The following is a 72,089-nucleotide window of genomic DNA, read 5'->3' on the forward strand; positions in this document are numbered from 1 at the left end:
AGAATCGTCATGTGCTGTTAAATGTGCATTCAGTCTGCGTCGGAAAACAATATCTTTACTATTCACTCTTTAGGTGTTTCTGATCATGTGATCTTCTGATGCAAACCTGTAAAGTGTTATACGGAACTCAGAATTCAAATGATGGTTCACTCGTCAGTATGCAAATGAAGACAGTAATAAATTTGTCATCGGGATGGAAATTTCATTTTTAGCTACGTAATGCATACGAAGTTGTACGGAGAATTTTCCCGTCATTTAGAAGTCAGTAACTTTTCTCATGACTTCAGTTGTGTCGTGTTGTGGTTGGTGGGAAACAGCAGTCGCAGTAGACGCCAGGTTACATTCAGTTTCCTCGAAGCTTAAGTGGTGCATTTCGGAGTCATTATTTATTAAGTTGCACGCCACGAAACTCTGTGATACATTTTAGGGTACATAGGTATTGGAAAACGGAAACGTCCTTCGCAATTGTGCAGTCCAGGCATGCAGTACGGAGCATTGGACAGCGTTTCCAGTATTTGGAGCTGCAACATTGATTCTGCTCGCTTGGTCGGCTGTGTTCCTGTGAAGACAAACAAAGGAAGTGGCGGAAGACCAGACTTGATGTGGGCCGTCAAGAATGGTTAAAAAAAGAAACTTATCACACTGTTACTCCGTGAGTTGACGACATTTGCACGTGACTGTTATAATTATTTATGCATGAAAAAAGTTGTCATTTGTCATGGCTGCTACTGGATATGAGGTCCTAAATTCCGTATTATGAAACCACACCGTTTCAAGGCAACGGTACGTGGAAGGTATATAAAAACAAGACACTTTCTTTCTGATGTGTTATAATCAGACGTCATGTAAGGGCGTATCGGGTGCTAAAGCCTTCATTACATTCAGTTTACGGTGCGGGGGCTGATCTTCCAGCGGTTGATTGAGGCAGCGGTTGTAAGCGTTGAGTCACAGAGCAGAGGGTAGCTACGGAGGTGACTCGCGTCCTACCATCTCACCTTCACGCTTGCAAGCTTCTGGGTCTTCTTTATTAAGTTAATTGCAGTTAGTTCTTAAATATTCGATATTGTGTACATACACTAGTTCCCTCTCTCTGGAGGTGTGCGTATCAGGTCTGGGTTGTAATTACAACGATTACAAGGATTAAAACGAAAAGCTCCCTAAGTACCGTAAACACACTTCACACAAAATTCAAAACGGATATCAAAGACGACACTGTTTCATAAAGCAAGCAACAACGCTGATCAACCACAATGAAGAAATTGTGAGATCTGTAGAAAATTTTCATGTTAGTACATCCTAACAATGTCACAGCATCAACATAAGATCCCTGGGGTGACCGAAATCCTGTGCAAAAGGGTCTCGCCATTATGAAGGCTACCTGTTCTCCGCAAAATTCAGATTTAATGGCAAAGTCGGTGTTACGAATGAAACCTGTTCCTGACTTCAAATACCAACAGCCACCAGGCAAACAGAGGTTATTTTCGTTTTCGTTTCATTGAGCACGCACCAGACACACAAACTTAGATTGTGGCTGAAATTCGTTCATGTACTGGAAAAATAGCCGAGAAAACCACCACCTGTCAAGCTGTTGTATGAGCTAAGGAATGAAATATCCTCGTACTGGATACACAAGACAACATATAACGATTTTATAGATCGCTATTAAGGGAGGATAAGAACTGAATGATTTTAGGGAGCTTGACTGGGAAGCAGAGTGGTGCTGTGAGGTGGTATGTAAAGAGCCACTCGACGTTTACGTCTGAATTAAAACACGAAAATATTAAATGGTGCTTAAACTTCGACATGTGGTACGTGTCTCTCGAATGCAGCCTCCAAATGTGGAACCCAATCTGCCAAATATGGGGTAGGATTTACTTGATCCAGACACTGACCATATCCATACATTATATAGTTTTGAAGAATGCTTGCTTATTCTGCTTTTAAGTACACTGGGACAGAGAGCAACTACTTTGGCAGTCAACTTCTGAGGACAAAGGCCCATTGCAAGAATTCATTATAAATCCAATAATTAGACAGTACAGTTACCGAATAAGAGCACCTCTACTCCGTACTTGACAAAGAATTTTAAGTTCGGTTTTGGCCTCAAATATGAGACACACTAACACCTGTGGGGAATGAAGTGGTTTTGGCACTACACATTCCACCCTCCAAAGGGAACTCACAATTGAAAATATTCTTTCCACAACAATATTTGTCTGGTACAGCAGGAGAAAAACTCACAAGCGTGTCTATATTTTTACATGACGTACCTGTACTTTTAAGTGTATTGAATACTTCGCACAGTCTCTCATCTGTTTCCAAATTAGCTTTTTCCAATTCCTCAAGTTTCTGGGATACAATGTTGTTCACGCATCCTTCTCGTCTGAAATGTTGCACATGAGTCTACTGCCTTAAGAATTATTAGAAAATTTAGAAGTTCAGCCCAAGAAACAGTATTTTTTTAGTGTTATCCAATGATTTCAGAGGTTGAAGTGGAGAACTCTACTTTTCCAAACAAGTCACAAAAGTGTCTTAGAATTGGTAAAAGGCTCGTATTTTGACTGAGTGAAAGTACCTTCTTTTCCAAGTTAATTAAAATGGTATTTCTTGAAGCAAGCTGAAACCGTGGTTATTTCCATCTTTTGGATTGAATTTAAAAAACATTTTCAATGGGCATTGTGTGAAATGAAGCCAAAGAAGTGACTGTGGGTTCTTGAAAATTCGTTTCAGCAACGTGGGACATGTATTCTGAGATAGAAAACAAGATTTCAAAGGTTCATACATGTCAATAACTTTTGTAACTCCTGGCAACAATGACAACCATCTAGTTTTAATACTACCCAGAACTTTCCCGTATCCAGTATCAACGAAATCACAGAAAGATTTCAGTTGGTCCACATGTTGAGGGTAAATGTGTCGTCCTCAGTGTAACTTGAAGTTAAAGTAGTACGTGAGCCCAGGCACCGATGACCTCAGCATTGATATCCCTGTAACGTTCTTTAACGAAAACTTGTCACATTCGTCCGTCATTTCTGGAGTAGCAAATGATCGATACGAATCGCGAAACTCGCACGTAAGTCACTGGCACTCAGCACGATGACGGAAGATGTTGTGTTCACACCTCTCCTCATCCCGTGACCAAAATGCAGCGTCTTTGTTTCATCTTTGCGTTGACCAAAAGCGGTACTGGGAAATCGGTTGACGAAATCGGGTTTTTTGGGGCGCCAGGCGAAGGGGGTGCGTGTTGCCAGCTGTATAGCGCGGTTCGAGATAACTGACTGTGGCGTGGATGGGACGCAGGCGGTCCGGCAGTGCCGACACCGACGTAAACGCCCCGCTGGCACTGCTGCAGCAGTTCCCTCGCCTGCCGCGCGAGCTGGCAACGCCGCCCCGTGACGTCAGTGCAAGGGGGGGGGGGGGGGGCAGCCGGCTGTCTGTCTGTGCGGCCCAGTTGTGACGCAGCAGCCTGGAGGGAAGCAGCGTGCCACGTTGTCCTGCCTACCCAGACAGAGCTTGTGTATCTTGTGTCTGCACGGGAATACCACAGAAAGGTAAGGCAGGAATTTATGGGAGCGGCGGATGTTTTGCACGCTTTTGTGTGGTTTTTGTCTCGTAACTCACTGCTCTGGTCTAATACTTTGTCTTACTTTGAAAAATTACGACCGCTACGAACAAAGGGGGTGGCTAACAGTGTGTTAAATTACCGTTTTGAGTGTTCAGTGATTTATTGGTCGTTACTTATGGCCTTGCTCCAGTCTATGAAAGCTTGAGCGAGAATAACGTGGAACGAATGGAAAATACCGCCACATTGAGTCGGCTAGTGTAGATTTCCACGGTATTCACGTACAACAGGCATTTAAAATGAAAACCTCGCGTTCTTGATTATGTTCGTAGGACGCAAGTTTACGAAAACCATCAAACGCAGAACTTTGCAGTAAGCGAGTTTTAGTGCGACAAGGCGTGTAGCGGCTTGCAGGCGTGGCAGAAATTTATTTTTTAATGTTTCGCATAATGTGGCGGAATTCAGACATCTGAAATGTTGTCAAGATGTACTCATTCAGAGGTATAATCTTAAATTGCGGTTGTCACACAGTAAGAGAAGTACCGCAGTTGGAAACATTGCGCGTCGCGAGGTAACGTGACTAAGGGCGCTGAAATACGCGGACGTTAGTCAGACAGTATTTCAGAATGAGGGCCGTTACCGACTTCCAAGAAGCTGCACGCAAGACTACAAAAACTGGAGAGATTTTTCCGCTACCCCCCGGCCACGTTGTCGCTGTTCATGGAGTCAACTTAGACATCAGACGTATCGTTGTAGTTTATCGGTACCTACCTATTCGCGACGCAGTTTGCAGACAGTATCCCCACACCCTGTAGGGTATCTGCAAAAATTACATCGTCGTACGGCCCACACATCAGTAGACATGACGTGTCAAAAATTTAGACGCGCGATAAACGGGCATTTATTTAAAAAGCAGCGCAAATTAAGCAGACTATGTTTACCCAGTATTTCAGAATGAGCACTTGCTTTCGAACACACATTAAGAACAATTTCAAACCGTTTCTAAACTTTATCTCGCTTACATGCTTAACATCAGATATTACACACGTAAACTCGTGTGCAAAGTAAAGAGACGTCGGAAGCTGTTTCGTGCGTGGGCGTTGCGGATCCTGAAGTCCGTTCGCGAATCACAACTCGTGGCGTGACGCCGACACGCTTGTGGCGATGAGACGCAGTACTCGCCTTCATTTGCGTATTTTCACAATTTTCTGGAATTAAGGTTATGGTCAACGAGCAATCTGTAGCTTTCCCCAACACCCTCATTACAAACAGGCGACCATCTGCGTAGTAGTTGGCGAATTCTTGAGAATTTATCGAAATGTTTGTACTTCACGAAATAAACATTTCGTATTTTTTATCGCTCTGTCACGTCTCCTCGTTTGTGATTTGCTGATGAAATTTTTTTAGCGCTCTGCAACGCTGCATCGCTTTGTTGGGCTGTTCTCGTGTTACTATTTGCCTGATGAGAGAGCCCGGTGTGTCGACAAAGCAACGCGTCAGCGATCTGTGAGGCGCGCCGTGTTGTGTGCGGCCTGCGCTTCAGTCGTGTATTATGTGAGGGAGGAATGAATGTCGGTGATTCTGACGCCGTCATTTACCAGCTTCTTCATTTCACGTTCAAATTACACGATTAAAGTGCAGTGTAGATTTCTACGTGCAGCCTGTAACGGCGGCAGAATCTGGATTTAATTTGTGCCATTTCCAGTGCAACAGTTGCGAGAGTCGAGGTAGATTTGTTCTTAGTTTCCGTCAGAGGGCTGAATCACGTCAAAATCATAACATTTGTGGGGGCATTTGCTAATTATGTTTGACAGAAACCTACAGTAAACATTATTTCGTTTAGCCAGATACTGTTACAGAAGCCTTACCCGTTATTGATGGTAAGTCCCAGTTTCGGAATCGTGGGTGGCCACTGAATTCGCATTTACAGACACTTCGGCATGACAAAGTACTGAACACGACCCGTCTTGAACAGTTCAGAAATGCCATGTGTCAGTTAGACTGCACATCGTCGTAAAACGCAAATTTGAATACCAAAACCATAAAATTGACAATTTTATCTTCGGAAACAGGTAGATCAACACGACGACTGTTCAGTGTGCTCCCCTGATCCACTGCCAGCAAAGAACGCGTGACGTCACGGAAAAGTGACTGTCGTCACACGTGAGGGACTTCCTGGCACTTGCCCGCGAAAGGCAAAGGTCCCGAGTTCGAGTCTCGGTCGGGCACACAGTTTTAATCTACCAGGAAGTTTCATACGGAAGGTAGTTTGAAGTCACTGCCAACTATAACTGTATGAGTAGCGTACCTATTTGTGATGACTCAAGTTTTCTTTCAACTGTTCAGCAACTGTTTCGTCTGATACCGGGGGTCGGCAAAAGGAGCCAGTTATTAATTTATTCAGGTAGTCGAATATAACCTCTGCCCACACTTAGTCACAGGAACTATCTGCTTCAATGTAACTTGTGAGTTGGAACAGGCATTACATTATTTTTCCCTACGTGGTGCTTCTTGTTTCTGTTGCAGTGCAGATCATTATAATTACGGCTTTTCCCTCCAAAACCTAGGATGTTTTCTCTGTGACTCTGTAAATACCAGAGGTAAACAATGTAGAACAACGTACGTTACAAGCATAGCATTCTGTATTACTACAGTTCCTTATCTCTAACATTTTTAAAAATGTACGTAGACTTTAGATGACATGTCAATCATAGAAGTTCTTATCTCTATTTAGTAGCGTATTTTCAGTCATGTTTTGAACATTGTCCCGCTACACTTGATTAACTAATGTTTCGCCGCAAGAGATAAGTAGGCACATTGCAGTGACCAAAAAGAAATGATTAGCGTACATGCGCACTCTCTTTTACATCTTTCCGTTCTTGTTGTTCCCATACCAATACTGTTTCCATCTCAATAAGTAAGCGTGAAAGGAAGCTACCGTACAGACAGAGGGATCTGCATTTATACTTGGCACAACTAATCACATACTGACTTAGTCGTCGGTATTCCTTTCGTTTCCCAAATGTTATAAATGTTTCGATTTCGGAGAAGCAGCTCTGTATTTCCCCGAGATGTCGATGGAGGTCCCTTACGTACTGGTTGCATCGAGTAAGACGTGAAGACGGCGGTTCGAAAGCGGACAGAAGTAGTATGAGGAAGGGCGCCCCTAACCTGAGGGATCGCTAGTCAAGCTACCTGGCGAAGGGGCCAGTGTGGCAAATGTCCGGCGTGGCAAATGTCCGTCATTCGCTGTACCACTGGCTGCTTGTAGTCTCAAGTTGAGCCACTCGCAGAGGTCCATCGTGGGCTGTGACTGCTGTATGGCGGCGAAACTTGGTATGCTAATGCGCCCTTGCGGAACCGATTTACACCGCAAAGAAATGTTCCCATATCTAATGCATTGGGAACGGAATGTGGACAGGAAGGGACAAACAAGTGAGAAAGGCAGAATGTCGATATTATTAGCCGCCACTTGCAGAACTTGTTCAGTATGAGCACCGGAGACTTCCGCGAGGTGTTGCACAGTGACAGATTCGCACCTGGTATTGGAATTGATTTCCTCCGGCGCCAACTGGTTTCGCGTTAACGCTTTAGCATGTCTACAGTATTTCGCTGCCTTACCATACTCAGACCACAGTGGACTTGGGTCAGTAGCTGCATTTTACTCACAAGCACCCGGTACTTGAATGTCTCAGACGGAGAAAAAAAAGGTTCGTGAAAATTTCGCTGTCGCCTTGGTGGCCCATGTGGTCATAAACCATTTAGTAGTTAATGAGTGAAAAAAATCTGCAGTTTTCTCAGACTTCCGTCGTGTGTTTCACTTTCCTCAAAGCATCAAGGTTCTGCAAGTACCCGTATTTCCAGTACAGGCGGCTGCCTAAACTGGAGCAGCTCGCAGCTGCTGATAGCGGCCGTCGACATTGACCCGTGGCGTAATGGTGTGCTGCGTGACGTCACACACACACACTCACGGATACAACAGAACGCGTGGCTGCTATATTATTTTCTGTAAAGTGTTGTGGTGGAATAGTGATCCGTTGCTTGGCCAGAGTTCTGGTACAGGTTGTCAGGTTACAGTGTGGTTGTCAGTCAGCGGAGCCAAAGAAATGAAATGTTACAGTAACAATTTTTGTGTGGCACGTATTTCACGCATGTTAGCTTTCGAAGAGTGTTTTGGTGACGCACAGTTGGAATCGGCAGGTTCAGTGGTGGGCACCGCTTGTCCCTAGTGTGGAGGCAGGTTTACACCTGTGCAACTTTGCGTGTGCGAGAGACGCACGCAGCCTGTGCAGTCTGTGCAGCCGGCCGGCCAGCCGCGCATGCCCCCGACACGTGAGCACGGCGCCCCGCGGCAGCCCCCACTCTCCGGACGAGTACAGACCGCGCTCTCCCGTGCACGGTGTTTTTTGTCTGTTTTTTGTACTGCGTCTCACTGTTAACGTTCCTGTGTTTCGCGCCCTTTCAAATTTTCGCAAGCCCATTGGCCGAGTGGTCTAAAAAGAAACAAAATGGCTCTGAAGATCATCGTGCATACATACGTGTGACGCGAGTTCCCGGTAACATCCATTATGGCCTCTATTTTGTGTAGTCAGTGATCGAGTGGCCTTCTGCTAATATTTCAAGTTCATTTGAGTCAGCCACAGTGCAATGAAACCCTATGTTAATCGCTAGATTTTCGAAAATAAACATTAAGAGAAACAGGGCTGTAGTAGAATTATAAACATTATGACTTAAATATAGGAGACAACCGCAATCACGACACACACAGTTTAACTACACAAACCCGTGACCAGTTTCAGATTTTCAAACATCCATTGTTAAGTGCTTTTGCAAGCTGATCAGTACTAGCGTTAACCGCCTACGGCCAATCCAGCGATGCGAAATTTCGTCGTTTAGGTAGCAACAAACATCGATGCTCCCTGAAGGAATGAGTAGTCGAAACAACCACAAGTGCAACATATCGAGGTAAGATGTACCCGCTACAGTTGTCTCACAGTATTAAAACGGCCCATTCAGCTTCGCCTGTCACACTGCACAGGATACATTAACCCTCGGCGAATCTCCTACATGCACCGAAATTTGGTGAGGATTTTCAGTACGGCACACGCTCACATTGCGGAGATAAACTTTTTCAGAAAAGTGTTAGTTGCTTTGTCGCTGAATATCAGCGTGGGGGCGAAATGTCCATCCTCAGTTGCTGCCTCCAATTTGGCGCAAATCTGAAGGCGCCGGCCGTAACAGTCCGCTTTTAATTGTTGTAAGGGATCCAGACGGTACGGTTTGAAGTGTAACCGCCGACGCACTGTCTTCCACACACTTTGCTGCGGTGTTCAGAGTTCGTGGCTTCTGCGTGCTGTTGACTTGTGTGGACTGCGTACAGAAATCTTGTTTAGCCCCCCACCCCCTTACACAGTTTTTTGCAGCTGCCACATTTGGTCAAATACCTCGCATGTTCCAACACATGAAAAGTCTTGCCTTGTCGGCATTTTGGCAAGGCGCTGAATTCGTAATGGCATGCAATCATATTCGTACACTTAATACTTCGGAAAAATGTGAATTCTGGAAACGAGTGAATCGTTCATGGTAGCCCTCTGTCTCGCCTTTTACCCGTCGTCCTTAGTTTCTGCACCAGTACGGTGCTGAGCAGCTCAACTCGTGATCTCGATCCCCTAGCTCATTTTACACAAGGCCAAGAAGTCTTTAAATTCTTAGTCAGTCTGGTTGACAACATTGCATTTACGGATTATTTCAATAACGTACATAATATCTGTACACATAATGTGCTTCCAGGAACACCCGCGAAATGTTAATCATCAAAGTACTTCTGTGCTCTTACAATTAACCACTGCAGCGCCTAATATTTAATTCACAGAATCTGGTACTTTCTGAACACCCGTGGTTACACTTCACGTGCTGACTTTAATCCTAGTACATACACTGTGTACCTTAGTGTCGGGAGTCTTTCCGTAAGCAGCGAAAGATAATGTACGTAAATTATAAGTATATGCCTACAGAAACCAGATGGCAGTTATAAGAGTCGAGGGACATGAAAGGGAAGCAGTGGTTGGGAAGGGAGTAAGACAGGGTTGTAGCCTCTCCCCGATGTTGTTCAATCTGTATATTGAGCAAGCAGTAAAGGAAACAAAAGAAAAATTCGGAGTAGGTATTAAAATTCATGGAGAAGAAATAAAAACTTTGAGGTTCGCCGATGACATTGTAATTCTGTCAGAGACAGCAAAGGACTTGGAAGAGCAGTTGAATGCATTGGACAGTGTCTTGAAAGGAGGATATAAGATGAACATCAACAAAAGCAAAACAAGGATAATGGAATGTAGTCTAATTAAGTCGGGTGATGCTGAGGGAATTAGATTAGGAAATGAGACACTTATAGTAGTAAAGGAGTTTTGCTATTTGGGGATCAAAATAACTGATGATGGTCGAAGTAGAGAGGATATAAAATGTAGACTGGCAATGGCAAGGAAATCGTTTCTGAAGAAGAGAAATTTGTTAACATCGAGTATAGTTTTAAGTGTCAGGAAGTCATTTCTGAAAGTATTCGTATGGAGTGTAGCCATGTATGGAAGTGAAACATGGACGATAAATAGTTTGGACAAGAAGAGAATAGAAGCTTTCGAAATCTGGTGCTACAGAAGAATGCAGAAGATTAGATGGGTAGATCACATGACTAATGAGGAAGTATTGAATAGGATTGGGGAGAAGAGAAGTTTGTGGCACAACTTGACCAGAAGAAGGGATCGGTTGGTAGGACATGTTCTGAGGCATCAAGGGATCACCAATTTAGTATTGGAGGGTAGCGTGGAGGGTAAAAATCGTAGAGGGAGACCAAGAGATGAATACACTAAGCAGATTCAGAAGGATGTAGGTTGCAGTAGGTACTGGGAGATGAAAAAGCTTGCACAGGATAGAGTAGCATGGAGAGCTGCATCAAACCAGTCTCAGGACTGAAGACCACAACAACAACAACATGCCTACTTCTACTGAACCCATATTACTCCTCTCAGGTACACAAGTTAATTATGTACGTACACGTAACCGATGCGGCTCCGCGTGTAACTGACGTATACAAAGACGCAGGTATCGTTAATACGTCGAGTGTAAGTGTTTGAATTCTAAAATTGGATGTAGAAGTTCGTTACGTGGAGAGCCAAGTACGGAAAACCACTGCATCAATGGCTTTATTCTTCTTTCAAAATAATGCTGAGAAATTTATACACAAGTGCTTTCTAACGCTTAAATACCTAGTGTATGGTGAGCTGTCAGTGTTGCTGTTCATTAACTTGTAATTCACGCCCTACCTACCCTTAGTTCACTTACAGTATCACTGAAGCGTCGTTCCTTTCCGTAGGTAAAACTGCGATTACAAGTTACGAAATGCCACAGTAGGTGAAGTAACGTCCTCTATAAAGCACTGCAGGACCTTTGCTTGTCTCTGAGTTGCACAGCTGATACAATGAATTTTCGTTACCACTCACGAATAATTCCGTCTCTAGTTTATTTACGATTAAAATGCTTAATACTTGGGCAAATCTGCTGATAGCAAATGTCGTTCTCCTTACTGTTTCTCAAAATATGCCCCCGACCTTCATGCCTTCTTTCTTCTGTCGTGTAAATTTTGCCAACTCCAAGGAAACAAGACGACCGGCAAGTCAGGGATTTTTGTCTCCTTATCTAGGAGTTTCAAACAGCTGTTTCTCTTTCTTTTTCTCCTACAGAAATTAGTATTGCGTATTTACTTATACTTACTGCGTGTACAAATTATTTCCTCTTTTTACTTATTTACATAAAAATATGCAAATAATCATTACCACCTCGACGGACGTAAAACATGAAAATTATATCTATGGACGGTTAGTCTCTAATTTGGCTAAAAGATAATTACTACCATCTTGGTAGCCTCTTTATTGTAGGTGCTTCAAAAATATATTAATTACATCATGGACGGTGCAGTTTTTATAAACTCACGCAAAGCTTTATTAACGTGGCTTTTCTCGACCGAAATATTTCAGACAGGACTAAAGAAAACGATGGCGTCAACTCTTACCAGTTTTTGTGTGGTGATCCACAGTGCGGACCTTACTGTAGTTAGTTTCTTACTGTGCTTAGTTTGAAGCGTCAGAAATTGAACTTGGTATTTGAATCTAAAGTAAGTGCAGTTTGCGGGGATGACGTCATATAGCGATATTTTGCGCGGTTATATTGTAAGAATTCGTACCTGTAGCTACGAGATTTCGAGGGATTTTTTCCTTGCTCCTGGTTCAATACAAAGCCACTAAATGTGGCACCAGTGCTCCGGTAGTATAAAACCGAATACGGCGACCGGTCAGTCTCTTCTGCATCAACGAATCAGAGCGCAGACAACAGCCACTTACTGGGAACTGTTGAAAGTGACCAGCCCTAATATATAAGGGTTACTGCAGAAAACAGCCGCCATAAAATAAGTTCTGACCATCGTACTCGGCGCAGCACAACGGAACAGACAGGGAAAATTTAGGTTCCTCTTCCGCCCACGAATGGCGCGTGGGTAGCGTGATCCTCGGTAAGGCGTCTGTATTGGCTGCAGTTTCTCGATTGTTCTCGTCGTCATTTCGCTGCAAGCCTGGAAGCTTCGAGGAGACGCGCTGGCGCTGCGGAACAGCGGTGTGTGGGCAGGAAGCGGGCGTCCGCGCAGTGCAGACAACTGCGGGTCGCCAGTCCAGGGTCAGCGGGTGACGTCACGCGGCGAGGCTGGTGGAAACCTGCTGCTGTGAGCACACTTGTGGGGATGGGGAGGGGAGGAGGGGGGCGACGGCGGCAGCAGCAACACTGACGTCACGGCGCAGCGAAGAACGGCTTCGGTGAACAAAGTACCCACCACCACATTCCGCAAAGTCGTCTCAGGTTTGGATCTGTTGGTGGTTTCTTAGTTTTACTGCATGCCCCATCACGATATTAATTTTGTGGTGCTTTAGGTTTAGATTTGATTGATACACGACAAGTGTGTTGGAAAAGAGCACTGTAACGTATTACGGTTATGCACATGACGGTATACAGTTACATTCATGACGGTGCATTTTGTGTGCTTCATATCGTTTGAAAGCGATGTTTCACGCTGAGAGAAGGTAATTAGCGACTCGGCCGGGAATCGAACCTGGGACGCTAACCACGGACTGCGGACTCTGCTGCACCGACCGTGAACACGACTGGGTCTGGGATGCGCTGTGTAGGGCTCACCACCTCTTTCCTGCTAGAAGTAGTCTGTTTCGAAATTCTTCCGTTCATTACCGCCTTCACAACGTCGCATTTTGTCTCTCTGGAGGGGGGGGGGGGGGGATGCGAAGACGTTCTACAAAACAAAAATCTACTCGCATTTTGACCTAGAACATAGGAATTTCTTCTCAGATGGGTCTCTGATAAGAGCCGTGCTGTCCGTTCAACGGAAACAACGATTGTGTTTTCCGGCATGGAATATCCGCTGACAAACTTCGGGGTCACGTTATTCTGTTTACACTTGTTTATAAATGAAATGGCCACGCTAGTACTCCGAATTGTGTAGGAAAATTATATTACAAATCTCCTACTTTCAAAAAGAAATTCATAGCTCAGATCCTCAATAACAGAATTGCGGAATTGTATACAAAGAAAGGTTGGTTAAACGAGAAAGCTTATTAGTTGTATCTTGAAATATCGATGCACTATTCGAAGTCTTAAAATTATCGAATACATAATGATTTCATTGGTAAAGAGAAAGAAGAAATCGCTGCAAGGCATGCGAAAAAACTGTCAAATTTGTCCAACGGTGTTACCAGAGGTAACCAACAAGGATGTTCCAATAATACAGGATTCACACCCACGTTCTGTGAACGTGTTATTAATAAAACTTCTATAATGTTTTCAACAGCTAAGACCCAGTTACTGTCAAAAGCGCTGAAATTCAATATCGCACCTGCGATCAAAGAACCACACGTGGTAGACAATTTCATAGCAGGCCTTAAATTAGGTTTGGAGTGTACCAAAACGCCAAAGAATGTTCAAACGCGGTTAGGCTAAGAATTCTGTGAAATCTTAGAAAATGATCTGTCGCTCAATCAAAGCATTACGTTATAGACCGGTGAAAAGTATTAATGGTAAACTGGAGAATAATGGCGCCCTAGTTACGAAAGCCGATAAGGGGAACTCGTTAATTATAGCTTCCAAAGCGGAATACATAGAAAAACAGCCATTTTTCGATCAAAATGGCATTACTTCCATCGAATCAGATCCTACTCAAGCGTTACAGAAAGAGATAAGAACAAGTTAGCAGGAAACCAATAAATTAATAGGAGTGTTTCTAAAGAAATGACTCCTGAATATGAACCCGAAGCCTCCCATACTAACGAGACAATTCAAAGTTCACAAAAACTTCCATCCGATACGTCCGATCATGGACAGTACAAATAGTACGTACCACAAGCTGGCTGCCTGTTTACATTACAAAATTAAGGACAACTTCGCTTTCCAGAAAAATTACTTTGAGAAACTCTGTCGAATGGTAAATGAACTGAATAACGTAATCTGCCATGCCACATCCGAGCTGGCCCCCTTCGAGGTTTCCAGCCTCCGCACCAACGTACCTGTAGATCGGACTTACACTTCCATAAGAAATTACCAGATATTGAAATTGATGTGCTCATGAATCTCCCGCGCATTGTTTTGAAATACAATTACTTTTCTTTTAAAGACAAAATATACTCACAACCGTACTGGTTAGCACTGGGTAGCCCTCTAGCAGGGATTCTTTCCGATATATTCAAAAAAAATGGTTCAAATGGCTCTGAGCACTATGGGACTCAACTGCTGTGGTCATAAGTCGCCTAGAACTTAGAACTACTTAAACCTAACTAACCTAAGGACAGCACACAACACCCAGCCATCACGAGGCAGAGAAAATCCCTGACCCCGCCGGGAATCGAACCCGGGAACCCGGGCGTGGGAAGCGAGAACGCTACCGCACGACCACGAGATGCGGGCCGATATATTCATGGATACGATAGAATCTCAATTTTTTGTTAGTAATATATAGATGGCGGAGAAAATAAAGTTGTATGCCGAGATACATGGATGATATTCTCTTGGTAATTGACTCATCCCAAGAAGACATAGATCAGATACTTGCACTGTTCAACGATCTCCACGAGAAAATTTTTACTCTTGAAAACGAGTCACCCAGTATGACGTTGTAGATCTTAAGTTATGTATAGTCGATGATCACATAGAATGTGACATCTTCATCTCCAGGAAGCATAAGTTTTTCTGAGAATGTCATACCTGCCGATTCTGCACACCCGCTGGCGCATAAAATGGCACTTTCTCGTTCTAGTATACATAGAGCGATATCCATTCCCCCATCCGCAGAAGCCTTGGAACACGAACTGGCAACCCTGGAAACAACAGCCCGAAATAACGGTTACGAGCTTGAAATAAAGAGACGGCTCTAAGACAGGAAAGTAGATAATAATAAAAGTTCCACGTTAGGTTATCGTGCTGGAAGTCAGTCCCTTCATAGGTAAAGTTTCATATTAATTAGGGCGTCTTCTAAAGAACCCGGGGTTCCAGACAATTTTGCCTACTAATAGTAGGCTGCAGAAGAACCTGATTCACACTTTGAAAAAGCCTAAATTGTCATTATCCGGAGTTTACAAGATTGCATGTGACAATTGTCCGAAATTTTACATCGGCCAAACAGGAAGAGCCTTACTAACGAGATACAAGGAGCCTATCCCTACTAAAGTTGCAGATGACAAGCGTGGTTCGACATTCGCTGAACACTTGGTGCAAACGGCTCACACACTCAACCCTCCTAATAATGCTCAGCTCTTGCATTGCGAAGTTCCCGTACTACATGACAAAAAATAACCTTAACGACCAGCTACAGCTGCGAAGCAAAAACTTTTTTGAAGGTGTTCAACCGTTATTCCATCCGCCATAATCGTAGGGAGTAATCAACATGTTTTAGCACTCCCGTTTTGCCGAATAGCTGGGATTATCCGGTATTTCAAACCCGTAGTTATCCCCATGCGGTCAAGTTCGATGTTTAGCTCAAATATGCTAGGTTGGCTTAAAATAGTAAACGCATTGGTCCCTTCACTTTTGACGTCCAACAAATTATTACAAATGTTAAGACAGTCGCTTTGTCTGTGCTCCTTACTGGACAACGTGTACGTCAATTTCGTTAGCCGCACCTGGTTATTCATAAAATTTTAAGTTCAGGAGTACTCGTTGGTACGAGTGTCAACACACACTGTCGCGCATGCGCTCTCGAGGCTGTGGACAGTACCAGTACAACGTCCGTTGCTGCCGTACAGCGGTCGCGGAGTGGGGCCGTGGCTGTTTCCCGGGTAAGTTATTACAATGTGGCGACGTATTTCTGTATTATAGTTTTTAGTTTCTGACGTTGACCAGTATGGACAAATCGTAGTTCCTTTTATTCTGAAGAAGGTTGGGTTGTCCCAACTGAAACCTAGGTAAATCTAGGTAAACATTGCAACTGGGGCTGTTGTTAGTTTCAAATTAATATTTATACAGTTGCGGACAGGGCCGCGAAATGTTGAAAATGTTATAATAACCTCATCTCCTCTTCATTACTGCTCATACATAAGCAGCTTATTTTCTGGAGTTGGGCTTTAAGAGCGTCGTTGGTGGCTGCTCCACACGCCGGGCAGGGCGGCGTGAGGCGCACACAGATTGTCCCTGCAGCTGAAAGCAGCGTCGTGCCGTATTCGCGGTGCGCACTAAAGGCTGCCGACACAGACTGCCGCATATCGGCGGCCATATTTGTCTGCACGACATGCAGCCCGTCTTGCTCTCTGGAGTGCGTTAGCTTCATTCACAAAAACGTGATACCAGGTTTTGGTAGATACATGCAGACATCAGTTTGAAGAGGTACGGGCACAGACAAATTTCAGAACTACCGATACCGGCTGTGTTTTACACATAAGGACGACGTCGTTTTGAGATCTCGAGATAACAGAAGACAGGAATGTGCTGCAGGAAACTCGTGCCGACGTCACTCGCTATTGCAGTTCGCTGATGAGCTCGGAATAGAAATGAAAGAAAACTACAGGTTCCCTTAGAAACGTCCTTCCGTGCAAGAAATACAACTGCGTCTTTGCAAAACAAAACGAAAGCTAATCCTAACGCTGATAAAGAAGAGAGCATACTTTTAAACTGGGCCAAGCCATAGATCCAGTCTCTTGTGTACGCTGTGACAACAGTATTGTGGGAAATCGTAACCGATTAGTCTCCGTCAATGTACGATAATTCCAATTGTATATTCCCGTGTACCCAACGAGATTCTAAATCGAAATACAGTGATACGTAGTTCTGAAATAAATTCAACTCCATGTTGGCAGTGTACGTGTTAATCCCATCTCCGGATCACACTTCAGTGCCCTTGAGAGATGCAGACACACTCTTCTCACGATTGCAGCTGTGGTAAACATTACCAAATTGTTTCGCATTCTACGAACCCGAATTGACGTGAGCTGTGGAAGTTTCTGCGGCATTCGCGTTAGAGTTCAGATCCGGCCCAAATTTTCGTGTTTCGCAAACAGCGGCGGTCAGTCCGGAATCGCGAAATTCTAATACAGTACCCAATAAATGTGAAACTGTTTCCCATCTACACGAACCTACCGTTATATATAGGGATATGTTTGTCAAGCCCTAACAACTTGTATATCGGAAAAAAATCAGAATAAATGTCGATTTCGTAAGTTTTTCATTACTGTGTCAGATGTTAGGCTTGCATATGTTCCGTATAAAGGAGATAACCTAAAGTGAATCGTTGCCACTGCCGGGTTGCTTATACTATTGTAAAACTTGCTGACACTTTGGTTTTGTAAAGCACGATGGATGAAGCTTGCGTATCTAGACACGTTGAAATTTGTGCCGTAAGGCGTGGACGGATACCTCAGCTGGCAAGAGTGAAGCTTCCACGTTGGCAACCTCATGTGGGGCGTAAACGTCTCAACAGCCAGAATACGCGGGTGTGGTTGACGCTTTGCTGATAGGCGCGGAAGCAGATACTCCGGCTGCGAGGCTGAAACACTGAGGAGACACACAGCCACTGCGAGAGAGAGAGAGAGAGAGAGAGAGAGAGAGAGAGAGCAGTCTGCCACCGGGGAGCGGCCGCCCGCCGCGGCCAGCCCGGGCTCCACAGAGGCCGGGACTTCCCCGGGCAGCTGGCGCAGTGCGGCCACAGCCGCGGAAAAAAAGTACCTGTTGCTGTGGGGGAGAGGAGTGTGCGGCAGCGAGGCTGACGCGGCGACGGACCGCAGAATGGCCTTCCTGCCCCAAGTACCCTCCGCCACACACCGTAAAGTGGTCGGAAGTAGCTGTTCTTTTTATTTTTGGATCGCACTCCAGCTCAGGACTCATTTTGTACTGCTAGATGAAGAATGTCGTGTCAGAATCAAAGTTCATCGACGAAGCATGTTCGTCATAAACGATAGTGAAATTTAGATATAGCTGTGTCATTGCTTAAAAGAGCTATTTTTGTTTCAATTAAATCTTAAGGTAGCTTTAGTAGCTTGCTAACTGTTGACTTTGCTTTAAAGTGACTTCACATTTTTTCACAAATTACAGAATGGTTCAAATGGCTCTGAGCACTATGACACTTAACTTCTGAGGTCATCAGTCCCCTAGAACTTAGAACTATTTAAACCTAACAAACTTAAGGACATCACACACATCCATGCCCGAGGCAGGATTCGAACCTGCGACTGTAGCGCTGACGCGGTTCCAGGCTGTAGTGCCTACAACCGCTCGGCTACCACGGCCGGCTATTTCCTATTGTACTTGGATGAAACGTGAATAATTCATAGTCATACCAATAGTGTTTGACGGTATTTTGCGTGATACTTTAAAGTCCTTCAGGAATTATGTTGAATGACGAGCTGCGTTAGCGTAATGGTGAAGGTGCTTGGCTGCTAAGCAAAAGGTTCTGAGTTCAAACATTGTGCGGTGTTTAATATTTCCTTTATTTAAAAACAATATCGAAGTGTCTTCATGAATTTCATTCGTTTGAATGTAATTATTTGAAATTTCTAGTGGCAACTAAAATCGACTATACGGAAAGTATACGCTGTGGACTTTTGCCTCTGCAAACACTTCAAAATTTCGTGCAATGGTTTACTACACTTAATCTGCGCAATAACTGCGTTGAACATCGAAACAAAATCGTCAGTTATGTGGGGAAGTTATCAGTGAAGATGATGTGTTAAAATCAAATTTTTGGGCCAGATAGATTATGTGAAATCGAATAAGTGTGTCAAAGCAGTCGGAACACCATGTGTCTGCACAGGCGAGCAGTGCAGTGATGACAAAATGGCGCACATCGCGGAATGCGGGGAGCACGTCTCTGTAGCAGCGAAAGGGTTAATGCGGCTGTGGCGGCTTTACTTCATAAACTGCGCGCTCCCCCTAAACGTAAGTTTGCGAACTATACTGTACTATGGCGCTGCTTCTCTTGGCGCGTACAACTGGCAACGCAGCTATCTCCCGCGTCTGGGCGGGTATGCGCGAACCGCCGAGATAAAAGAATTGAACTATACCACAAGTAGACACAATGAGGTTCTTGGTAAGCTATTGAGCTCTCTGGTCGCCAAATACTTGTTTAATGAGACACTCTTTCTGAATTCTTTCACAGTAGCTGTTCCAAAAATGAATGTTAAAATTATAGTGTGTTTTGGCAAGAAGTACAATTAAACCGGTCAACAAGAGGAATGTGACCGTTACTCACAAAATAGTGATGCTTCTTCGAATTAGGAAAGGTTAGCAATTGACACAAAAATAAACCGCCAATGCTGTTGGAATTGTGATTGAATCCCATAACCCATCGTATTTTTAACACTGAGCGACTGGAATGGAAACTTTACAAAGTATTTTATTCCTTTTCTTCATCTGACGAGTATTAAAACTAATGACGAGCGTAGCCGTCGGGCAATACGAGACGCACACGCCGTATACTGGTTACTGACAATGCGATTCGCGAATAAAACGGTTGTTGCTGAGAAAAGTAAACAGTTGATAAGGTGACAACACATTGCTCAGTGAGCTGAGAATAATGCGCGCGACAGGAATACGGCAGCTGGCCGTTTGTGCTTTGTGAGAGGAAGAGATCACGTCGTTCGAAAGACATCGCCATGTAATTAGATCTGCCTTCATTGGCAATACAGTTCAACAAGTTAAATACATCAAATCACCACAGACTTTCACGATACTCGTACTTTCGAAATAATACCGACCACTACTTCATTTGTGTAGACTGTTGTATAATTAGTTTATTAATGCTGTGTGTGTGTGTGTGTGTGTGTGTGTGTGTGTGTGTGTGTGTGTGTGAGAGAGAGAGAGAGAGATAGATAGAGGGATAGAGAGAGAGATAGATAGAGAGAGAGAGCAGAAGCATAAATGGTCATGAGTAAGCTATCGTTAAAAGAAATATGTCGTATGTCATAGTCCCGCTTTCCTGTTTGACGATGACAATTACCTTTTATTTGTTTTTCCTAGTTCTTACGCTTGGAATTGTCGTAATGCATGCGATCTAATGCGTAGGATTTGGGTCTAAGAATGTAGTCGCTGTCATGTTGACGCCAGGTACACTCAGCTGTGTAATGTCCCTGAGCTGTGGAAGTCATTTCTAAAGCTGAAGACAGCGTCGTGTTTTATTTCGAGGCTCGTCTAAACGCGCTCTGACCTGCAGCCACAGAACATCGCGTATCCAGTGACATACGTACTTTTCTATTAAGTGAGTAAGCTTTACTTTGCAGTTGTTGCCGGTAGTAATACCTTGAATTCAGTATAAAGAGCGGCAAAGTAGAGACTACTATTACAATTAAATAGCCGCCCAGAACAAGGTTGTAACAGACAAAACTAATTTCCTTTTTCAGGAAGAAGGAAACATTCTGTTGCACACAGGTTTATACCGCGAATGACAAAGTTACAATGAAACAAGTGTACTGACCTCGTTATTTGACTAACAAGCACTTGTAAGGGTCACATGTAGATTAAAAAACAAGTACTTGAAAAATAATCTTGCTCTACATACCTCATCTGGTGATTTTGCCGCTATTAACACCCCTTCTTTGATACCTCTGTACACTACTGGCCATTAAAATTGCTACACCACGAAGATGACGTGCTACAGACGCGAAATTTAACAGACAGGAAGAAGATGCTGTAAAATGCAAATGATAAGCTTTCCAGAGCATTCACACAAGGTTGGCGCCGGTGGCTGACATGAAGAAAGTTTCCAACCGATTTCTCATACACAAACAGCAGTTGACCGGCGTTGGCTGGTGAAACGTTGTTCTGATGCCTCGTGTAAGGAGAAGAAATGCGTACCATCACGTTTCCGACTTTGATAAAGGTCGGATTGTAGCCTGTCACGATTGCGGTTTATCGTATCGCGACATTGCTGCTCGCTTTCGTCGAGATCCAATGACTTTTATCAGAATATGGAATCGGTGGGTTCAGGAGGGTAATACGGAACGCCGTGCTGGGTCTCAACGGCCTCGTATCACTAGCAGTCGAGATGACAGGCACCTTATCCGCATGGCTGTAGCGGATCGTGCAGCCACGTCTCGATCCCTGAGTCAACAGATGGGGACGCTTGCAAGACAACAACCATCTGCACGAACAGTTCGACGACGTTGGCAGCAGCACGGATTATCAGCTCGGAGACTGTGGCTGCGGTTACCCTTGACGCTGCATCCGCAGACAGGAGCGCCTGCGATGGTGTACTCAACGACGAACCTGGGTGCACGAATGGCAAAACGTCATTTGTCGGATGAATCCAGGTTCTCTTTCAGCATCACGATGGTCGCATCCATGTTTGGCGACATCGCGGTGAACGCACATTGGAAGCGTGTATTGGTCATCGCCGTACTGTCGTATCACCCGGCGTGATGGTATGGGGTGGCATTTGTTACAGGTCTGTCACCTCTTGTTCGCATTGACGGCACTTTGAACAGTGGACGTCACATTTCATATATGTTACGACCCGTGGCTCTTCCCTTCATTCGATCCATGTGAAACCCTACATTTCAGCAGGATACTGCACGACCCTATCTTCCAGGTCCTATACGGGCCTTTCTGCATACAGAAAATGTTCACTGCTGCCCTGGCCAGCACATTCTCCAGATCTGTCACCGATTGAAAATGTCTGGTCAATGGTGTCCGAGCAACTGGCTCGTCACAATACGCCAGTCACTACTCTTGATGAACTGTGGTATCGTGTTGAAGCTGCATGGGCAGCTGTACCTGTACACGCCATCCAAGCTCTGTTTGACTCAATACCGAGGCGTATCAAGGCCGTTATTACAGCCAGAGGTGGTTGTCCTGGGTACTGATTCCTCAGCATCTATGCACCCAAATTACGTGAAAATGTAATCACATGTCAGTTATAGTATAATATATTTGTCCAATGAATACCCGTTTATCATCTGCATTTCTTCTTTGTGTAGCAATTTTAATGGCCAGTAGTGTATTGTTTTCCAGCAGCCGTGAGTGGTTTACGCTTCACGTAACGCCACCGACTCACACGTTGTTTACACTGTTTGCCTCTGTTCGTGTGTTCCTGACAGTCATTTCTGTACTTCCTCCATGTTGAACTTCAGCTGTCAGGTCGTGACAGCCGTAGGTGCTCCTATTTCGTTTCTTGTCAAACTGCAACATGACTGCTAGGAAATGTCACTAGAACACGAAAAGACAATACTTCCGGAGTCCGCTCCCACATCAGGCTATTACATCACATGTTGACATCAAGTTCAAAACAAGAAATGGTTCTGCAATTCTTTATCACGTAGGGACCGATGGAAATATGTTTGCCGAACTGCAACATGGCGGACGATGCAAAGCACATAATTCCGCAGATGCGCTACAGTTCTATACTCAAGAGACCAGTCCTCTACAGTCATGTTGTATAGAGGTGACCGGTTTTTGAGCACTGACCGTAATAAGTGTACCGGTACTTGCTGTGTCCGCCATCTTGCGTATTGATACACCCTCGTTCTGTGCAACGCAAACTTGGCAATCTGACGCCAACACAAGAGTTGGTAGACAGTTCCAGTATCCCCACCTTGCGCCAGTTGCTGTTAACAACCTTTTTCCATGCAAAACCCAACTTCCGTAAAAATGAGGGTTGCAACCTTGTTCTGGGCGACTATTCTATGTGCTCAGTTTAATCTCAGAACGAACGAGTTTCCTCGTTGTTTCGGTGATACCGGAAGGCAGCAACATGCAGCTTTGACCTTTATACAGGTCATGTAGGTAGGATAGATTCAGCTTGCTATTAAGTGGCAGAACAGAAACGAGAGAGAAATACGGGTTCCCCCAGGAATGCTTTTTTACGAAACAGATGTTATTGTACGTTAAGAAGTCGAACTATGACAGTGTTGACGATGAAATAGGTAACATAGTTTGCAGTACGTGCTGACTAAAATACCCTCGAATTTCTGGTCCTGCCCTAGAATGCAGCCGATGTAATACTGCAACAATTACCAACGGAGGGGGGACCCTGTCGGTTTCTGATAGTATCACAGCGGGCATTAGTGCCAACTAAAATACTGATCTCGACAAGATTTCTCTTGATATTATCTTTTCACTCCTGTTACGCTAGCGAATGGCGTGTGGGTAGGGTGATCCACGGTAAGGCGTCTGTATTGGCCGCAGTTTCTCGATTTTTCTCGTCGTCGCCATTTCGCTGCAAGCCTGGAAGCTTCGAGGAGACGCGCTGGCGCTGCGGAACAGCGGTTTGTGGGCAGGAAGCGGGCGTCCGCGCAGTGGAGACAACTGCGGGTCGCCAGTCCAGGGTCAGCGGGTGACGTCACGCGGCGAGGCTGGTGGAAACCGGCTGCTGCGAGCACAGTGAAGAGGTGTCCGCATCTCGCGGTCTTGCGGTAGCGTTCTCGTTTCCCGCGCACGGGGTCCCGGGTTCGATTCCCAGTGGGAATGTGTTTGTAAGGTGCAGTAGCTGCTGTTAATTTTTTCCAGAGGAAATCTGTTTCTACCATGTAGAACACTCCAGAATGATTGCAGCTTGCCGTACTTCAGACATTTGGTGGGTGATGTGATAAATATAATCGATACCTCTTGACTAGCTTTTTCCACTCAACTGATAAGTCATTCGACGGCTCTTCACTGATGAGGGATCTGACTTTGAGCCACGAATAGGTTTTAAGCAGTCCTGTAAGGACTGCATGGTTTTCGGAGGTTGGTGGTTTGAGTGGGGAAGCAGAGCCACTTTGCCGGAGGACAGGAGAATCTCGCGCGTGTCTTTTTCAGGAAGGCCGTCCTGGTTTTTAGCCGGGCGTAGTGTCTCATACGTTACCTACAATGCAATAATGTTGCACAATCGCAGTTCCCCGACTAAGTGCATAATGAAACTCATCGTATGTGTCAGTATGGGCACTGACTCTGTTGTCAGTAATTCTGCCCATTGATCACTTTACGATGTCTGCATACAGGGAAAAAGCCAAGTGACGAAAACTGACGTTTGGTAGACACACAGCCGTCCATTTATGTAGCCTCACAGTTGCATTTGTGTGCGCTGATGACGTGATGACGTTCAGAGGGAGCACATGGTCGTAATAAGGACTGAAAACGCCACACACTATGGGTTTCTTCCAGTATTTAACGACCGTTAAGTTGTAAATGTTCCTTTCAGCTCTGCAGGAAGTTTCAGTACAGTAATGCAAAGTCTATAGTTACCGCAGATGGATGATGTATTGCTCATAATTACGGACTCGTTATGTATTACCCGAGTTGTTTACGTGTGAGAGCAGCAAGGCTCTTATATTTACTGGAGAAACCAATCAGTTACAGTCTTTTAAAAGGTAGTGTGATTCTTCCTCCTCCCAAACTGAGTCTCATTTATTTACACCATTGAAACGACTGTGAAGTGCATGGCAGTGGGTACATCCATCGTATCACTTACTAGGAGTTCCTCATGGTCCATTCACGTTCAGGGGTGTGTGAAGAATCATTAAAGTGCCTCTGTGTGTGCAGTAATCAGTCTAAACTTGTCTTCGTGATCTGTGCGAGAGCCATACGAATGGAGTTGTGATGTATACGCAGAGTCAGGATTTGACGTAGAGGTTTGTCTCCTCCAGAAATAACCTGTACTCAGTGCAGTCCTTAGCTCCTCGAAAAGTATGCAGAACGGCAATGTTCTGGGCTGATTTAACAATTGCGGCAATCACTCACCCAGACGCAGTATAGAAACATTCCTATAATGCATATAATGTCTCGTAATCTGCACGAAACACGGCGCGCAATGTTTGTGTACGAAATAAAATGTTCACATGCGAATATCTCCTAAAATAAATCACTCACAAATCTCAGGCTTTCACAAAATATTCAGTACTGTAGTCGCTCTTTGTCAATGGCAAGAGAAGCAATAAAACGCGCAAATTTCTTTATTTTGGAATAAATTTGATCAGCGCGATTTAACATAGGCGTTTACCAGAAGATGGTTCCCGAACAACTTAATCGGCTCCTAGATCGGAGGCACAAAGCCATACTCGTACGCACGGGATATGCTTAATTCCTATTGGCTAATATGTTAAACAGCCAATCAGATCATTTCGAGCACTTGTATACTCAGGTATTTTTAATAACAGCCAGTCAGATTACTGCAGGTAATTTAGACGAGAAATCGCGTAATTCTGAAACAAAATAAAATTTAATGAAGACAAAATTAGATTCCATTCCGCAACATAAATTACTTAAAAGTTTAAACTCAACTCCCCTTCTGGATGCCTTTTACAAAACCAAACTAAGTCGGGCATACGCCACAAATTCCACTATTGTACAAGAAACGTTCTCACACATACATTTACTTAATTTCCATAAAATTTCAACGTATCTCTTCAGACCCTGCGAAACACGTGCGTAGCCGAAACACGTTCAGATAATAATTTTCCAAAGTACTTTTTATTTAGTCAGAAATCTGTGGTAATGAAACGAAAGAAAATTCCGGACAATTAGATTTTATGGACCTGTACTTCTGGTTGTAGTTTCAATTGATACTATAGATGAATCCATCACAGTCGTCCCTTGGGTAAAAATTTATATCTCCGAAAGTACTGAAGTTATTCACTTGAAATCAGCTGGGCCAGCGTGAGAACCAAAATTCTGCTCTCCTCCCAGCTCCGCTTTCGATGTAAGATGACAATTCGTAATAATTAGCTACATTGAAAACCGAGAGTGTGGTTGAAAAAGTGTTCATATAGCTGACATGGCCAGTTTCATCTGGTTGTTTCATTCAACTGACAAAACTGACCGAGTGAGTAAACAGTTGATTAGCCACTCACGTCTTGCTGCATCAGTGACCTGCCCATCATCCGTGTACTGCTTGCCGTGGCGTGCATCCTTCGTTTGACCAAACAGACGGAAGTCGGAAGGTGCGAGATGCGGGTTGTTCAGCTCTGAGTGATCCACCGGTCACCTTGAATGAGAGCACGTCCCCACATCGCAGGAGTCACAGCCGTCTGCAGCTGACCGACACGTGGAGGTCGGCCAGATACGCACAACCTTGCTGCGACGATGACGCTGCTAGGCCAGGCGTGGATCACCAGTAAGCTCTTCTGACGCTGACAGACACCTCCCACTACGACTCACGGTGCTTCTGTTCACTGCCAAATCTCCTCAGACATTCTGCAAGCGGGTATGAAGATGCTCTGGTTTTCATCCGAAAGAAACTCAGTGACAGCTCTCTGCTTGGGTCGCAGCTCCTTCACGGACGCCATTTTGGAGGCTGATGGAATTCCATGAAGGTGTAGGGGCTGAAGCAGAAATGTTCCACGATGTCTCACAAAATTTCGCATTTTTCCAACTGAAATTGGCCGAGAAAAAAGTGTAGCGTTGCAGATCGAACGCCCCCGTAATTTTATAAGTAGCTCAGTTGGACGATGATCGTGCTTATGTATTTTAATCTGGATCCTTGATCTTGATGTGGCTAGATTCTTCACAATGCCTGTCTTCTTCTCAGCATCTGGTAGCAAGAAATGCGTGTGTTTGAGAATAGCTCCTCCTTAGATTTCTCCCTGAGGTCACTGGAAATCTAATATCGTTCTCGGCCGAAAACACTAACATCTTACTGCTATCTGAGCAGCACAGTGAAGTCGCTACCACGGCCAGGACAGACACACAGCCAAACCAGTTACAGAAGTACTGGCTTGCACGTCAACTAGTTCCGAAAATGACGAAGAGATTAAGGAAATGCTTTTTGAGAGAGGAGAAATTGCTCAGATCTTTAAGCGAGATGAAAACTTGTGATGCGGCACTCGAAATTGATAGTCGGAATACGAAGTGGAAGGAAAGTTGGAGGAAAATGAATTGAATTAAGGGAATGAAAGGGGAAGCTGCCTGGCAGAATTTTGCACAGAGCACAATTTAACCACTGCTAACAGTTGGTTTGAATCATGAAAGATAATTGTGTACATGTTAGGAGTCAGAATGCACCTCACTATTTGAGACATACTATATAGTCCTAATATTTACTATTATTTGGCAAATAAAAATGTGCTCGGATCGAACCTTGTTCTCTCATAACGACTCTGGAAGTTGCTAATGTCCATTCCCATCAGCTGGAAAATTATTTCCTGAACCAGAGATTACGAGTTGCAATTTTCATTTTAATCAACGTGGAAAGAAGTCCCCTCTTAAGAAAAACTAAGAAAGACATTGTTACCTAACAATCTATCCGGACTACGATATATTGTCTTAGAAATATTGGACCATGGTTGGCTGTCTATTCAGAAAATACTGTCTGAAAAACTAGTTTCGTCGATTATTTGACTATTTCTAGACCAGTTGGTTGATAAAGACCAGATGCCATCAGACATGTGGAATTACAGTGGAAGGCCCCATCACATCAAAAACGCCTCTCAGGGGTGGAAGAAATTGATAATATATCAAAAGCTCAGCCAAATGTTTAGTCATTAATAAACCAAGAGGGCGTAGTTCTTTCGCTGATTAATTTCTAATTCGGATGGAAAAAGAATAAAGAAGTCTGCAATTCATACTGATGAGGCGACTGTAAAGATTCCAAATTGATGGCACCGTGAAATCGTTTCTGACTTGTGTGACCCACACACGGAAATTACACTGTAGAAGAAAACATGACCACCATTGGAAATTATAAAAATATTGAAAAGTAGTTTAATGCACGTCGTACTCATTGGAAAGCTTGTAAACAACTTTAATGATGGACGAAATGAGACCACTTCCTCACGGTTTTCCTGGGAAACGACAGACCGACAAGTAAATACCTGTTGCAATTTGTGGAACATTCGGTAATGAAGACCGGTAGGGCTACCTTAAAGGTCATGCCTCTCCTAGGGCACCATCACGGCACTCCTATTGAGAGAGACTCTATGAAGAAAAACCTGTGTGGGTGGACAGCAAACAGAGAACCGGTGCAGAAGACACAAATGACAAGCAGCCACATCCACTCATTCGCCCTTGGTCTGCAGACCTGCTGCAGACCGCTGCACGGTGTGTGGTCGAACCACTGTCCTCCCGAATGTGAGTCCAGAGTGTCTCACCGCCGCGCCCTGCATATCTACATCTACATCTGTACTCCGCAAGCCACCTGACGGTGTGTGGCGGAGGGTACCTTGGGTACCGCTATCGGTTCTCCCTTCTATTCCAGTCTCGTATTGTTCGTGGAAAGGAGGATTGTCTGTATGCTTCTGTGTGGGCTCTAATCTCTCTGATTTTATCCTCACGGTCTCTTCGCGAGATATAGGTAGGAGGGAGCAATATACTGCTTGACTCTTCGGTGAAGGTATGTTCTCGAAACTTTAACAAAAGCCCGTACCGAGCTACTGAGCGTCTCTCCTGCAGAGTCTTCCACTGGAGTTTATCTATCATCTCCATAACGCTTTTGCGATTACTAAATGATCCTGTAACGAAGCGCGCCGCTCTCCGTTGGATCTTCTCTATCTCTTCTATCAACCCTATCTGGTACGGATCCCACACTGCTGAGCAGTATTCAAGCAGTGGGCGGACAAGCGTACTGTAACCTTTGTTTTCGGATTGCATTTCCTTAGGATTGTTCCAATGAATGGCATCTGCCTTGCCGACGATCAACTATATGATCATTCCATTTTAAATCACTCCTAATGCGTACTCCCAGATAATTTTAACTGCTTCCAGTTGCTGACCTGCTATTTTGTAGCTAAATGATAAGGGATCTATCTTTCTATGTATTCGCAGCACATTACACTTGTCTACATTGAGATTCAATTGCCATTCCCTGCACCATGCGTCAATTCGCTGCAGATCCTCCTGCATTTCAGTACAATTTTCCATTGTTACAACCTCTCGATACACCACAGCATCATCTGCAAAAAGCCTCAGTGAACTTCCGATGTCATCCACCAGGTCATTTATGTACATAGTGAATAGCAACGGTCCTATGACACTCCCCTGGCTTACCTGAAATCACTCTTACTTCGGAAGACTTCTCTCCATTGAGAATGACATGCTGCGTTCTATTATCTAGGAACTCCTCAATCCAATCACACAATTGGTCTGATAGTCCATATGCTCTTACTTTGTTCATTAAACGACTGTGGGGAACTGTATCGAACGCCTTGCGGAAGTCAAGAAACACGGCATCTACCTGTGAACCCGTGTCTATGGCCCTCTGAGTCTCGTGGACGAATAGCACGAGCTGCGTTTCACACGACCGTCTTTTTCCAAACCCGTGCTGATTCCTACAGAGTAGATTTCAAGATTCCAGAAAAGTCATTATACTCGAACAGAATACATGTTTCAAAAGTCTACAACTGATCGGCGTTAGAGATACAGGTCTATAGTTCTGCACATCTGTTAGACGTCCCTTCTTGGAAAACGGGGATGACCTGTGCCCTTTTCCAATCCTTTGGAACGCTACGCTCTTGTAGAGACCTACGGGACAGAGCTGCAAGAAGGGGGGGCAAGTTCCTTCGCGTACTCTGTGTAAAATCGAACTGGTATCCCATCATGTCCAGCAGCCTTTCCTCTTTTGAGCGATTTTGTTTCTCTATCCCTCTGTCGTCTATTTCAATATCTACCATTTTGTCATCTGTACGACAATCTAGAGAAGGAACTACAGTGCAGTCTTCCTCTGTGAAACAGCTTTGGAAAAAGTCAGTATTTCGGCCTTTAGTCTGTCATCCTCTGTTTCAGTACCATTTAGGTCGCAGAGTGTCTGGACATTGTTTTGATCCGCCTACCGCTTTGACATAGGACCAAAATTTCTTAGGATTTTCTGCCAAGCCAGTACATAGAACTTTACTTTGGAATTGATTGAACGCCTCTGGCATAGCCCTCCTCACACTACATTTCGCTTCGCGTAATTTTTGTTTGTCTGCAAGGCTCTTTGGCTATGTTTATGTTTGCTGTGAAGTTCCCTTTGCTTCCGCAATTTTCTAACTCGGTTGTTGTACCACGGTGGCTCTTTCCCATCTCTAACGATCTTGCTTGGCACATACTCATCTAACGCATTATGTACGACGGTTTTGAACTTTGTCCACTGATCCTCAACACTATCTGTACGTGAGACAAAACTTTTGTGTTGAGCCGTCAGCTACTATGTAATCTGCTTTTTGTCACTTTTGCTAAACAGAAAAATCTTCCTACCTTTTTTAATATTTCTATTTACGGCTGAAATCATCGATGCCGTAACCGCTTTATGATGGCCGATTCCCTGTTCTGCGTTAACTGTTTCAAATAGTTCGGGTCTGTTTGTCACCAGGTGGTCCAATATGTTATCGCCACGAGTCAGTTCTCTGTTAACTGCTCAAGGTAGTTTTCAGATAAAGCACTTACAAAAATTTCACTGAATTCTTTGTCCCTGCCACCCGTTATCTATGTTTGTCTCCCAGTCTATATACGGCAAATTAAAATCTCCACCCAGAACTATAACATTGTGGGGAAATCTACTCGAAATATTTTCCAAATTATTCTTCAGGTGCTCAGCCACAACAGCTGCTGAGCCAGGGGGCCTATAGAGACATCCAATTACTATGTCTGAGCCTACTTTAACCGTGGCCGGCCGCGGTGGTCTAGCGGTTCTAGGCGCGCAGTCCGGAACCGCGCGACTGCTACGGTCGCAGGTTCGAATCCTGCCTCGGGCATGGATGTGTGTGATGTCCTTAGGTTAGTTAGGTTTAAGTAGTTCTAAGTTCTAGGGGACTGATGACCACAGACGTTAAGTCCCATAGTGCTCAGAGCCATTTGAACCATTTTTTTTTAACCGTGAGCTACACCCAAATCATTTCACATTCCGGATCTCCGTCAATTTCCTTCGATACTATAGCACTTCTTATCACTATAAACACGCCTCCCCCCTTGACTGTCCAGCCTGTCTCTGCGGTATACATTCCAATCAAAGTTTAGGATTTAATTACTGTTTACGTCTAGTTTCAGCCAACTTTGTCCCTAGTACTATATGGGCGTTATGACCGTTTATTAATGAGAACAGTTCTGGGACCTCTCTATAGACGCTCTTGCAGTTTACTATTAGCACATTAATATTGTTATTCCCTGTTGCATTTTGCCTACTCCTACCTTGCCGCGTCTCAGGAGGCATCCTGTCAGGCCTAGGGAGGGAATTCTCTAACCTAAAAAACCCCCATGTGCACTCCACACATAGTCCGCTACCCTTGTAGCCGCTTCACGTGTAGTGCACGCCTGACCTATTCAGGGGGGCCCTACGTTTCTCCACCCGATAGCGGAGGTCGAGAAATTTGCACCCCAAATCTCCGCAGAATCGTCTGAGCCTCTGGTTTAAGCCTTCCACTCGGCTCCAAACCAGAGGACCGCGATCGGTTCTGTGAACGATACTACAAAGAGTTAGCTCTGATTCCACCCCGCGAGCGAGGCTTTCTGCCTGCACCAATTCCGCCAACCGCCTGTACGAACTGAGGATGATCTCTGAACCCAGACGGCAGGAGTCATTGGTGCCGACATGAGCAACAATTTGCAATCGAGTGCACCCAATGCTCTCTATCGCCGCAGGCAGGGCCTCCTCCACACCTCGGATGAGACCCCCCGGCAAGCAGACAGAGTGAACACTGGCCTTCTTCCCCGACCTTTCTGCTATCCTAAGGGGCTCCATCACCCGCCTAACGTTGGAGCTCCCAATAACTAATAAACCCCTCCCCCCGTGTGCCTGCTCGGACCTTGCTGAAGGAGCAGCCACATGTCCACTCACAGGCAGATCGGGCGTTGCCACGCAACCAGCCTCCACATTGACCCTCCGCCTCGTGCGCCGCGAACGCCGCTGAAACCGCCGCTCCCCTTGGGGAGAGGGTGGCCCAACCGCGCCCTGTACCCGCGAAGATGTCTCGACAGCAGGGTCAGTGGGTGACGCATGTGTAACACCTGGGGTGTACCTTGCGACGCACCAGACTCCCCACTGCCGCTACACTCAGAGGCAGCAGCCTGAAGACGGCAGACCACGGCCATCAACACGTTCAGCTGTTCGCGAACAGTGGCCAGCTCCTCCTGCAGGCCACTACTTGCATTTCACACACGTTTCTCTGCCAGTTACATGGCGCAGACACGTACGAAGATTGTGTCTCCAAAATATGCTGAAGGTGATCGGGACCATGGCTCTCTGTCTTCTCATAATTCAGACGCGATCCCGCTCAGTATCTTGGCAAGTTTGTGATTACCTAGAAAACCGTTTGAGTGAAAGAATCTGCGAAAGCTCAGTCTAAACTACAGTCGCATTACGAGTGTCACAATAAAGTAGAACACTACACCACTGATCTCGGGATACATTAAAGATTTATAAGACAATGACGTCTGTTTCTTAGACGAGGAACATGTCGATGCTCGAAGACTGTATGGAAATGTGAACGGCTTTACAGCTTTTACCACTTAGTTTATTGACATGCAGCACCACTTGGGTGTAGGAAAATACGGTAACAACGCCTTTAAACAACAGTAAAAAGTCGTTCATTATGCGATTACAACGCCAGTGTCAAGACTCTTGAGCCTATAACATTGAGTGCATACTTTGTATGGGGAGGCGAAAAAACCACAAAGCGACATAAAACGGAAACAAATGTACAACTAACTAACGAGGGATGGGAAAGGAAGACTTGGGTTGGTCGGGTGGCTTCCAGAAGCCTGCAGTGTACGTGTTGGCCTGCGACCCTGCGTTGACGTCCGGCGCTACGCTCTGTACAGCACTGCCTCGGCGTCTCGATCCAAGTCGGGCGGGCGCGACAGAAGCCTTCGGACGAATTCTTAGGCGCTCTGCTAGCACCGTAACGGTCCGGCAGACGTCTTACGCTGGTGGAATGGAGATTCTGATTCGGCACGTTTCGAAAAAAGTGGACGCCGTTCTCGCAAAACCCACTTGTCTGAATTTCGGAAGCCAGTTTACACTGTAGGGTGTGGAACTATTTCACTGACTCCGTCGTTTGCCCCCTCATACGACCAGGAGAGTCAAGAGTGATGTCGGAGCTGTGATGGAGCTTACTTTGGTTTAGCCATGACGTATGTGTCATCTAATAAGTACCCGAACGTTCTGTGGGGCAAAGATGCTCTACAAACACGTCCACGCCAAAAGGAGATGCAAATTTAGATTTGTGCGAAAGTTCCACAACACACGTTCTGGAAATGGAGGCAACGAGTTTCATTCCTAAACTGCTCAACCTGGAAATACCTGGGTACACCATAGCTCGCAACAATCGGATAAAATGGCGACATGATTTATGATTGTATTATGCAGCATTCTTTACCACGGAGGTGTGCGCTGCATCTTTTTCTGAAGAAAGAAGACGCAGGTATCGATCTGTTCAAAGGAGAGTTAAACATACCAATGAATTTAGATTAGTGGTTCAAAACAGCTCAAATGGCTCTGACCTCTATGGAACTTAACATCGGAGGTCATCAGTCCAATAGAACCTAGAACTACTTAAACCTAACTAACCTAAGGACATCACACACACCCATGCCCAAGGCAGGATTTGAACCTGTGACCGTAGCAGGCGCGCGGTTCCGGATTGAAGCGGCTAGAACCACTCGGCCACGGTGGCCAGTCAAGTTTAATCGTGCCTACCCTGAGACATTCACCGAGGAAACTGATTTCTGCATTACATGTACATTGCTTTTGATCAGGTTTCACGGATCTGAGGAACTTGAGATAAGGAGGAAGAAAATTTTTCCTAGTTAGAGGTGCCACCAACTTGGATTTAAAAACCATCTTTTGACTGAGAACGATAACATTTTTAGAAGGTGAAAGCAGTCTATCATAGCACCGCAGTGGTAGTTACAAACCTTAGGTGATCGCAAAGCAGTACGGGCCCTTGTCATTTGAAGGAAACTGGTGACGTTGCAATTGATTTAGGATGGACAACACTTTCACAGCTGCTGTTTCATACAGGTATGCATGCGCCTCGTACAAGTGTTGAGGGTGCAGTGTGAGGGCTGCTCAGTGGCACTGTGTTTCAGGACCACCCACCATGTCGGCAGTTACGGAGGTTCAGAACACCACAACCGAGGCCCTGGCCGCCCTGCTAGACGGGGGTGACGGCGCCCTGGTGACGCTGGTGGCGGGCGAGACGAGGGTGGCGGCTCACAGGGCCGTGTTGGCGGCCGCGAGCCCCGTGTTCGCAGCGATGTTCGCGCACGACATGCTGGAGGCCAGCTGCGGCCAGGTGAGCATCGACGACGTGGAGGGCCCGGTGCTGAGGCTCCTGGTGGCCTACACGTATACCCTGCAGGCCCCCCAGCTGCCCGACACGGCCGCCCAGCTGCTCTCGGCGGCCGACAAATACGGCTTGTCGGCCCTGAAGGCTGCCTGCGAGCTGCAGCTGATCTCGCAGTTGGCCGTCGAGACCGCAGCGGCGACGGCCGTCAGGGCAGTGAGGCACTCGTGCCCGGACGCCACCAGGGCTGCCGTCGCCTTCATAAAGGACCACCTGCAGGTGATGGCCACGCGGGGCTGGGCGGAGCTGTGCTCGAGTACCCGCAAGAAGTCATTGAAGTCGGCCGTCTGCTCGGTGAGCCACCTGCAGAAGCCAGGTAAGCACGATTCCCTTTTTGGCAGTGCTAGTGTGAATTTGACGTCGTCCTTGCTTTGTTCGTCATGGGTTTCTTTGCTGCCTACATTGCATAGCACCTTAACGTCATCTACTTAAGCATCGTCAGTCACGATGCTAAGTCTCTCACTGTTTCCACTTCTACTGCTTCTTATCAATTTCGCCTTTCTCTGATTTACTCTGATTCCATATTCTGTACTCATTAGACTGTTCATTCCATTCAGCAAACCCTGTAATTCTTCTTCACTGTCACTGAGAGAATCGGTCATCAGCAAATCTTATATCATTTCACCCTGAATTTTAATTCCACTCTTCAATCTTTCCATTATTTCCGTCATCGCTTCTTCGATGTATAGACTGAACAGTAGGGGCGAAGGATTACATCCCTGTCCGACACCCTTTTTAATCCGAGTACTTCATTCTTGGTCTTTCACTCTTATTTTACCTTCTTGCCTCTTGTACATATTGCAAATTACTTGACTTCTCCTATAGCGTACATGTATTTTTGTCTGAATTTCTAACATCTTGAACCACTTGATATTGCCGAACGCTTTCTCCAGGACCACAAATCCTATGAACGTCACGGAACTTCAATTTTCTTTTCATTCTCCTGTGTATTATCATTGTCAGAAACGTGGATGCTTCAGCTGTTAAGCTGATTGTGCGATAATTCTCACGCTTCTCTGCTCTTGCAGTCTCCCAAATCGTGATGATTATATTTCTTTCAAAGTCAGATTGTATGTTGCCAGACTCAGACATACTACACACCAGTGAGAATAGACCTTTTGCCACCTCCTCCAATGATTTTAGAACTTCTGATTGAATGTTGTCTATACCTTTTGCCTTCTTTGATCTTAAATTTTCCAAAGCGCTTTTAAAATCTGATTCTAATCACCAATATTTTCCATACCGACTCCTGTTTGTTCTTCTGTCACGCCATCAGACAAGTTGTTCCAATCAGAGAGGCCTTCAGTGTACTCCTTCCAACTTTCCGATCTCGCCTCTGTATTTAACACTGGAATTCCCATTGTGCTCTTAATGTTACCACGCTTGCTTTTAATTCCGTGGAAGATTGCTTTGACTTTTCTATATGCTGCATCAGTCGTCCCAAGAATCATTTCTTCTTTGATTTCTTCACATTTTTCGTGCAGCCATTTCACGTTAGCTTCTCTGCACTTCCTGTTCATTTCATCCTTAAGTGACATATTTCTCAATTACTGAATTTTCCTGAATATTTTTAACTTCTGTCTTTGATTGATCAGCTGAAGGATTTCTTATGTTTCCTATGGTTTCTTCGCAGTTAGCTTTTTTGTACCTACGTTTTTCTTTCCAACTATTGAGCTGTTAATTATCGCAGTATCTGTAGCCTCAGAGAACATAAATCTCATCTCTTCTTTCCTTAGTACTACGGTATTCCACTTCTTTGTACATCGATTGCTCCTGACAAGTCTCGTAAAATTCCGCCTACTCTTCATCACTCCTAATTGTTATGAGTCTATATCTACTCCTGGGTATACTTTACAGTACAGTATCTGATTTCAAAATCTGACTTTAAACCTCCCATGTTTCGGTCCTTTCCCAAGTATACCCCCTTGTCTCAAGATTCTTGAATAGACTATACCAGCTATTACTAGGATAAATTTACTATAGAACTTAACGAACCTTACTTCTCTCCTATTCCTATTATCAAGTACATATTCTCGTGTAACCCTTTCTTCTACTCCTTCCCCTACGGTTGCGTTTCAATCCCTCCATGACTATCACATATGTACCGAATTACCTGTTCAATATCCTCATACTTTCTCTCTCTTCACTTTCAACTTGCGACGTCATCATGTATACCTGAACTATGCATGTTGTTGGTTTGCTTTCGATTCTCACGAGAACATCTATACTCATCCGTTCACAGTATCTCACTTTCTGCCCCTGCCTTTCTATTGATACTGAATCCTACTCCTGTTATCTGCTGCTGTTGCTACTACCCTATTCTCATGTGACAAGAAATCCTTTCCTTTCCTTTACTTTTCTTTCCTTTGCACATCACTGACACCCACTATAGTTAGATACGTCCTCAGCATTTCCCTTTTCTTATTTTCTAGCTTCCCAACCACATACAAATTCCTTACTTTCCACATGACGACTCGTAGAACGTTATCCTTTTGTTGATTACTCAACTTTTTTCTCATGGTCACCTCCCCCTTGGGCCTCCTCGCCTGGAGGTTTGAATGGGGGACTAGTCTTTTGTTAATGGAGAGACCGTTATGGCTCTTATTGAATCACATGCCACATGTCATGTTGATGCACGTTATGCATATTTACACAGTGGTTTCCATTGCCTTCTGTGTCCTCACGTTGTTGATCATTGCCAATTCTTCCTCATTTAGGACCAGTTTCAGATCTCAAGGGAAAGAGAGTGCCCTGAACCTCTGTCGGCCCCTCCGCCCTCTTTGGAAAGGCTGTTGGCTGAAAAAGGGTGACACCTTATGCTGGAAGTCTTCAGACACCAATGCTGATTATTCTTATTCAAAATTCAAGCGATGGTGAGGTTCAAACCCGGGACTGAGGACTTTCCTGATTACTGAAAAAGACGCTACCCCTGGGTGACTGGCCCCAAAGAGCAGGGTGTGACTCACTGAGATATCCAGGAAAGCAGGAGCTATGAACACTGGGGCTAGTCGTGCACACTGAGGGGAAACAAGAAGAGAATACTCCAGCCAGCACAATAATATTGTCACACTCAATGCTATGCCTTACAATCACATTTCCTTCTCTATTCAGCTATCGCCCTGAATATTTTCTGTGCATTCCCTTTCACTAAACAGACGGGCAATCTCTGCCCCCCGTGTCTTGTTTCAAGTTCCCTGTGGCGTTACGAGGTCGTCCAGGGAATCCTATCAGGTTTCCTGCTACTGGGATATAGCAGATTATATTCGCTGTCGACCTACAGGTGTACGACATATCTCCCACAACGTCAGTATTGATGTGACGTTTTCATCCAGCTATCATTTGTTGCCTCTGTCTCTCGGATACATATGCTCCATACAAGTCTATTTTGTTTCCTTTTCAATTTTTTAAAAAAAAATCCATATTCAATAGACTACAGGTTACTTCACAAGTTGTAAACGTTGTCCATCAGGTAAAATTGCATACACTGTGTAATCCATTTTTTTCTTTTAATGGTGGCCTCTACTGCAAACTGCTCAACACGAAAATTATTGTTTAAGAAATACATCACCACTGCTGTCTTTTCAATGAATCGAATTGTGGAGACATTACATGCATATATACAGTTCTATTTGCTTTACTCAAATGCAGATTTTGAATATACTCTTAAGAACTTTTATAGCATACCTGTTGTATTTCTTGTCCATCTTCATTCCCTCAGGCTTCACATCAAAAATCCCCTGCATATCCATGATCATGTAGTTTCAAAAAGTAAGTTGATACCCCAACTTATCAGTTTGTTTCTCTATCACTGGATCCCTCCCTCTCTCCCTCCCTCTCTCCCTCCCTCTCTCCCTCCCTCTCTCCCTCCCTCTCTCCCTCCCTCTCTCCCTCCCTCTCTCCCTCCCTCTCTCCCTCCCTCTCTCCCTCCCTCTCTCCCTCCCTCTCTCCCTCCCTCTCTCCCTCCCTCTCTCCCTCCCTCTCTCCCTCCCTCTCTCCCTCCCTCTCTCCCTCCCTCTCTCCCTCCCTCTCTCCCTCCCTCTCTCCCTCCCTCTCTCCCTCCCTCTCTCCCTCCCTCTCTCCCTCCCTCTCTCCCTCCCTCTCTCCCTCCCTCTCTCCCTCCGTCTCTCCCTCCGTCTCTCCCTCCGTCTCTCCCTCCGTCTCTCCCTCCGTCTCTCCCTCCGTCTCTCCCTCCGTCTCTCCCTCCGTCTCTCCCTCCGTCTCTCCCTCCGTCTCTCCCTCCGTCTCTCCCTCCGTCTCTCCCTCCGTCTCTCCCTCCGTCTCTCCCTCCGTCTCTCCCTCCGTCTCTCCCTCCGTCTCTCCCTCCGTCTCTCCCTCCGTCTCTCCCTCCGTCTCTCCCTCCGTCTCTCCCTCCGTCTCTCCCTCCGTCTCTCCCTCCGTCTCTCCCTCCGTCTCTCCCTCCGTCTCTCCCTCCGTCTCTCCCTCCGTCTCTCCCTCCGTCTCTCCCTCCGTCTCTCCCTCCGTCTCTCCCTCCGTCTCTCCCTCCGTCTCTCCCTCCGTCTCTCCCTCCGTCTCTCCCTCCGTCTCTCCCTCCGTCTCTCCCTCCGTCTCTCCCTCCGTCTCTCCCTCCGTCTCTCCCTCCGTCTCTCCCTCCGTCTCTCCCTCCGTCTCTCCCTCCGTCTCTCCCTCCGTCTCTCCCTCCGTCTCTCCCTCCGTCTCTCCCTCCGTCTCTCCCTCCGTCTCTCCCTCCGTCTCTCCCTCCGTCTCTCCCTCCGTCTCTCCCTCCGTCTCTCCCTCCGTCTCTCCCTCCGTCTCTCCCTCCGTCTCTCCCTCCGTCTCTCCCTCCGTCTCTCCCTCCGTCTCTCCCTCCGTCTCTCCCTCCGTCTCTCCCTCCGTCTCTCCCTCCGTCTCTCCCTCCGTCTCTCCCTCCGTCTCTCCCTCCGTCTCTCCCTCCGTCTCTCCCTCCGTCTCTCCCTCCGTCTCTCCCTCCCTCGTGATATAATTCAGCATCCATACATCAGTTTTCGAGTTACCTCACAACCAAAAGTAGCAGCCAGTTGACTTTAACTGCTTCTAAATTGTCTGATAGTTGTTCTGTCAGGGCAGCAAAATTGTTGGCCCTTATGTTTGGAATTTGGTTTGTGCTTCATTTTGAACAATTTGTTGTTTTGCATCTTAGGCTACGCCAATGGGGAATATAGCAGAAGTAGTGCAGAAAAAGACCAGTTAATTGGTGGCACAGTCACGTTAAGTGTTCTGTTGCCCCGGTGGACAGTCCCTCAGCTGTACCGCCTGCAGTGAGCCCCTGTGTGAACACGCCCACCCACACAGTGTTTCTCTGTGCAGCTCGCCGACCGCCACAGGGGGTGGGTCCACCCCCAACTCTGACAGTCAACCCCACAGCGCCCACAGCCGGACTCCTGCTGCAGCTGCGCCTCCCACGTCTGCCCGACACACCCCTCCACCTGATGACGCAGCCGTCTCTCGCTTCCGGTGAGTTGTGTTGCCACACGTGCCCAAGTCTTACCCTCAGAGTACTGCTTATTTTGGCATTAACCAGCCGATATAGTAAATAAAATAAAATACAGATTCCTTCAGTTTTTGGATAGAGGTTACAGTTGCCAATAAATATTACTCCTATCTCACATTTTTGGCTATGATATTTTGAAGATTGAGCACATATGCAGAAGATTTCTCGTTCTCTGTATTTGCAGTGAGAATTACGTTCAGTTCAGTCACTCAACTGTAGTTACGTAGGAAGTGTCCCATACAAATCATACCCATTCCCAAAGATTCTTTATATATTGATGTGTTGAATCTAGATTTTGTTTTTAGTGACGATTATGTGTCTTACAAACTGATTCTGAATTAAATGGGTGTGGAAACACGATTTTTCACACAATTCCTCTCAACAAAACCTATGTGAATGGTTGTAGATATAAGTTGTTGAAGACACTGAGTAAGAAATGGCGAAAATAAGGTAAACAGAAATACAAGTAATAATGACAAAAAGTTAATATTTAGTACAGTAATGAGGATACAGCTTGTTTTGGGTATGTCTTAAAATGTAATTCGAATATTCCTTAAATGGTTCCCTAGTGAGTTACATCTGTAGTGACTACTGAAAATCTGTGCCGCACTGGAACAGGAACCCAGATTTGCTGCTTATTGCAGGCAGTCTCCTTGAACAGTCTGCTGCCTGAGTACACCTCCACTTCTGACTCAGCTTCTCATCGAAACTTGCACTAGAGTTTATCCCGAGGGACTTGTGGGAAGAGTAGCAAAAGGGAAATCGAATCAGTGGATGTGTTATCCTACTGCAGAGGATGTACATGAGAACCTCCGGTGGTAGTGTCTGCAAACCATGGGTAAAAAGCATCATCCACAATGGTAATTCCAGTTACGCCAGCAAACGCGCTCAGCTGGTCTAATGGTTGAGGTATCTGCTCTCGAGAAGTGAGAAATGCAGTGGGTGTGGCTGAGTGGAGATGCGTACAGCACTGTATGGCTCGTCACTCGTAAACAAACTCCTCTATTCGATGGATGTTGAAGGTCACCAGGTGTGATGAGTAGTGGATTTGATTCACAGAGGAGAAGTTTTGCATAATTCCATGGTATAGTTAACTTCTAGTTTCAGAAATGAGCAACTGACGTGGGCAAAGATAGTTGGTCCTACTGAAAAATATATTGACATCTCACAGTGAACTGATACATTTACAAGATGACTTCATAGCCTGTGGATTTCAGTATCAAGTATGGACCATTTTATACTTCAGTTTTATATATACCCAACAGCAGTTTCCTCAATGATTATGGTGCCACTAAACCGGAGTTACTAAATACAGTTTTCCTTAATTCCTTCACGAAAAATTATGTATATTAGGTGTTGTGAAACAACTCAAATCACTTAAGAAAGGCAAGTCTTCTCGTCCAGATGGAATACGAATCAGGTTCCTTTCAGAGTATGCAGACACAATAGTGCCTTTCTTAGCAATCATATACAACAGTTCACTTGGCGAAAGGTCTGTTCCTAAAGACTGGAAAGTAGCACAGGTCACACCAACACTCAAGAAAGGAAATAAGAGTAACCTATTGAATTACAGAGACATATTACTGACCTCAATTTGCTGTAGGATTTTGGAGAATACACTGTACTCGAACATTATGACTCACCTCGAAGAAAATGACTTATTGATACATAACCAACACGGATTCAGAAAATATCGCTCTTGCGCAACACAGCTAGCTATTTATGCCCATGAAGTAATGAGTGCTGTCGACAAGGGATCTAAGATCGATTCCATATTCTTAGATTTCCAGAAGGGTTTGATACCATTTCTAACAAGAGACTATTACATGGTGTATACGACCCGGAAGATCCGGGAAAGACCTAGGAATTTTTTCATCTGCAGGAAAAACAGGGGAATTTTCTAGAATCCCGTGAGTTTTCCATTGATTTAGTTTTCAGTTAATTTTTTATCATTTTAACTGGTAATAACCAATACTCTAACAATGGAAATTACTGTATACCGCTACTGCAGAATAATACTGCAGCAACAAAATATGAACGAGGGAATGAAATATAAATTCCAAAGGAAATGCTTCATATATAAACAAAAAACACACAGCGCTCATACAAGCGTCTGCCAACAGCAAAATGTGTGATAGGCTGTAGGAAGACAATGCAGTGCTTAGTAACAACAAAGTACCTCCGATGAGCGTTAAGTCTCAACTGTTCACATCAGATTCATTTAAGCAGTTACGAGCGGAACCACGCGCATGCGCAGTTGAGTCGCGTCTGAGTGGTACCTTCTCCCGCTTCTGGAAACAGGAATGTCGCTGTTGGTTGTGTACGCAGCAAACCGGAGTGTCTGAACCAGGCGGCAATTTCGGCGGCGAGGGGGAAAATTCGTATTGTTGAGGAAAAATAACCTTGTTTCACAAAGCACCTAGCATCTAGAGCACATTGGTCTATCAATTATTCAAAAGAGTTTGAAGCTCATCCCTGTTGCTTTTTGAACATTTTTGATCACATTCTAAGTTGATTTCTGAATGACTCGTAAGTTGATTTTTGAATGCGTGCATAGTGTACGTGATGTACCTGCCGGGGGAATCCTCGTCGCATCTGGAAATAAACTTTCCTGCAGACAAAAGGGGACGGGGCTACACGAGCTGAGCGGAATAAAGCCGCACGGGTGAATGTAGTGTGTGTGTATGTGTGTGTGTGTGTCTGACTGGTATGCAGCTACGTCCATAGATTCAGACTACCAGAGTGGAAATGAACGACCAACAGGAATAACAGATACGAAATATTAACGTATTATCTTGTCGCTGTATCAAAGAAAATGAAAGTTTGACAGAAAATTTTTGACCAGGTCGCTTCACTAGAGAGGGAAAGTTGTACATATCCTGGTTAGCAGCCGCTTAAGTTCCATTCTGGGAGTAGCGCGGAAAACGCGTTGTACGAACACGTAATAACGCCTAACCGGAGAATAATCGCTGGATAATTACTAAACCGGTGGGTGCCACCATCTAACCGTCTAGTATTGCCCTGCTACGAAATATCATAGATCCAGGGTTGATGCGCAGATCAGGTTGACTTGTAATGGGGAGGGGGTGGGGGGTGATCTGTGTTCACATTTAGTGACTTTGCTGTTTCCTCTTTGTTCACTGCTGTCATATCAAATGAAAGAGAGTGGTTTCTGTGGCTGGGAGATATCAAGGGAATTAAAATACATTCACACAATTACGGAAGATTAAAATATGTCATTAGTTCCAGATTTTAATACAATTTCCACCTATCTGACAGTCAAGCATTAATTATCTTGCAGAACAATGAAGTTACTTTTGTCGCTTTGCTGAAGTAATTCGGCTTTTATTGATCTTTTCCGCTGAGGCAGCCAGTTTGTTTGAAACAAAGTGTTCAATTCCACACTATTGGCTAGTTTCAACTGTTCGCTGCATTTCAAGGGCACGTTTTCATCTTCTACAGGGTGTATACGACCCGGGACAACCGAGAGATCTGGGAAAAACCCGGGAACTTTTTCATCCGGGAGAAAACCAGGAAAAACCCGGGAATTTTTTAGAATTATGGGAATTTTTCATTGCTTTAGTTTTCAGTTAAATTTTTGTAATTTTGACTGGCAAGAACCGTTACTCTAACAAATGATATTACTGTATCCCGCAACTGCAGAATAATACTGCAACAATGAAACTTAACGAGAGGAAAAAAAAACCAAAATAACTTAAAATGCAAACGAAATGCGCCACATACGACGACGACACAGAGTCCTCGTGCAAGCGTCTGCCAACAGCAAAACGTGTCAAAGGCTTTGGGAAGGCTGTGCAATACTTCATAACAACAAATTCCCTCCGATGACCGTGAAGTCACAACTGTTTACACTACATTCGTGTTAGCAGTTACGAGCGAGCTCATGCGCATGCGCAGTTGAGTCGCGTTTGAGAAGCAGATTCTCCCGCTTCTGGCTACAGGAATGTGTGGCTCTCCGCTGTGCAAGCAGTCGCAGCAAGCAGCTAGATTGTACCGGGAAAAGGGGGCGCCAAATTCATATTCTCAAGGAAAAAAACTTGTTTCACAAAGCGCCTAGCATCCAGCGCACGTTGATCTATCAATCATTTATATGATTTTGAAACGCATCCTTGTTGGTTTCTGAACACATTTTAAGTTCATTTCTGAATGAATCGTAAGTTGATTTTTGAATGCGTGCGTAGTGTACGTGATGTCTCTGTCAGGAGAATCCTAATCGCATCTAGAAAATAAACTTTCTGCAGACAAAAGGGGATGGGGCCGTACGAGCTGAGCGGAGTAAAGCCAAACGGATAAATGCCAGTCGCTGTCTGATTATGTGGTTGATTGGGTTTTCGAATGATCAGCTTTCTTATAATTCGTAGCGAAATCCATAGATTCAGCCTACCAGAACGGAAATAAACGACTGCAGGAATAACAAGTGGGTAAGATTACGTATTATCTTCTCGTTGTATCCAAGAAAATGAAATTTTGACAGAAACTTTCTGCCCAGATTGCTACACTAGTAAGGTCCAGTTGTACAGTCCCCGGCTAGCAGCCGCTTAAGTTCTGATTCGGAAGTAACGCAGAAAACGTTTTGTACGAATTTGTAACAACGCCTAATGGCAGAACAATCGCGGGGTAACTAAACCGGTGTTTCTGGCAGGGTTACTGAAGTTAATCGGCGAACAAATTTTGACAGTAGCAGGAATGTCCACAGAATTGGTGATGACAAGATTGTTAGAACGAGGAAGCAGAATAAACGGGGACATCACACAAATTATGGAAGGACGAGACTATTCCAAATTTATATAAGAATTTCGTAATACTACTTTCCGATCTCATGCTTGAGAAACTGGTGCGCATGAATAAAATGTGAAACTATTTCCTAACATAAAGCTTTCTGCTTGTTGTAGGCCTAATAGGCATTTGATATTGGTACTTAGTGAATTACATTCTATCGTGTTTTAAAAATGACCATTTGTGTCAAAACAGTCTCGATAATTTGGTGTGTGTGTGTTACAAAATTTGCTACAATATTAGAAAGGCCTGTTTTGTTTTATTTAGCATCCAGCGACAAAATAGACGTGATCAGATCCAGAAAACACCAATCTTGGGTATAATTTGTATTAACAGCTTTTTCAGTATTAGATAACGAAATTTCGATTTTTCATGCAGCAAAAAGTTTGGCGAACTTTGGTGAGGTAATAGATTCTTGTGCAGAAAGCAAAGCACGCCATTTAAAGCTGTAGCCAGATTAGAGAGAAAAAATGCTAGGAGGTAAGTATTGAAATGTGTACTTTCTTGCTTGTCTCTTGTCTATATTGGTTTTATGCATCCTATATTTTACTTTTGTCACACAAAACAGGAAGTTATTAGCTATTAGGCAATAAAGAGTCCAAATTTTCTGAAGAGTTCTTGTTCTCACGATTACAAATAATCCCATCCACTATTAATGGCGAGTTTTTTTAAAAAAATAAAGAGGGGCAGGCTGTCAAACTGGCTGACTGGGAGCAGGAGAGGCACCACAGGACATTTCTATTTACACAGTCCTGAATATAGTTTAATGTCATCGCTTACAAAATATACCCGTTTCAATTCCACAGAGTGAAATACAGTGACGTGCGATAGGAGAATGCTGTACGAAGAGGCGTGGCACTGCGGTTCGGCACACTTCAGACCATATAACATGTCTTATATTTTCTCGAACACGTATGTTTTTGTTTCAAATTTTTCAGAATGATGTGTTTTACAAGATGCCCTAGGGTACTTTTGAAAATTCGATTTTTTTGATGTTGACCGGTTCGCAAATATCGTAGATGCGAGGCTGATGCGCAGAGAAGTCTGAACTACAGTGGGCAGTCACCACGTGGCCCGTGTTGACGTTCAGTGATTTTGCTGTTTCTCCTTCGTTTACTCTCGCGTCACATGAAAGCAAAACGGATATCTTTGGCCGGGAGGTATCAAGTGAATTAAAATACATTCACATAATTACTGAAGGCTGATATACATTATTAGTTTCAGATTTTGTTTTGTTTCCACGTTTCTGACATCAAGCACCAATCGCCTTGCAGAACAATGAAGTTATTTTTGTCTGTTTGCTAAAGAAATTTGGCCTTTATTAACCTTTTCTGCAGAGGCATCCAATGTATTTGAAACGAAATTTTTAATTCCACAGTACTGGCTAGTTTAAACTGGTCGCTGCATTTCAAGTGCAAGTTTTCATCTTCTAGCACGTATGGCATTATTCCATAATAATGAACCAAACATGAGATAATGCAGCACTGGTACTCCAAGAAAATTTACATCTGAATCTGGACATACGAATGTGCGCTTTAAGTAGCAGTTTAAATGTGCACATTTTAGTATGGTTCACGAAATTCTGATCTCTTGGAGTACCCTGTGACGTCTTACTGCTTTTACAACGTAATGTAAGATCTTTCAATGTTTTACACGTACGTACATACGGGCTTCCTACGTCATGTTAGCTGCGCAAGCGCGGGGCGCCTCTTACCTGGTGCTCTCCGGCAGCTGCTGGAACGAACCTGTTTCCAGCAGGTCGTGGAAAAATATTGCGAATGTTGGTTTGAAAAGCGTTAATTTCAAAGTAAATATCTTTTAACGTAAGTTGGACTACGCGCGAGGATGTACCATGAAATTCTTAAATCACAGAGTGTTTGACTCCATTTAAAAATCAACTCTTTAATGACAAACCATGTAGAAGAATTTCGAACCCTGAAGATCAGACATTTATGTCATTATTAAAAATTTTACTGCCACATTTGTGTGATGTGTCTTAAAGTGAAACACGCGCAAAAAATCAACATTATCTCGAAAGATTAGCTTCTCTTGCAGCTTATTAACCTTAGTGACCAATATTATATGTGGAAGCTTTGCTTCTCTTGTAGCAACACTATGTATGTTAATGTAAGCCGTTAACTCGTGTGTTACCGCTGCTTAACAGGGGTGTTGCTATTGGCTGACTACGTCACGCGTCCTATGCCCTGAATACTCGCTGTCATGAGCTGGCGAGATCACGTGACATGAGCCGTGGCTGGCTCACAAAAGCGCATCGCAATCTCGATTTCAGTGATTCGGAAAGTAACATGCGGTGTTTGGTGGAATTCCAATGTGTGCTGTCGTAATACGAAAATACGCAACGTACATGTTGCTGCACATCAAAGATATTTCCAAAATGTGACTTTTTCCCTGAGTTTCGTTTTCTAAAGTGCCGGGAAATTCTACGCCCATGTCCAAAACCATAACCATTCAAAGGATTGATAAGTTTTGCACTTCCGAGGGAAAATATACTGTCACTTAAAAGTGTTTTCACGCGGGAGAAAGTGTATTTTTAAGCGGGAAATCCGGGAAAAATCCGGGAATTTCTTTCCTTGTCCATGTATACATCCAGTATTAATCAAATTTGATACGTATGAAGTATCGTCTCTGTTGTGTGACTGGATTCTTGATTTCCTCGCAGAGATGTCACAGTTCATTCTGATAGACGGCAAATCATCGAGTAGAATAGAAGTCATATACGGCGTTCCGCAAGGTAGTGTCATAGGCCCTCTTCTGTTCCTTATTTACATAAATGATCTAGGTGATAATCTGAGCTGCCCACTTAGATTGTTTGCAGATGACGCTGTAATTTACCGTCTAGTAAAATCATCAGACGATCAATTCCAATTACAAAATGATCTAGAGAGAATTTCTGTATGATGCGGGAAGTGTCAGTTTGCACCAAACAAAGAAAAGTGCGAGGTCATCGACATGGGTACTAAGAGGAATCCGCTAAATTTTGGGTATACGATAAATCGCACAAATTTAAGGGCTGTCAATTCGACTAAATACCTAGGAATTACAATTACGAGCAACTTAAATTGGAAAGATCACACAGATAATATTGTGGGGAAGGCGAAACAAAGACTGCGCTTTGTTGGCAGAAACTTAGAAGGTGCGACAAACCTACCAAAGAGAGCCTACATTACACTTGTACGTCCTCTGCTGGAATATTGCTGCACGGTGTGGGATCCTTACCAGGTACGATTGGCGGAGGACAGCTAAAAAGTGCAAAGAAGGGCAGTTCGTTTCGCGTTATCGCACAATATGGGTGAGCGTGTCACTGATATGATGCGCGAGTTGGTGTGGCAGTCGCTGTAACAAAGGCTGTCCTCTTTGCGGCGAGATCTGTTTACGAAATTTCAGTTGCCAGCTTTCTCTTCCAATGGAAAATATTTTGTTGACATCCACCTATGTAGGGCGAAATGATCAACATAATAAAATAAGAGAAATCAGAGCTCCAATGGAAAGATTGAGGTGTTCCTTTTTCCTACGCGCCATTTGAGAGTGGAATGGTAGAGAAATGGTATGAAACAGGTTCATCGAACCCTCTGCCAGGCACTTCAGTGTGAATTGCAGAGTAAACATGTAGATGTAGATGTTGATTCCCTCCTGTATAGAGATTCAAGTACTTTCTGCTTTGATTGACCAAGATAATCAGCTGCAGATTTGATCGACTTTGGAATCCACTGAACATTTAAAACCCTCCTGCACCTCAGGCAGGCAACAGAAGCACACCCATTTCCACTCGCAGTCATGGAAGACAGAGAGAATTGGTGTTGAAATTATATCAGGGGCAGGCAACAAACAGAAATTTTTCAGTTTTCGTGCATACAAATCATGCGGGTAATAACGCGTAATTTAGCACAGGAAGTACATACCTACAAGTAAAAAAATTTTAAAAACGCTACATATAAGATGACACACACCTACATGTGCTACATGCACACTGAAAACATCATCGACAGTGTCGAATTGTATACTTAGTGTCCAGGATAATAGTATTAATAATGCAGCACATGCTGATATCAAAATCCGTATGCTCCGTAGAGAATGTGAAACAAAGCAGAGAAAAATAGAACGCCAAGATGACATGCAAGACTTGGAAAGGTAAGAAGTGGGGAAATGTTTGGGATGCAAACACGCCGGCCGAGGTGGCCGTGCGGTTCTAGGCGCTACAGTCTGGAGCCGAGCGACTGCTACGGTCGCAGGTTCGAATCCTGCCTCGGGCATGGATGTGTGTGATGTCCTTAGGTTAGTTAGGTATACTTAGTTGTAAGTTCTAGGCGACTGATGACCTCAGAAGTTAAGTCCCATAGTGCTCACAGCCATTTTGTGATGCAGCGTCAAGGGTAACAGCAGCCATGTCTCCGAGCTGATAGTCCGTGCTGCTGGAAACGTCGTCGAACTGTTCGTGCAGATGGTCGTTGTCTTGCAAACGTCCCCATCTGTTGACGCAGGGATCGAGACGTGGCTGCACGATCCCTTACAGCCATGCGGATAAGATGGCTGTCACCTCGACTGCTAGTATACGAACGCTTAACCTCCAAGATGGGAGTCAGAAACCACACCACTACGCTGTGAAGTCAACTGGTTAGCATCAGCTATTGTTACAGAAGTAAATGTAAACAAATTACGCGAAATATGCTGATTTTGTCATTTGAACTATATACTAGCTTTAAAATAGTCAACATATCGAGAATACTTAAAGAAACGGCTATTTCTAAGACAAATGTAGCAATTATATCCAGGAAGAAAAGCAAATACACTTGAGCAACATTATTTATTGCCTGTACAATATAGCGAGTCATTCACTCCCGTAAAGCAGTATACTAATGCGTCAAAAAGCATCGCATTTATGTGAATTCGTTTGTATTACGGTAATTTTTCAGTTTCAATTATTGAAAGTGTTATGTATGTGCAGACGTCTTACCCTTTCGTTTGCATCGCCGCTTTCCACAATTTCTTGTCCACGCCAGTTCGGAATGTTTATGCAGGGGATTGCTGCTGGTAATAACTTCTTTCTTGAAGGTAACCCTAGAAGCTCATTTCTCAAATCCTGTTCACAATCTTCTGGCCGATAAGGAGCTGACCACACACGTGCAGTTTCCGCATTCACTTCGTCCTTGCGTTTGCACCGAACTATCCATTCACGTCGCAAGTGCTCATCCTTGGGAAACACGTGATACGTAGCGTCCGTCGTCGTCCGAGCACCATTAAAGCAATGTGCCACGGCACACTTACAGCGAGCCTTGCTCGTGGCTGTCTCAAAACTGAATGCTCGGCGCTGCAGCCTCCTCCCCTCTCCGTGACGTCAAGGCGCGCGAGGGCGTCTGCGAGTTTTTTTACTCGCTTGGGGCCGGAATGGCCTGCCTGCTTTTCCTATATGCCTCGGTTCCGAAATGCCGTGCCGGCGATTCCGCGGCGCGCGCCTTAAATCGATGGCGACGCACTGTGCAGGCCCATCCGGGCAGCGTTCATTTTTAGGTAAATGAGTTGGCACCACTGCAAGACAGCAGACGATAGCCACCTCCCGAAACACGACATTGTGGAGTAAATCACATCAACACAGGAACAGAAATCAAAAGCCAAGGTTGCTACATAAATTACGAATATACATCAGTACCGAATAACTTTTCATCTAAAGGCATTTTCATCTACAATTCCCTCCTAAATGGATGGATATATTCCAAAGCGATTATAAACGAAATGTGGTGCAATTATACCGGACAACTAAAGACTTGCTCTTCCATTGTGTTTCCTCTAAGAGGTAAAAGTTCCTCTTGATTGGGTGGATTGAAGCGCAACCATTCTTGTGATACGAGTAATTTTTTTTTGTTTTTACGGCAACAACTAATTTGTGTAATGTCAGCACTAGTTTTTAGCCATACAAAAGTCCCTATGGTTGATCAAATTACCTATTTTGAGAAACTCCTTGCAATGATGGATTTATACTCCAAATTTCGTAGTGCACTTTCTTGGCGGCTCTGGCAAACCACGTGGTTTATTTTCGGTCGCCTTTGTGATGCGTCCAATAGCGGCAAGCCTGACTTGTGTGTAAACTACAATCCTTTCTTTTTGAGACTGGCAACATTAGCCCCCAGTTCTCTCTGTGCCGACTCTTTAATACAATCCGTGATTGCAACAGAGGTGACTGAGCCATTTTTACCCCAAAGATCGCAATTCTTTGCATTGTGCAGATTTTCCTGTGATGTGGTGCGCTTGTCGATCATCTCTGAATAACATATTCGTACATGTCCACAGAGCATTTCACACGGTGGATTACTCTCGACTGTTGAAGGAGATGGAAACGTGTGGAATAGGTTCCCATGTATGTGAGTGGACCTCAGCTCTTAAGTGACAGAACCCAGTATGTTGCCCTCAGTGGCGAGTGTTCGCCAGAGGCAGGAGTGCTCCAGAAAAGGGTGGTGGGGCCGCTGTTACTGTCTGTATACATAAATGGTCCGGTGGACAGGTATCTGCGGCTGTTTGCTGATTGTCCCCTGGTGTACAGTGAGATGTCGTCGTTGAGTGAGTGTAGATGGACACAAGGCGAGTTGAACAAAATTTCTAGTTGGTGTGACGAATGGCAGCCATCTGTAAATGTAGAGAAACGTAAGTTGATGCAGGTGAGTAGGAAAAACAGACATGTAATGTTGAGGTACAGCAGTAGAGGTGTTCCGCTAGACACAGAGGCGTCGCTTAAATGTCTGAGCGAGAGTTCGCAAATGATACGAAATGGAACGAGGTTGAGAGGACTGCGGTAGGGAAGGCGGGAGGTCGACTTTAGTTTGTTGGGAGAATTTTAGGAAAGTGTGGTTGGCCTGTAGATGAGGCTGCATGTAGGCCGCTGGTGCGACCTATTCTCGAGTACTGCTCGAGTGTTTGGTATCGGCAACAGGTATAATTAAAGGAACACAGCTAAAGGATTGACAGCTGAGCTGCTAGATTTGCTACCGGTAGTTTCGAGTGACTCAGAGGTATTGTGCAGAAGCTTCAGGAACTCGAATCGGAATCACTGGAGGGGGGACGACGTTCTTTTCGAGGAATTCTGATGAGAAAATTTAGAGAACCGTCTTTCGAGGGTGACTGCAGAACAATTCTAGTTCCGGCAATGTACACTTGAGACGAGGCGTGTGAAGATAGGGTGAGAGGCGTTGTCGCTCGTACAGAGGCATACAGGCAGTCGTTTCTCCCTCGCTCTACTTGGGAGCGGAACGGAAAAAGCAGATGACTGCAGTCAGTTGAGAACTTTTTATATGTACCAGTTACTACTATTGTTTCATATGGTTGCTGCTCCACCTACATTGATTATTTTGTACTAAATGCAGCAGTTTTATTACGTCTGTAGTTTCTAGTTGGTATTTCACTTGTCTTTGGAGTTTCTTACTGGCTCTCTCGCTTGGGATTAGCCTTTAACTTGCATCAGCTGTGGGGAGAGGTTCCCGTGACATTGGTTAAAGTTCAGCAATGCCAGATCTATACCAGTATTTTGATATTTGTAAGTGTACATGCGATAATGAATCAACACTCTGTTTGTATTTCTTACAGGCACCTGATTTCTTTCTGGCATGATCTAATTTATGCATTGCATTAGATACAGGAAATACAGTACTTTTTTGAGACTGGTCTAAAGTTACGGCTTAAGTGTTTGTACTACTACTGAAAGAGAAATTTTACTCGGAAGCAGCGTAGCTGGTGTACACTTTAAGTTTACTTAGAACTTTTTAAGTATAAATGTAAAGTTTTACGCCTTCTGTAGTGGTGTGTAACTTATTTTGTGTCCAGAATTTTCAGAAAATGCAAAAAGTTGCACAAAGTTAACATGACTGAATATAGTAGTTGTGCAGGATGCCGCCTGCCACAGACCATATGGTGGGTTGCAAAGTTTGTAAGTAGATGGAAATGAATGTTCCAGTGGATGTATCTCTTGTTGCATGCATGATTATATGAGCACATGTGACGATTATTATGCAGCGGGTAGTGTGTGTGTGTGTGTGTGTGTGTGTGTGTGTGTGTGTGTGTGTGTGTGTGTGTCAGGGAGAGCCGATCCGGTGCCCTTGTTGTATTTGAAATATGTCGACCAACTTATTGTGTACGAAGCAGTGACTTTTATATCTTTTGTCGGTATGTCAGGAAATTTCCATGTTACTTGTCTGAATCAGCTGTCTGGTGAGGAAATTGTATTTCAGTACTTACAGATACGTTTAGTTTCTAGTGTTTTCTTCCTAAGTGACAGAAGGAATTGGTACCCAGAGAAGGTAGTTTTGGGGTGTGTTTGAATGTAGATGAAGGATTGGGTAGCAACTGCATGCCGAGGTGAAAGGAGGCGGATCTGTGGATTGAATTATGAGGAAAACCAAATGAATTTGTTAGGAGATGGAGTGCACCTATTTTTAATGGGAGATGGCTGAAGTTTTTGATTATGGGCTAGTGCTGTGGATCTGTCTGTAATACGCTGGTTAACCCGTATCGCAGAAGCGAGATTTCTAGATTTGTGACTTGTCGCTCGGAAGAAGTGTATTCCGAATTGTTGGCAGTTTTGCGGCTGTGACAGTTTCTTTCATTTGGTGTGTGTGTCTCGACAGTAGACAGTAAGTGTTTCGATGTTTTGTGCAGGAGCCTTTCTGAGGAGGAGCGAGGCAGGAGGCTGAGAGAGGCGGCTGTGGAGGGGGCGGTGGAGGAGGTGCGGGCGTTGCTCGCGGGTGGGGCGGACGTGGGGGCGATGGACGGGGTGTTCGGGCGGACCGCCCTGCACTGGGCTGCATGGAGAGGCCGCGCGGCTGTGGTGCGGCTGCTGCTCTCTGCGGCGTCCGACCCCAACGCCAGGGATCACTGCGGGCAGACGCCGCTGCACTGGGCGGCATACAATGGCAACACAGAAGCGGCGGCTGCGTTGCTGCAGGCCGGAGCCGACAGGGGGGTGGCGAGTAATAGTGGGAGGACCCCCCTGGACATGGCCAGGCAGCGCAACCATCAGGAGATCGTCGAGATGCTAACAGGGTGTTAGTACGCGCCAGTAGTACTTCACTGTACAGGATATTAAAATAAAAAATTGAAAAAAAAAGATCGCTTTCTCTAATCATTTCTACATTTTGCAGTCCACACAATTACTCCAGTAACACCACAACTACTGCAACAACACGAGATATCTGTAAACCAACGTGACAAACCTTCCTTTTGAGAATTCACTCTGTAAAACATGTCACAAGCAATTTCTGCCAAAGCTCAGCAACAATTGACAAATATTCCATCATTTATAAACTCCACTTCTCTCTCCCTCTCTGTCTTGTGTTTCTCGTCCCACATACAGTATTCAAACAGCTTACAAGAATACAGACGACCTCTCACAACCGCCTGTATTTCGAAATGTAAACACCCAATCTCTTCCAAGACACAAATGCGAGAATACCGGTTGTTGTGCGTTAATGTTAGTTCTTTGCACCAGTCTCCTACATTACCTAATTACTGCAAACCATTTGCTAGCAGTGTCTATGTTGCTACATTACATCACTGCAAACTGCACCATACTCACATTACTGCCATATAAGCTGTTCAGTTAGAATGTATCTTCACTTGCGACCTCACACTGAATTCACTTCTGTGCGTGCACTGCACAAGTACTTTTCGTGTTTAATTGTAATGTCACATTGGTAGCAGTGCTCACACCACATCATGCTCACACCATCTGGAGCCTTCTTGCCAGCTCACCTTCAAATAAAGAGAATTGAAGAACCACCTAAAATCATTAGACTCCTAAACACATCCCTTGCTGCTCTTACAGAACAAACTACCATCTCTCAAGGAATTATACTCAATCGCGCGAGACATGCAGCCATCACTGGAATTATTCGGCAGTTTCCCAAAGTACACTTTTGCGTCTCTGTACACTTTTGCGTCTCTGTACACTTTTGCGTCTCTGTACACTTTTGCGTCTCTGTACACTTTTGCGTCTCTGTACACTTTTGCGTCTCTGTACACTTTTGCGTCTCTGTACACTTTTGCGTCTCTGTACACTTTTGCGTCTCTGTACACTTTTGCGTCTCTGTACACTTTTGCGTCTCTGTACACTTTTGCGTCTCTGTACACTTTTGCGTCTCTGTACACTTTTGCGTCTCTGTACACTTTTGCGTCTCTGTACACTTTTGCGTCTCTGTACACTTTTGCGTCTCTGTACACTTTTGCGTCTCTGTACACTTTTGCGTCTCTGTACACTTTTGCGTCTCTGTACACTTTTGCGTCTCTGTACACTTTTGCGTCTCTGTACACTTTTGCGTCTCTGTACACTTTTGCGTCTCTGTACACTTTTGCGTCTCTGTACACTTTTGCGTCTCTGTACACTTTTGCGTCTCTGTACACTTTTGCGTCTCTGTACACTTTTGCGTCTCTGTACACTTTTGCGTCTCTGTACACTTTTGCGTCTCTGTACACTTTTGCGTCTCTGTACACTTTTGCGTCTCTGTACACTTTTGCGTCTCTGTACACTTTTGCGTCTCTGTACACTTTTGCGTCTCTGTACACTTTTGCGTCTCTGTACACTTTTGCGTCTCTGTACACTTTTGCGTCTCTGTACACTTTTGCGTCTCTGTACACTTTTGCGTCTCTGTACACTTTTGCGTCTCTGTACACTTTTGCGTCTCTGTACACTTTTGCGTCTCTGTACACTTTTGCGTCTCTGTACACTTTTGCGTCTCTGTACACTTTTGCGTCTCTGTACACTTTTGCGTCTCTGTACACTTTTGCGTCTCTGTACACTTTTGCGTCTCTGTACACTTTTGCGTCTCTGTACACTTTTGCGTCTCTGTACACTTTTGCGTCTCTGTACACTTTTGCGTCTCTGTACACTTTTGCGTCTCTGTACACTTTTGCGTCTCTGTACACTTTTGCGTCTCTGTACACTTTTGCGTCTCTGTACACTTTTGCGTCTCTGTACACTTTTGCGTCTCTGTACACTTTTGCGTCTCTGTACACTTTTGCGTCTCTGTACACTTTTGCGTCTCTGTACACTTTTGCGTCTCTGTACACTTTTGCGTCTCTGTACACTTTTGCGTCTCTGTACACTTTTGCGTCTCTGTACACTTTTGCGTCTCTGTACACTTTTGCGTCTCTGTACACTTTTGCGTCTCTGTACACTTTTGCGTCTCTGTACACTTTTGCGTCTCTGTACACTTTTGCGTCTCTGTACACTTTTGCGTCTCTGTACACTTTTGCGTCTCTGTACACTTTTGCGTCTCTGTACACTTTTGCGTCTCTGTACACTTTTGCGTCTCTGTACACTTTTGCGTCTCTGTACACTTTTGCGTCTCTGTACACTTTTGCGTCTCTGTACACTTTTGCGTCTCTGTACACTTTTGCGTCTCTGTACACTTTTGCGTCTCTGTACACTTTTGCGTCTCTGTACACTTTTGCGTCTCTGTACACTTTTGCGTCTCTGTACACTTTTGCGTCTCTGTACACTTTTGCGTCTCTGTACACTTTTGCGTCTCTGTACACTTTTGCGTCTCTGTACACTTTTGCGTCTCTGTACACTTTTGCGTCTCTGTACACTTTTGCGTCTCTGTACACTTTTGCGTCTCTGTACACTTTTGCGTCTCTGTACACTTTTGCGTCTCTGTACACTTTTGCGTCTCTGTACACTTTTGCGTCTCTGTACACTTTTGCGTCTCTGTACACTTTTGCGTCTCTGTACACTTTTGCGTCTCTGTACACGCTTTGGAAGCAGACCACACTTCGAACATTCATTCCCCTGTCTGCTGTGATACAATTAGACTTGGCATACCCGTGCGTGCATGTGCGACCAAAGTGGCAGACTGCATTTTGAACAAGAGCTTCTGTGGCCCTCATGTGGCGGCGTTACACACGGAAGCTCCTCAACATTCTCTATGAGGAAGCAGCGGCGCCAGGAGACAGTATTGACTTGGTGAGTGACCTCCACGGCATTGATGAATACTTCAGGCTCTGCCAGTTGATCCTCAACATAAATGTAATATACTGTGCATACACGGGAAAAGAAATCCACTACTGTACAATTACACTGCTGATCACAAATTGCTGGAAACAGTAAGTCACCTACCGTAAAATATCTAGCAGTAACTATCCAGAGCCACCTTGCGTGCAATGACCAAAAATACCAATTGCTAAGAAACTGCAGTACATCTTTTCTCAGCAATTCCATAATCACATGTTTTGGGCTCCTAAATCCAAATTTCGTGCTTCCTGCTCTGTAGTATGTAGGCTTCACAACGAAAGCCTCAAAATTTTCCGACTTTTCTCAGATTTTCATTTATTTCACAAAGACTACGTGTTTCTCATAGTTGACAACCCAACACAAAATTAAATTGGACAAACTCTTCTACAACATGCAGCAATCAGCAGTGATTTTCTGACAACGAGTGGTGACCGCACTAGAGCGTCCTAAAAAAGCGGCGACTCCCCAAAATTCGGATCGTGCCTAACGCCATTCACCTGTTGCACTCTGCTATTACGGCACTTTGGAGCGGTATGGCACGCGTCAGCAGACGGAAAACAGCCCAGAACTCCACCTGTGTTCTTCGCATCGTCAAACACAATAGCACTCACGCCAGACATCCGCTGTCGAAACGGACGTCATATATTTTGAAACGTGTTCGCATTTATTTAAACTAGTGCTTCTAAGTGTGTGGTTGGTATCTGAGAAATGGGTAAAATTTATTTTGATATCGAAATACGTAAATCTCAGTCCAGTGCGACAGAAAAGTGTAAAAATTAAATTTTGTACGGAAGTATGCGAAGCACACGCTACACGATGCGAAATCCAGGCTAGCCGGTACATCAAAGAATGGGCCTGCGAGAGAGGAGATCGTTTTCAATGTAATTTATACATACCACTTGTCTGCAAAACAGATAACTCAATTTAAAATATTGGTCCTGAATACTGTAAATCCTTATCTTCAAACTTGTAAACAATAACTGCACCAGATCTGCTGTCGTGTCTATTGTGCAAATGAAGATAAAATGTAACGCATCCCGCATTGTGTCAAAACTGCTCCAAAATTCACAAGATAACGTTCTGAAATAATTTACCGATTTGGAAAGTCTGAAATGATAATTTCACAGATACATTGTGGTGTGTGGCGGAGGACAGTTTGAGTACCACAGCTGTTCCGGCCTTTTCCTGTTGCAGTCGCGATACGAGAAATATCTTTGGACTACTCGTCTATTAAGAGCTCTGAATGGAAAGTAAGAAACCCGGAGAACATCTGGCGTGCATTTCCTCGCCATGTTACAGTTTTAGGTGGAACCTTTAACCTGCCACCTCTGCAGTGGGCGACATAGGTGGCTGAGACTGACGGCAGGGCCAGGGAATCGTGAGAAACTGATCCAAGTGCTTTACTCAAAAACTACCTCGGGCCATTAATCTGAGAAACGAGTCGTGAAGACAGCATCTTAGACTTGCAAGTGACAAATAGAACCGAACTTTTCGAATCTGTTAGGGTAGAACGGGGAATCAGCTATGCCAAGACCGTTACAGTGTTACCGAATACGACCGTAACCATAAATAGAAAATAAGTTGGGAATATTATTGTCCTTAGCAAGAGCGACGAGAAACAGGCTTCAGGTTACCTTTCCTTTACTCTGCAGCACCAACAGCGCGGGTATCAGTGGAAGAAGTTGAAGAGCATTGTGAAATACGCTTCAGACAGGTGTGTACCGACCAAATGCGTTTCAAGCCCGGTTTCACAGCGATGAGTTTACAGCACTTTGTTTCATTTAAGTATGCGTCTGCGCACGCCAGATGACGAGATAACAAAGAAATTTCCGAGATCCGAATTTCATCGATAAAAATGACGCCAAAGAAACAGTTATTTCCGGAAAGAGCAACATATCTGTAACATGTTGCATTACTCTCTACGTAACGAAAGCCTGTGTAAACATTCGGTCTTGTCTGTAAGGCAGAAACGCTTACGACACTGTTATTCACGTGCAAACAGCAACAGGTGGCGTCAGACAGCCCGCGCAAACGGCCGGCGCAGTCGCCGAGGGGAAACTCGCAGGTGGGGGAGCGACGCAGAATGCGGGCAGCGAATCCGGCAGAGGGCCGCGCATGCGCAGAAGCTGCGGCGGGGCGGGAGCAGGCGGTAGGGGCGGTCCGACCACGGCGGCGGAGAAAAGACCGGCCACACGACAGGGGGGCCGAAACTAAATCAGGACGATCACTTCCGACATAAAATCTGTAATACTGTTTTGCGATTACTGCTCCAGGTGCACTCAACAATTTCAAAGTCGGTGATGATCGCAGACACCGGTGTCCGGCTGCCATTTAATGTCCCAGTATTACAAAGATATTTTCTCCCGCTCTCGCAGCAGTTTCGCAGTTATGTCACAGCACGCTACATCTGTCTAATGGCAATCCACTATGTACTAACACTAAACATTATTTCGATAACAACCTCTGTTAAAATTAGTGCTCTGGATGATTCAATACATGTAATGTTTTATTTTTGCAGCAAGTCTCAATGATAGGTATAGGTACATCCGCTGGCTTTCAAGCTGTCATTACTATCGATCCAGAAATCAACAGCGCAACGGCAGTTCTTTTAAGGGATGGGTTTACACCTGAAAACGTCCAACTTTATCCCAGCAGACGTGCAATTGCATGTTCTGTAGCTGAGACATTCCGCTTAAATATTTACGCGTGACGTTACACATGCACGGTCGGACTATTTTTTAATCAGGATGTCCCATGTCTTTTGGTAAATGTGTGTATGCGAAGCACACGCTACACGATGCGAATTAGAGGCTACTCAGTATATCGAACAATTCGCCTGCGAGAGAGCAGGCCGATTTCAGTGTAATTTGTATATGTCATTTGTCTGCAAAACAAATGACTCTGATTAAAATGTTGGCCCTGAATATTGTTAAGCTTTGTATTTAGACTTCATTCACCCGTTTGAAACATCTAAAATGATATATTTTCACAGATATATTGTGACAGTCGCTGTACCTTGCGGTGGACATGAACATTGATTCTAATTAAATTTGTTGGCTTAGCAGTCCGAAGGGAACGCTCCTGTTCTGGAACCAGTTACTATTAAGAAGGTGACGGAACAGTCAAAAACGTACGGTACAGGTCCAGCGCGACAGCCGTCTGGAGGCAGAAAGGGTGCCAGCGTCAAAGAGTCAGCAAACGGATTCGATACGCCCGCGCATGCGCAGAAGTACGCCTTCTGCTTCTCGCTCGGGTGGCCACCGGGCAAGTGCAGAGTTTCGTAATGCAGATTTTGCGCCTTTTGCGGTGAGTAACTCTTCACGAACACAGTAACTAAAGGATGTAGAAAAAGAGCCGGGAGGACGCATTGTGACAGGAGTTGCGAATGTGGTCACCTCTCTAAACCTCTGCACTCCCTCCGCATCAAACAAGAGAGCTCCAAGGGAAAGATTTTTCAGCCATCGACTCAAAAGGCGCGACACCCTTCTGTGGCGCCCTGCAAAATCTGACTGCAGGTCTGGACACGGAAGCCGTAGCTGAGCGGCGCGCCGCCACGCGCACTCACTGCACGCACGTCTCGCCAGTGTCGGCTTCGAGGCCTGACAGACTCCACACCACAGCGGGCTGTGAGTAGCTGTGCAGGATTACGACGCAGCCCCTGTCAGCTTCTCTGACCGTGACACTGTAATTGTGAAAGCAAAAGGTCTACCTCGTCCCAAAATAATTGGCGGAGGATAATGGAAATTAAATTGTAACCTCCTCCACATAACATCGGTGAACATACATTTCATTGCTCGGTACAAACGCTTCTTCCGTAACGCGAGTGAGTGGCGGCTGAATCTTGCAAAATCCGGTGTTCGGAAATTAGTTACAAATGTCGCCTACAGGATTGAAGTAAAGCGTGAATTTCATTTTGAATTATTTGAAACGTGTAAGAATAATTAGTAATTCTCACTACATCACTCAAAAAAATAATTCGTTCACGTGACATATCAGACAGTAAATAATACAAAACGTGTTGGCAAGTCCTTTGCACGACTCACTTATCTACAGAATTTTCATTTGGGGAATAGTAAACAGTTATGTATAAAATGCTACACAGGCAACCACGTCCTCCAGATAAACTCATGTGTGTTAACTGGAGAAACACTGGCCACGGTGGCTGGAAAGGAACAAGTAGTGGCGAAGCCTTCGACTGCAGGCGACGGACTAATTGAGCGACATTTTGGAAGAAATTTTCCTCCAACTGTCAGCAAGCGAGGCCGTGGAGATGGTGTAAGGCGTGTGGTGACAAAGTTAAAAAAGAAACTGGAGAGTCGAAACGGAAAGAAACAACATACTGATGTTCAGTGTGTGATGTTACGCTGTGCAAGGCAGAATGCTTTGAATCGTTTCACGCTCTAACAATATACCAGCACTTGCAAAGTAAGTTAGAAATCAGATTAATAATGTTGCTCACGCAGCATATGTTATCTTTATCGGGCAACATCAAAGTTATTCACTTTGGATGGTATCGTCAGAATGGAAATAATGAGGTCACTGCAAAAAGAGTCATTAATTTGGCACTTACGTTGAATGGATTCCCACGTAGATTTCGTCCAAGTCGTTATGGCTCATCTTGTTGATTCTAGGGTGATTCCACTTTGACTGCTAGAAGGTCCAGATCTGTGTTTTAGCAATATTTGAAGACGTAACAAATGCGTTTTTGCGGAAATTCTTAATGATCAAACAATCCCAGATCAGAATAATGGTATGGTAGAAGTAATTTTTGACTTGGTGTTCACGATCCACATTCTTATTAAACTTCTTGTAAATTCACATATACTTCTTCTTAATTGTCAAATCAAGAAAACAGTTTTGTATCAATCTTCGTATACTTGATTTCCACTTTAACGAAATACAAGACTTGACTGTTCTTTTATAAAGCGAAATAACAACTTCTGCCAAAGCGAAACAAAGACTGCTCTGTGCGCATTCGCGCCAAAATGGTTACAATTAAGTCAAAGCCCGCATCTCGTGGTCGTGCGGTAGCGTTCTCGCTTCCCACGCCCGGGTTCGATTCCCGGCGGGGTCAGGGATTTTCTCTGCCTCGTGATGGCTGGGTGTTGTGTGCTGTCCTTAGGTTAGTTAGGTTTAAGTAGTTCTAAGTTCTAGGGGACTAATGACCATAGATGTTAAGTCCCATAGTGCTCAGAGCCATTTGAACCATTTAATTAAGTCAAAGATTATGGCAGTCTCACAGAAAAGAATACACACAAGAACCATATCACTGTAATATATCGATACATCAGAGTAGCTATACATTAATTAAAAAAATGTGAATATTGTCACAAAAATATGTCTGTTACTTGGCAGAAAAGCAGTACGATATTACTGGTATCGACAACTGGAGTTGGAGTGCCGTAATGGTCAGTTAAATAAAGAACCATTACAACACGAAAGCCATTTACGTATACAAATTATTTATAAAAAATTGTAATTAGTTGTGTATTGGGATATTTTTTAATAAACGCGTTTCAGTTTGTTTTTATAAAACATAAACAAGTCCAATATTCATTCTACCTATAATAAACCCTACTGTGAAAACTTTATTTTCTTTGTTTCACCTATAAACTTGCGATAACAGCGTAAATTTAAGCGGAGTTTTTTACTATAACGTGTTACTTCATTTTAAAGTTTAATGTACAGGGGTGAAACGGACAAAGTGCAACGATTTATCTGTAACCGTTCGTAAATTGTGATTTTTTTTAAAAACGACAGAAGACCCCAGTCTGGCGTGCTAGTGTGTCATACTGAGTCCCACACTTCAAAGTGTTGATTTGTTGTTCCGGTGAGAGGCAACAAGGCCAGGCTCACTCGATTGCGGGGCCAGCGTGTGTGGGCGGTGGTGTTGTGACGTCACCACAGTGTGTCGGCAAGAGGCGCCTGCCGCGGCCTTCAGTTGATGACAGACTGAGGCAGAGAAACTGCAGACACACTCACTGAGGTCTTGGTGACGCGACACAAAATTACAACGTTTTTCTCTTCCATTATCGTCAAGAGAACTGTAACATTTTCAATATGTGGAACGTAGTATTGAAAGTCTAAACCTGATGTAATCACTGACCAAATGAAAGGAGGAGGTACTGATTTCTGTACGTTTCATAGCGTGCTTTTGGGCAGGGCACCTCCACTTTGCAAATAAAACACAGCTGTTGACAGAGGAAATGGTGGCAGCCAAAAGACATTCATAACGTGCTGGAAAAGAACAGTGATATTACTACAATTCATGTGGCGCTCTGTAGAAAACATTTGAGGCAGCAGAATGTAATGTTTAAAACGTTAACCAGATGTAATTTGTTATAAAAAAGATGTTCTCAAAAAGATTGTTAGAGTAGGGCATCTTCCATTTGCAGATAAAATGCAGTCATCGCCAGAGTAGACTAAAAGACGTCCGTTAAATGCTGATAAAGAACAGCAGAATACCCCCCGTTACTTCAAAATAGGAAGCTGTAGACAATAGCCTTTGACGTTGCAGAGAGTAATATCAAAAAATGTTAACCACATGTAATTACTTACCCAGTGCTAGAAGGAAGTACTTATTTCTCTTCATTTGGGCATCTTTCCTTGGCAAAAAAAAATTTTAAAAATGCGGTCGATATCAGAATAAATGGCGGCAGCGACGTGGCGCTCATTAACCTCCTGGTAAGGAACAGGAGACAGCATTTGAGGCAGCAGGGTCCCGTATGAACAGTGTCTGACCAGGTCTGTTCACCTACCAAGCGGAAGAAGGGAGGAGCAGCTGCGTCGCTGGAGGGTGTCCACGTGTTTGTCGTCGCTGCCGGGGAGAGAGAGGGGCGCTGGAGTTCCAGCGTCAGGAGGGTAGTTGTGAGTTGAGACGCCGAGCAGAGGACTCTGGGCAGTGCAGGCGTAAAGTTAAGAGCACCTGCGTTCAAGTAAAGTGCTCTGTGTTTGAATGCTGTGAAACAGAGGAGAGAGATACGATTAACGGTTCAGAATGAAATGAGGTGTAAGGACATCAGAAAAGAGTATGAAGAGGGATGAAGGGAACATTTTTTTTATTTAGTGGCACTGCAGTCGCGCTAGTTACATTAGTTTCATTGTTGAATTAGACAGCCATATCAAGGAAATTGAGATTTTTCATTAAAGATTTTTTGATTTTGACTGTCAGGGTTTTTTCATTTCTGTCAATTATTTCACTGACGTTTGTGAGAGTAAGATTTTGGTATTGGTGTCTTCCTTTGACAATATTAATAAATGTTTTAATATGAACTGCATACGGGTAATAATATATCTGATAATGTATAAACATTTGCTTAAAGGCATATTTCAGCAATTCCTCGATCCAAGCCATTTTTATTCAAAGCAGTGTCTCACTCAGTGGTGTGTATAAAACAGTTTGCTCGCTGTCTGGAGCATTCCATTAGGCTCTCAGCAACTGGAGTCAGAAATTTGCAACTGGAGCACAGAGAGCAGCCAAGCACTGTGCTTCCAAGCAATTACATTACGAGGTGAGATATTTTCATTTCACGATCTGTTTGCTACGAAAATTGTCAGGAAACAGGCATCATTTCACGAACAGAATTACTTGCAGACCATTAACACACGGGGACTACTTTGCTTTTATTAAAGAGATTAATAGTAAAGTTCAGGATTTAATCAGTTTACAGTTTTTACGGTATCAATACAGTAAGACAACATATTATCACGTCGGAAGACACAAGAGACACGTAATTGCAGGGAAAAGGACAGCCACAAAAGAATGTGCATCATGCGATTAGAAGCATACCAACTGACTTACATAATTTCACCACACTGACTGACTATGGATCTCCAGTTACATCGATTAGTGATGCAGCGGGCAATACACACAATGCGAATAATTCTCGCTGTACAATCCCATTACAAAGGACTTAAGTTAGAGGAGCAGTTTCAGGAAAAACAATAGATGTAAAAACCACTCACACACACTTAAAATTTGTTGTTCACAGCCACACAATTTACGCAGAATTTTGGATCGTCCCACTTTTAAAAACTGACGCTAAGCTGCGTATGGGTTTTTTAACAGAACATGATGCCATTTCGGACTATGAAGATGCATTACACTTTCAGCAGAGCATTTCAATACACGAATGGGAAATTAACAGATTAGAGCTTTCTTCATACACAAAAAATAACCAATGGTACACATCATTTTTAACTGACACGTATTTTGCCACAGTCAATGCGGATGAAGGATTAAATTTCGACGTTTCGCAGACAATCAAAGCCAAGGAAGACAGTCGTGAAGCAGCAACAGACGAACCAAACAACACACTCCATTGGACAGATTTTTCAGATCACCACTAATTCAATCGCTATTGATACAACTTTGCTCTCGCCACATTTAATTTTGAAGGATAAAAATCAGCCAGACAAAGTAAAAGAACTTGTGTCTCTCCCCAAGTCACAGCGTCTACGTCATCGTAAACTCACAGACACTGCAACAGTTAATACAAAAGAGGCAGCTGAGAAGAGGAAAACGCTACAACAGAAGGTAAGTCACACTAAAAAATTTCAAGTTGGACAGTAAGTTTTAGTTCAAACACGCCCATTGTCTTAGTAAAGCAAAGAACAGGTGTCAGAAATTTGCATTGCCTTATAACGGACCATTTCGGAATCGACGAATCCGACTTCCGAACGTAGGACATCTTGAAACACTCAGAACGAAACCTTCGACAGCTCTTCATCACATCACCAATACAAAACCGTTCACTGTGTAATTGTTTGACTTTGTACTCCTTATTGAAGACAACACCACACCGATATACTACACTTCGTTCCCATATAACGCCAACCGTTTGTACGTAGTTTCATTGACACGTATGTGTGCATGACAATAACATTTTTATCTCATCCAGCACAAGCCATTTCGGATGTTTATTTTCTCTGTTTCATGATTGTTACAGAGTATATATATCTCATTCCGTGTTCTAACATCTGACCCCGATCGTTACAGTACATCATTTTAAAAACAAAGGTTGCGTAAAAGAAGACAAACATTCTTTCGCCAAAGACAAAGGCATCACAAAAGATAAAAGCAACATGAGAAACAATAACATCGAATTTTGCGCGTCATAATGCATTTTCTCTTACAGGCTAACGTACAGAAGTATGCGATAACGGATTCCAGATAGTACTGATAAAACAGGTAGAGTATGAATATTTGCACAGGTTCGACACGTACTGTCAACTATCGGAGAAGATAGTTAATTTCTTCGTCTACCACTGGGATACTCTAATCCTGAGCTATAACCAGGGTTTCTTCATTGACTGTAAGAATTTTACTCTGTGTCGTATGTGAAGACTTAAGGATTAATTATAGATGGAGCATGTGTAGCAATGACTTATGGATTTTTGCAACAAAGATATGGTGAGATAATAGGAAGTGAGGATAGCGAACTTTTCATGATTATTATGCAGACGTTTATGATTTATAATATGAAGTGTGGCACACTGATGTTTGGGAGTATTAGGTATTGCGTGATGATTTAACCTTTGGAGCATGCTTTGTTGATTGTGTTTTGGTGTGTTTCTCTGATGAATAGAATTTCCAATGAAACTCCCCAGCAGATAAAAACTGCGTGCCTGACCGAGACTCGAACTCGGTACCTTTGCCTTTCGCAGGAGAGCTTCTGTGAAGTTTGGAAAGTAGGAGACGAGGTACTGGCAGAAGTAAAGCTGTGAGGACGGGGCGTGAGTCGTGCTTGGGCAGCTCAGATGGTAGAGCACTTGCCATCGAAAGGCAAAGGTCCCGAGTTGGAGTCTCGGTCTGGCACACAGTTTTACTCTGCCAGGAAGTTTGATATCAGCGCACACTCCGCTGCAGAGTGAAACTCTCATTCTGGAATGTCTAATGGTTTGCGATAAGGTGTTACAAAGCGGCAAGACAAAACTGTGAATTTACAGGAAGATAAACACTTTCTTTCAAACATTTACATGTTTTTCTTTGGGAATAACAACCTGAAGGATTGAAGACGCTTATTACGATTTACTTGCTTTGATGAAATTTGTGACTTTGCTTCCACTAATCGATTTTCTTCTCATTCACAGAGTAATATCATTTATCATTACTTTTCACCCACATTTAATCGACTTCATCGGAAAAAGAATTTCTTAATTATTTTCATTCTGCACGTTGACTTTAGTTGTTCATAGATATTAAGTACTCTTCTTGATAACACTTAAATTTTGCATTTGGGGTAATTATAAGTAACTGGCACGTGCATAGATTAAGGTTTTGTGGACACATTTTCATTTGCTTTATCTTTTTTTGTGTGATTGAGAGACAACAGAGAATGCAGCAACACATTGTTCCTTTCCTTTAGCCTGTATACTTCGGCGCATTTACTCGAGTACATAGAAACACGCACTCTGCATAAATCACTATTGTACTCTTGCATAACAACACAATGTTTACCTATTGATATTTTCGTAATGCATTATACATGTAATGATTACTGTATTTTAATGTTTCTTTTCTAGCACAGTAAAACAAATTTCGATTATGATTTTTCTGTTTGACATGTTACTACGGACACATCTGTCTAAATTGCAATGTCGATATTCGTGACAAATGTTTGTTAGTCTTTGTCATTTAATCCGAGAATCTACCATACGTAGTTTTAGATAAACATCTTGGCTTTATTTTCTTTCACTGTATTGTAACAGAATATACGTACTTTGTCAAAGCAGCACATTGATAGACTTGAGTAGAGTTATTCTCTGCACTGTGAGAAAGTTGAACGTATTATGAAAGTTTTCTTTTTATCACGACATGCCAAATCGATTACCGTGATTTTTGGCGACTTCACAGACATTTTGTTAAAAGTAACATGGAGGTACCTTCTGTGAGCGGTCTGGCCCTGAGTTGTCACTGGGTTTGTTGCTGACACGTACTGAGTGCACCAAGTCTGCTCTCAGCCGCCTCCCACACAGTCACGATACGACGCTTTCACTTGGAGAGGTGTTACAACGTCATGAGTGCTGGAAGACACTTCAACATGTGCTACATAGCGTGCTGGGTACACCAACAGCATCGTGTATGAAATGCAGAAAAAGACATTGCTTCGACGTAATCACAATAAGTCTCACGAGATTTTGTGCAGAACAACGATAAAAAATAAAGCAATGAATGTAATTATTTCCCTCAATTGATGACTTTATAGCTAGTTGACAATAATGGAGTAGACCATTTTCTCAACTTGCGCACACTTCTTTCAAACGAAATGTAACGTATTCTGAGTACACCTGAGCACCAATGTAAACAACATTTGTAACTTGACTTGGCGTTCGCCTGAGCACGAAATGGACGAAGCTTTCTGCAAAATAATTTATGAGCGAGTAGTCGCCACTACTTGCAAAACAAGTGAGATATTTTCATTTCAGGATCAGTTTGCTACGAAAATCGTCAACGGACAGGGATCATTTCATCAACAGGATTATTTCCAGAGCATTAACACATGAGGACCACTTTGTTTTTGTTAAGTAGATCAGTAGTTAAGTTCAGGATTTAATCAGTTTGCAGATTTTTACAATATGAACACAGTAACAGAACGTTTATCACGTTAGAAGATGTAAGAGACACGTTATTGCAGGGAAAAGAACAGCCACAAAAGAATGTGTATCTTGCGATTATAAAGATACCAACTGACACATAATTTCACTGCGGGAATTGACTAAGGATTTCCAGTTACATTGATTACTTATGCAGCATGTAATAAACGCAGTCCGAATAATTCTTGCCCTACAGTCCCATTAGAAAAGAATAAAGATAGAGGAGCAGTTTCAGGAAAAGGAGTAGATGTAACCCTAAAGACACACTTAATATTTGCTGTTCAAGTCGACATATTTTATGCACAAGTGCCGCAACACGACGAGGTATGGACTCGCCTAATATCTGAAGTAGTGCTGGAGGGAACTGACACCATGAATCCTGCAGGGATGTCCACAAATCCGGAAGAATAAGAGGGGCTGGAGATCTCCTCTGAACAGTATGCTGCAAGTTTGACAGCCGGCGGAAGTGTTTAAAATCAGAAGAGTGTTCCTGGAGCCACTCTGTAGCATCTCTGGACGAGCGGGATGTCGCATTGTCCTGCTGGAATTCCCAAAATCCGTCGTTGTGCACAACGGACGTGAATGGACGCATGTGATCAGACAGGATGGTTACGTACTTGTCACCTCTCAGGGTCGTATCTAGACGTGTCACGGGTCCCATATCACTCCAGCTACACCAGTACAGCGCCTCCACCAGCTGGAATAGTCCCCTGCTGAAATTCAGGGTCCACAGATTCATGAGGTTGTATCCACACCCGTACGAGTCCATCCACTCGATACAATGTGAAACGAGATTCGTCCGACCAGGCAACGTGTTTCCAATCATCAACAGTCCAGTGATGGTGTTGACGGTCGTAAAGCTTTGTGTCGTGCAGTCATCAAGGGTACACGAGTGGGCCTTCGGATCCGAAACACCTTTTGGATGAGTGGTTGCCACGCCGACACTTGTCGATGGCCCAGCATTGCAATCTGCAGAAATTTGCGGAAGGGTTGCACTTCTGTCTTGTTGAACGATTCTCTTCAGTCGTCGATGGTCCTGTTCTTGCAGGATGTTTTTTAGACCGCAGCGATGTCGGAGATTTGATGTTTTCCTGTATCCTGATATTGTAGGTACACCAATGAAATGGTCGTCCCGGAAAATCCCCACTTCATCGCTACCTCGGAGTTGCTGTGTCCCATCGCTGGTGCTCCGACTATAACACCGCGTTCAGACTCACTTAAATCTTGATAAGCTGATATGGTAGCAGCAGTAACCCATCTGTGTAGATGAACTACACTTCGTATGCGAAACAAGCCTCGAATTGGCACAACGTCGCCGTGTTAATTCTGCAGACATTTTGACGTCAGCCGCAGACGCAGGTCGCAGCAAAGCAGAGGACGATTTCACTTCCAGGTGCGCTTCCCGTGTCCTGCCAACCACGCAGCTTTCAAGCTGCTCCCGCGCTTGCTTGTTGCTGCTAAAAGTGAATGGAAACGGAAAGAAATAGAAAATTCAGAACTATCAGTCAGACTTCGTTTATTACATTTTCAAACGTGAAATTAACTCTCCCGATCTCGGATATGCCAAAGTCGAAAAAGTTTCCTTTCTTCGCACCCGAAATCATGTTCCGTGTTCTTCACAGAGATCTATTACTGACCTCCATTGGACTGGCACTCAGTACAAAATAAGCAACACTGTATCTCAGGCAGTAATTAGAGTTAAATTACGTTGAAACAAGCTCAGAGCAATAACAGAAGACGGTTTTACAGTTTCTGGCGATAATATTTACAACGTATCGTTTCATTGTCCATAAGCAACACTTTGCAAAAAAAAAAAAAAAAAAAAAAAAATGGTTCAAATGACTCTAAGCACTATGGGACTTGACATCTATGGTCATCAGTCCCCTAGAACTTAGAACTACTTAAACCTAACTAACCTAAGGACAGTACACAACACCCAGTCATCACCAGGCAGAGAAAATCCCTGACCCCGCCGGGAATCGAACCCGGGAACCCGGGCATGGGAAGCGAGAATCCTACCGCACTACCACGAGCTGCGGACTTAACATCTTAACATCTTAGAACTTAGAACTACTTAAACCTAATTAACCTAAAGACATGACACACATCGATGCCCGTGGCAGGATTCGAACCTGCGACCGTAGCAGTCGCACGGTTCCGGAATGGAACGGCTAGAACCGCACGGCCACCGCGGCCGGCCAATACTTTGCAGTTTGTTGTGATGAACATTGAGCAATAATTTCTGAACGTAGCAGATAAAACTTTCTTCACAGATTTAGGTAGGCTTTTATTTTCTCTTGCTTTCATACAGTTCTCTTCTAAGTGAACTAACGGAATATTGTTGCTTATTGTGAAACAGACAGTTGTAGCTACTGAGATACCATGGTGAAAACAGGAACGAACGTAACGTTATATTTAATGAATCTGGCAAACGTAAGAGGACCAAAGCAAAAGTCTGGAATATTTGCAGAGGCATCTGTCGTTATGACTTTGTAGATTTTTCTGTTTTGTCGGTGACAGTGTGGTGAAGACCGATGACATGAATTTCTTTTCTACTGTAACTTTAAGGTATTTTTATAGGTTTAGATTTCCGTTGCACCATTTTAAACTCAGGGATTTTCAACTACGAGGTGAACAATTCTTTTGGCGTTACTTGTGACTGGCCAGGCTGTTTGCTCGTCATCTGTTGGAGACTTGTTTTCATTTTGGAGCTGACCGTTCCTTTACCAGACGGTTGTGTTGTATCTGACAAATACGTAACATCTGTAATGACTGTCCTTATGGTAATGGGAAACAAAATGTCGCTAATAATTAATGCTTTTATTAGGTCCTGTAATTAGAGCCATTCAGTTTTGATACTATTTCGTGACGCATTCGCATGTGTGACGTGTGGGCCTCCCCGGACACAGTGCCAGAAAGGTGCCGCGGCTGAGGCGCGCCTGCAGAGCCCCTGGCTGCCCCGGAGAGCGGCTGGGGTTTCCCCCGGCAGGGCTGAGCGGTCAGCGGCGGCGGGGCGAGCGGCTCTGCACACTGGCGGGAACCCGACTCGAGGCAGGCGGGCATTCTTAAACACGCTACCAGCTGCAGCTGTTCAGGGACAAACGGCGCAGCAAGTGCGATCACGTGAAATAATCACCGCAATGCGCTGCGTCTAATCAAATGTCAACCACAACTGCATCAACAAAAACATACGAGTTAGGTGTTACAGCAAAACTAATAACAATTCAGATATTGAATGCTGTACTCGAGCACCGTCAAACACGTGTCTGATAGCAGCACGATGCCCAATGTATTGTCGCAGCCGCCACTGAGCTGCGCTTTACCGACAGCGTCCTCTCACTGAGTGGACGCGTCTGCCATCGGCAGATGGTCTCTCTCCACTGCGACGCACCTCAGGTCGCCCCCAAACACTACGTGTTTGTGGTTTTCTGCCGTAAGGCCGCAGATTTGTAGCCTAAATAACACAGTTCAGGCTGCTTTGCTTTCGGTTCCTAAAGGAGCGAACGGAAAAGTACACTGTGATCTGGTGCAGGACACAACAAACGAGCAGCCTTCAAATTGTGGAAAATATGCTGTACTATGAAAGAGTACAGTACTACCCGACATAGAAAAGGTTTGCCTCGTTCGGGACAGTAATACCCATAGTATAACAACATACTCCGTTGTTCTCGTCAGAACAGCTGTTTTATTGTAACACAACTGTATTCACTACACTCACACCGGTTACTGGTGTAGAAAAAAAGGACAGTTTGTATATTTGCTTATTCGTATGCACACTTCCTTCAAAAATAGATCCCTATATCTAGTTTTGTGATGTTTGAGAAATGAGTGAATGGTTTGTTGCTTGCTGACCACAGATAGTGGATGTAGAACCTGTAATTATCTTTGACA

The 72,089-nt window shown here is 44.2% G+C and overlaps 1 protein-coding gene across 1 annotated transcript; it reads left to right on the plus strand.

The window, feature by feature from the left end:
• Window positions 1–3,458: 3,458 nt before the first annotated feature.
• LOC124741133 (speckle-type POZ protein-like) lies at window positions 3,459–53,368 on the plus strand. The gene is made up of 4 exons (XM_047248662.1): window positions 3,459–3,551; window positions 34,055–34,627; window positions 39,616–39,762; window positions 53,255–53,368. The coding sequence occupies exons 2-4, from the start codon at window positions 34,066–34,068 to the stop codon at window positions 53,287–53,289; spliced, it is 744 nt and encodes a 247-aa protein (XP_047104618.1). The 5' UTR covers window positions 3,459–3,551; window positions 34,055–34,065; the 3' UTR covers window positions 53,290–53,368.
• The last annotated feature ends 18,721 nt before the right edge of the window (window positions 53,369–72,089 follow it).

Source organism: Schistocerca piceifrons, unplaced genomic scaffold (genome assembly GCF_021461385.2).
Source record: "Schistocerca piceifrons isolate TAMUIC-IGC-003096 unplaced genomic scaffold, iqSchPice1.1 HiC_scaffold_1872, whole genome shotgun sequence".
Taxonomy (NCBI): Eukaryota; Metazoa; Arthropoda; class Insecta; order Orthoptera; family Acrididae; genus Schistocerca; species Schistocerca piceifrons.

Coding starts and splice junctions, on each gene's coding strand:
- LOC124741133 (XM_047248662.1), top strand. CDS start 34,066: ATGTCGGCAGTTACGGAGGTTCAGAACACCACAACCGAGGCCCTGGCC. Junction 34,628..39,615: donor GAGCCACCTGCAGAAGCCAG/GTAAGCACGATT, acceptor TTCTCTGTGCAG/CTCGCCGACCGCCACAGGGG. Junction 39,763..53,254: donor GCAGCCGTCTCTCGCTTCCG/GTGAGTTGTGTT, acceptor TGTTTTGTGCAG/GAGCCTTTCTGAGGAGGAGC.